Here is a 51,348-nt window from a genome sequence, read left to right on the forward strand (position 1 = left end):
GGTGGATCTGACGTTTTGGATTGGAAGGATTGCTGGAAGAGCTTGTGTTGGCATTATAGGTCTTACAAGACGTACAATTCCTAATCTTTTTACTTCCTTAAACATACATTGGTACTTAACACAGAAGAATGGCTAAGCAGCTTTTGACAGTAATTATATATAGCCCAATAAGTTATTCGAACCTCTAGTAGTTTCCTGGAGTGAAAAGTACTTGGGAAAACTAATGAAGGTAACAATGGTAAGATAATGCCACTTCATTCCACTGGAAGCATTTGGAAAGAGAGAAGCAAGGCATACATAGCCCCCAAAGGAAAAGATGGAAACATTTTATACTGAAAACAAAAGAAAGAAACAAGAGGAATATCTGATAATCTAACAAGTACATGGCCGATCCTAAAGCAAACCTCGACCCAAAATTATTGGGATGGCAGAAGAAACATAAATAAGCAAACTCCTGAGCATCGCCCTGAAACAATATCCCAAATTGGTCTACCAAAGAGGGTTGAGTACATCAGACCAAACTTAGTCACTTAGACTTGTCTGGGAGGATGTTATCAGGGAGAATCAGCTCAGGGGGGACCTCACGAACCACCCCAAGCATCGAGTCATATTCCTCGTCCCTGTGAGCAAACTTCTTGCGCAGCACCTTCTCAAATTCGATCTCATCGAAAGTTTTGGCATTCTCAGCAGCATGCACTTCAGCCAAATTGGAATAGTTGGTGGCAGACTGGGATATAAAAGCAATCTCTTCTTCGGTGAGCTTCCTCAGGAACTTCGCAGGATTACCTGCCCACACCTGATTTTATCACAAAAATTCACTAACCAATTAAAAACACATAATTGTAATAGGAATATACACTATCAACCTAGAATACATTCTCTTTTTCTTTTTCTTTTTTGGTCACAAATGGTGTGGTTAGAAAATTCCTAGGAATTCAGATGATGAGAAGAGTGGAAAACAGGAACATTTCTAACAAACCAAAAATGCCGGAAAATCATGCATGAAGACCATTGTGTAACTAACTCAAGAAACTACCACCACTAGAAAGGTATAAGAAGATAAGTTACAAAAAAAAAGAACCTTAAAGGGGCCTATAACCCATGTTAATCACAGAAAATTCATGGACACATTAAGGATTCATCGTCTCCTAAAACGCTAAGGTGACTAAGCTGTTAGGATACTAAGTCATATACTTATATACTTCAAAGAAGAGAAATAGTTTGAAGAAAGAAGCAGTTTACAACCTCTCCAGAAGGGATCCTTGTGTTCTGTCTTACGAGGGCTCCAGCAGCAACCATGCCATGTTTCTCCACAAAGACACCATCCAGCAGTGTTGCACCCATACCAACAAAAGCTTCATCCTCAACAGTGCATCCATGTAAGACGGCGCTGTGACCTATCAAATTTAAGCTCATAAATTTTAAGCAGAAATATGTGATCAGCAGGCTAGCTTTTCCTTGTGATAGCTTAGTCAAGAGATATGTAGAGCTTTTAGAGCTATGTTTCCCAGTTCATAGGTATTAGGTACTCATTGTAGAGCTAGAAAACTTATCTTCCGAAAAGATACGATCCAACAAATTTACTTTGACCATTATAAGTATCTTTTATAGCAATAATAAGTGGGAAATATAAGATCAAAAGCATGACAATTTCTAGGAAATCGGATTGATGGGTCAGTGCGGAAGTAATATGTAAACTTCAAAGCACACTTACCTACTGTAACATTGTCGCCTATTATTGTAGGTAAGACTTTGCCACTTAAATTGGACTTTGCTACATGCACAAGAGAATTATCTTGTATATTGGTCCCAGATCCAATGCTAATGCTGTTCACATCACCTAAAGAATAAATTATAGAAAAGAATATTTATCAAAAAAAAAAGCTATATAGAAGTAGGCAGAAGAAACGAGGAATAGATAAGAACAATATGATGCAATTTGTGAGAAAATAAAATCAATGTTTTGTTTCGTTTTGTTCATTTTAAGGGATCTTAAACTTAAAAATAGAATCTCCAGAAATGCAAAAAGAAATTCCAAAAAATGGATAAATAATTTCCATAAAATTGCATCATACATAATTCACATGTGTAGTAGTCCCCTAATTCGATAAGTTGAGCTACCTCAACAAGCAATTTCTCATCCAGTTGAGTCAAATGACATAACATAAACATTTCATGAAAAACTTATGTATGTTGATGCGCTATCCAATCTACATAACATATGTGTATGCTATCTCTTTACAAGAATGGGCCACATAGCTATTACATATGGAGTCTGCAGTCTTAGATGGTGCTTATCCAGTCTATGTGGATTAGCAAGCAGGAGGATATATGAGTAAATGTGGTCCCACATAGAGCTATGCAGGACACAATCAATCAGAAACTCATTTATATGCAAGATACATGGTTCTCTCGTAATAGCCTAAAACTTCAAGCTGCATAGTAATTTGGGTGGGCTGAAGATGAACAGACGTGTGACTATGTGAGTGATCTTTCTTGACTCATACATGAGTTGTGCTCTAACCACGTAAAGATGTAAGCTAAATACATGTATTAACATTCTCTGAGTGAGTATATAAATAGAAATCAACTAAAAAGTAATAAGTATACCATGGGACAGCCTAAATCAATAGCACCAATTTCCCAAATCAAACTAAGCAGAAAATTCAGCAAATCATGTGTCATGTACATATTGTATTTCCACCACATTGTTATACCATCAGAAGAATTTCCCGCTTTTTGAAACATGATGTGGAATGAAGAAGAAATTCCATTTGGACTAAAAGCCAGGATTATATAGACACTCTTTTATCTCTTGAATTCAGTAGCTAATTCTACGAAGAATTGTTCAAGATCATGAACAATAAGAATATCAGTTCTAGAATCGTCCTACAAACCAATCCAAAATGCAAACATCACTTTTCAGCTTTCTTATTTCAGATTTATCCCAACTATACTGCCATTAAGGTCTTCAGCTTGACCTTTATGTTTTACAGTATATCAGATTATCAAATATCAAAATTGAGGGGGCCTTCCACTCATGAGAATGGAAAAAAAAAAATTCCAAAATAAGTGGAGAAATTTCTCTAGGGAAAAATAAGTTCTCCTTACAAGAGCTTGCCAAGGAATATGAACAGACTTCCGTTTCCTATTTGGCTGCTTAAGATGCATATAAAGTAGCTTTCTAAAAAGGCAGTAGGGTTATTACTCAAACCAGAATCCACAATAAGAAGTAAAGGTGTATGAACATTTAGAGGATTGCACATGGAGCATAACATTTCTGAAGGAGGATAGAAAAAAGAACAGAAAAGAAAATAGCAATTATTCTCTTTACCTTGGGGAGGCATAATGCCTATCCACAAGAAAAAGGAAAGACTGCTGTTATTCCTAAAAATATTGAAAGCCTCTATAGAAAGCTAATTTGCCCATGATTAGAACTTAGAAGTGTTCTAAAAGATTTCCCAGGCAACTACAACACTACCATCTTTCTATGGATGCAACAGTGCCAAATAAAAATGTGAAATACATGTGAAGTTGCTAAATTATGTAGCATGAATACTTATTTTTCAATGAAAATATATAGCACATTAGGAAATTCAATACAAAGTTATCACTGCAATAGTTCAGTGTATATTAATAGAACAAACATCATATATCAACATATGGACCAGACTTGAATCATGTTCAGTAGCCAAGTAAGAAGTATACCCCTCAAAACGCATCCATACCAAATTGATGATCTCTGACCAATTTGGACATCTCCAATGACAGATGCACTAGGAGCCACAAATGTATCTTTGTGAACATTGGGAACTTTGTCAAAGACGTTCATGAGTGTGCGATGCCTTGACACTGATAAATCTCAAAAAGAAAAATGAGTTAGCCAAGTGAACTAACATTTTGAGTTCATTTGGAGCAGATGTGACCAGAAAAAGGTAGTTGCAAGCATAAAAATTATGAAACTGAAAGAACTGTATGTCCCGAGAGCGCCAAATGTGGTTAGTTACATATACCTACCATTACCAACTTAGAGCAGTATCTGGATTTTAAACTATAACTGACAAGGTGTCTATCTTGCATTTGACTTTGTGTCCTTACAAGGTGAAGGAACATTGGATTAAATAAAAGAAACACTCATCGATGGAGATAAAGAAAAGAGCAATAAAATTTCAAACTTAATATTGAATGAATAAAGCAGGTGTTGATGTGGTAATCACAGGAGATAACAATCTGTCATAAACATATAAATCTATCTAATAATATACATCTAAAATTGAAAATCTGGTCATTGACTTGTCTTAGAAGTTAGAACAAATTTTAACACAACAAACATTAAAATTTCATCAAATAATTAAGCACCCAAGAGAAGGGGCATATTCCACAAGTAGCTATTACACAAAACTGATGTAATAGGAAAATTTCAATATATAAAATTCAAACCTAAATCCTAAATCAGTACCTAAAGTGGATAAAGAAACAAAAAGGCAGACAAGGGCAGTGTATGAATACCCAATAGGAAAAATTAAAAAAAGGCTCTATTCAGCAACTTATAATTGTGTTAAATGCAACAGCTTGCTTCATTCGAGGACAGTTCAGCTGCTGCATCAAGAGGCAGACTGTCGCATCTAACAGTATTGTGTGATGTCAGGGACTGATCCAATCTTGGGATAGCCCAGCTTTGCATCTTGCAATGTGCAATACCAGACTCTGCTCCTCATCAGCAGATATTGCAACTCCAAAATGAGAGCACTATATATATAAATTTATGACATACTTGCTTATAAAATGTCACATGAAGAGAAAAAATCTATAAAGGCTGAGGGAACCTTATTCAATAAAAGACAGACTCCTGATAGCTGGTCTTAATGCGAGATAATATTTTCTGTTGTTCACAAAGCATCTAGTAAAATAGTTGCAAGGATGATATGGGTCGCACAAGTGTTAAGTCCATAAAAGTGATATGCAAAGTTAGTCTACAAAGAGTCTTATTCAAGTTCAACTTTGTATAGCTTAGACAGAAAGTATAGGGTTTATTCACCATTGTATAGCTTAGACGGAAAGTATAGGGTTTATTCACCATTGTATAGCTTAGACGGAAAGTATAGGGTTTATTCACCATAATCTTAATAACCTCGAATTGATGGAACATCTTTTCATCTAGAATAAGTATGAATCACTGAAATCCATAGATTCAATTGCATTAAAGAGACTTCCCTCCTATGCTCTCTATATATTATAGAACAAGCTTAATCCTTAGAAGGGAATCAAAGTCAATCTGATATTATGTCAGACTGGTCTGAAGTATTCTAACTACTACTTGATGCAATATAAGCACTATCATGCATGACACGTACTAGTGCTGTAGTGCACAAAGTTGAGCAAAAAGTAACTCTCAAGGAATAAAAAATATATGCTTCTGTGTCTCAACCATCTCCTCTTTATTCATCAATGAAAAGTAAAAGTTCACACAAATTGTTCAAAAGTTCATAACGAACTTCAAGATTCTAGATAAGATGTTAGCTACTGTGGCACACAAATAGGTAAAATAACTCGATATATAAACCCTAGATGTTGACATTACATCTTGAGATCCAAATTCAGGCTTCCTTCAAATCTAATTATTGTGCCTAAAGAACATGTAAAGTTAATATCACAAATTTTGGGTTCAAGTTATCCAAGATGTATCACACAAGAAGGAAAAGAAAATGGTGTCACTATTCGATTAGATGTATCCTTGTAGGACTCTCAGTGTCTCACTCAGAAGATTTCACATTAAATTATTCAAGAAATAACATATAAGAATCCAAGCCTACCTCCATCATTTTTCTATTTAAAAGAATAAGGCAAGAAGAATTGACACATATCTATGAAGGATGAAATGTGTATAATATGCTTTATAGCATTCAATGTGAAAATATTAAGCTTTAGTGAAGTATCCACATTTCATTTTTAACAAACAGAAGGATTTTATGGATGGAAAGAAAATCACATTAGTGAGACATCTTTCATTCTCTTAGTCCTATAGGTTGAAAACTTGAAATAGACCAAAAAGGAAGATCTAGGATACCATGTAACTCAAAACTACATAGCTAAATGTCAGTTAGTGCAGGTGCGAGATCCAGAATATCAAAATGTTTGGACTTGCAAGATATATGGGCAAGTGCTCGCTTCCTTACCTACCTAGTACTTAACAGATTGGCACAATTGGTAGTAATAACGACGATATGCTGCCAAAATCTCAATCATCAACTTGGAGTTTCACTGCTAGCGACTGTATAGACAAGACTATCAATTTTAGCAATAACGTGCTTATGAATCCTACTAGATGCCCCATGCTCCTGAGAAAGACACTCATTTCTAAATCATAACACTAATACCACAATAAAAAAGACACAAATTTTACGCCTTGCAAGTGCCAAGTTGTACCCCTACTCCATTTCCTAAGAATACGTCTTGACATGTCCCACTATCGCCATATCATTAATGGTCAAATCGAGCCGATGCAGCTAAAATTGGCAAGAAGGAATCTGAAGGCTAATCATATTCCCATTTAAGAACTAATATCAGGAAGCGATCAAAATTTTGGGGATCGGAGTGCTCACGCTGCTCTTGGAAGTAGTAGTTGCCCTGGAGTCGGCATCCGAGGCGATCCATGGCTTGGCCGGTCTCCCGGATCCAGAATCCGACGGTGTATATCGCTTTCCCCAGAGTCCCCATTCGATCGGCGGCGAAGAGAGAGAGAGCGAGATGGAGATACAGAGATATAGGGAAAGAGATCGAGGAGGAAGAAGATCTCGAAGAAGCTCAAGGGCTTGGAAGGGTTCGGGGTCCCGGGTTCGGGTAGAAATAACAAGAATGCCACTGGTCTGATCTAGAAATGAACGGTGATAAAACACACACAACTTTCATCGGCCACAAGCCCATATGCCTCTCTACTTTCGTAGTTCTCTGTTTCTAATTTTCTAAGCTCCAGTTCACTTCACGAATAACAAAATTACTTATTCCAGAATATCTTTTCTTATTTCAAAATATTAACTAAATATTATAATAATATTATTTTAAAATTATATTTTAAACTTACTTTTATATAAGAATTATTTTACCCTTCGATTGACTGCAGTTAAATTCCACATCTTCTCGTATGGTGCAGCTGATAGAGAATGAGATTCTCATCTCATCCATCATTTTCCCTCTCTTAATCTCTTCCAGCATCTTCCCTCGTTCACTTCTACTGTCTTCGTCCACCTTTTGACTATAATATACTCATTAAATTTTATATTCAAATTTAAAATGCCTGAATATATTTTTTATTTATAAGTTATTATCAAATTGAACTAAAATTATTCGAGCGTCGTGAACATTTATTTGGTATCAGTATGCCGGTCGAACTTTCTCTCTAAATACACATTTGTTTAACAAAAACAATATTATTTAAATCATTTTATTATTTCTATTAGCGATATTTGTATTTATAATTTAATTAAAAGTGCATAGAAGTATAGTGGCACAAAACAAATTTAAAGGGGTAAACTAATTTTAGTTCAAAATAAATTTAACTTTAAATGCAAAAGAAATTTATCAAACTCTATTATCCTAAATTTTAACTTATTATTATTCACACTCTATTATGTATATTCAAACTCTGTATTGTATTATTAATGTCCTAAAAACTTCTTGACATTAGTTTGCGTAACTAATGATTAAGGTATTTTAGATTTTATTTTATTATTTTTAAGATTAAATTAGAGGTATTTCTTGACATTAGTCTGCTGTGAATTTTATAGAGGGTTACCGGTTTCAATATGGATGATCCGAACTCCGAAATGGCCTCTTCGCATTTGCTTTTTATTCGTTTCGTTGATCCCACTCCCAACTCCAAGATCCTATACTGACCGTCGGATCTTCTCCTGACCACAACGGCTACTACTGGCTTACTGGGAAGTGGGAGCCGACCCAGATCCTCTCCTGACCGTCGGATCTCCCGTGATTTGTCCGTTGCGATCTTAAAATAATTCGACCGTTGAAGGGGCACCCCCTCGCTTACAAAGGAAGCCCCCCCACCCTTTCTCTTTCAAAGAGAACAGGAAGGAGAGAGAGAGAAAAGAGGACAAGAAGAAGAAGTTGAGAGAGAGAGAGAGAGAGAGAGAGAGACAGAGAGACAGACAGAGGAGAATACCTCACATTGCTTCATCTCTCGCTTGCGGCCGCATCGGAAACCGTGCACGGTGGCGAACCTAAGCACGTTCTTCTCGTCGGTGCTCTCGAGTCTCTTTGGGCCGAACCAAGAAGAGGGAGGTAAAGGAGACATGGCCTCGAGGCATCATGAGCCCGTAGTTCCTCAGCAACCAAAAGGTAGTAGGTAGAAGAAACCCACATGATAAGAACTTGCGTTTCGTTTCCCACTGCTGGATGGGTTTCTTGGGTATCACCTTTGATAAATCTTTTTTCTTGGATTCTTTTCCTTCTTTGGTTTGTTTCTCTCGATTAGTTCTTCGTAGTGTTTGAATGTTTTTTGCCAATCTTTCCAGAGCAATTACTTCCGACAGGAGTTAAATATTTTGTTAATCATTATTAACTAATGTGATTTTTAGTCATCTTGTTTGTTCTTTTTATCTTTCATAATAATATTATTAGACTTTCTACTGCTTCGTAAAAGAATATTGATGTTATCTTCTCCGATGGTTCCTATATCTTCCTCTCCTCTCTGTCAGAAGCAACAGAACTTATCTACTCTTTTATAGATCATATATGATGTGGGTTTCTGATCTTTGATCAACTATTTTTGTCTTGATTTGGTTCTTTTTTTCCCTTAAATTTCCTAATGTGGGTTTCATTTCGACATTCGATGATGCTCTATGTGTCATTTATGGGCCGCTGATACTTTCTGATACCAGTGAATCTTGTTATGAATCAATTAGGTGCTGCCGGACCAATAGGCAAGCAGAAACCAGCTGCTGGAGGAGATGCGAAGAACCGACGAGCCCTCGAAGACATTGGAAATCTCGTCAATGTACGAGCTGTTGAGGGGTAAGAGAGAATTCTTTTGTCACCTGAACTTTTTCACATAATTTTTCTCGAGTTTTCCTCTCAATAAGAAAGAAGTCTTTAGCTATAACTCTGTTGCTTGTTTCAGGAAAGCACAGCCTCAAGCTGGCCGCCCTGTCACTAGGTTGGTTCTTATCTCTTATCTTTCGTACTGTTCTTCCATTTCTTTCTATCTCTAGCTTAATATTCCTTACTTTCATAGAAACACTGGCTCTCAGTTCCTTTCAAAAGCTCAAGCTAATAATAATACTGCGGCTGTTAATAAGGTATCTTTTGTTGTGCCCTGTACATACATTGTTCATAGCTTAGGACTAGTGTGGTATTGTATTATTCAATCTCTGTTATCTTTATAGAAGCCAGTAGTAGTTGCAGCAGCTGATGTCGCAGCCGGTAAAGGCGGTAAAGCAGTTAAACAGAAGGCTCCGATCAAGCCCAAACCGGAAGTTATCGAGATAAGTCCCGACACTAACGAACTGAAGCAAGTGGGTCAGAAGGGTTTGCGGAATGCCTCTTTAAGGAAGAAGAAGATTCATACACTTACTTCAGTGCTTACTGCTCGAAGCAAGGTTTGTCCTTGTTTGCAAGCCAAATAGATTTAGTACTGCCATGTTGAGGTCGAGGTCCTTAGTTCTTGTCTGAATTCAGGCTGCCTGTGGAGTTACTGACAAGCTAAAAGATCCGGTGCATGATATCGATGCGTTGGATGCCGAGAACCAACTGGCCGTGGTGGATTATGTTGAGGATATTTACGAGTTTTACAAACTTGCTGAGGTTTATAACTTTTCCAACCTCAATTTCATGACAGCTATTTATTAGGTGCTTGCTTTCTTGCTACCTTTGCTGATATGAGTGTCTGAATTGCATATGCCAGAACTCATGCAGGCCTTGTGAATACATGGAGTCCCAGGTTGAGATCAACGCAAAGATGAGGGCTATTCTGGCTGACTGGCTAATTGAAGTGCATCACAAGCTTGAGTTGATGCCTGAGACCCTTTACCTCACAATCTACATAGTTGATCAGTACCTTTCCATGGACACAGTTTTAAGAAAGGAGTTGCAGCTCGTAGGCATGAGCGCAATGCTAATTGCCTGCAAATATGAGGAGATATGGGCTCCAGAAGTAACTTACAATGCCCTCCTCCATTAGTAAATATTATTCTTATCCTCTATTTCTTTTCAAGTAGTTGAGATCCTGGAACTTGGTTGTTGTGGTTGTGTTTAGGTGAATGACTTCATATGCATATCAGACAAAGCATATAGCAGGGAGCTTATACTGGCTAAGGAAAAGGCAATTCTGAACAAGCTTGAATGGAACTTAACTGTGCCGACCCCATACGTATTTCTCGTGCGTTTTTTGAAGGCATCCATGGCTGATAAGGAGGTGAATACAATTTGTTGTCTTTTCCTTCATTCCATCTGCTGTTACATAGCCAATTTCAATTACAAAATCTCACTAGTTATTGTATCCTCCTAACTGCAGCTGGAACAGATGGTCTTCTTCTTCGCAGAGTTGGGTTTGATGCACTACTCCATGATCAAGTATTTCCCATCCATGGTTGCTGCCTCTGCGGTCTACGCAGCTAGGCAGACCCTGAAGAAGGTTCCCCTTTGGAGCACGACACTGGAGCGACATACTGGATTTTCTGAGCCGCAGCTGCTGTACGTGTTGAAAAAGCCTATAAAGAACATATATTGATTGACATGCTATGATCACTGAACCAATTCTCTTGTTTGAAATCACAGGGACTGTGCACAGCATCTGATAAGCTTCCACTCCTCAGCAGCAGAAAGTAAGCTGAAGGTGGTGTACAACAAGTATAAAAGCCCTCAATTTGGAGCTGTTGCATTGCATCCTCCAGCAGCAAAACTACTTGTTGAGGAACTGAAGGCCTCTTCAACATGAGAGTGTTTATTACATGTTGGTCTATATACTGCAGTTGTTTTTGTGTGTTGAGGTAGTCTGATCATCCTGTCGATGATGTATCTTTTTCTTTCTTTCTTTCTTTTTTGGATCATCTCTAGTACCATAATGGAGTGGTAGACTTATACAAATTTGCAAATTTCTACCAAGTATATGCATTTTTTCTCTTGGCACAAAAATTAATTAGAATTAGCTCAGGAATGATTAGCAAATAGAATATACACCTCGGGAATGGATTGGCGTGGATAATTCAGGATCATCCCTTACACAGTAACACTTCGTTCGCCAACCTTCTGTGTTCCACATGCAATATCACGAATAAAAGAGTCAATACTTGCGTTCGAAGACCCTTTCTGATCATCGATAGCTCTGTGGCATATTTCCTTAAGCTCTTGTGCCCTTCTCCTCATCTTCAAGCTCTCATCTGCTTCCAAATCCATTAGGACTCGAACAAACTTGGCTATAACCTCGCGTGGAACACTCTCATCATCCTTCTTCTCATCCTTCAATCTGAAACCAACTCCCCATTCATCCACGACCAACTTGCTGTTTGGATATTGATCCCACATCAAAGGATATGTAAGCATTGGCACACCAGAATACAAGGCTTCCAATGTTGAGTTCCAGCCACAGTGAGTCAAGAATCCTCCAACAGAAGGATGGCATAACACTCTCAGCTGATCACACCAAGAAACCACCACCCCCATATCTCCATTAATGAGGTCTCTGATGCTCTCGGAGTTTCCACGAACTGTCCATAAGACGCGATGCCCGCTTATCTTAAGCCCCATGGTCATCTCCTCCATCTCTGCAGATGAGAGGGGAAGGAAGCTCCCCAGTGAGACATAAAGCACAGAGTTGTTAGGCTGGGAGTCCAACCACTTGAAGTAGTGGGTGTCTTCGGGTGTCTCCTCCTCAAGTGCATGGTGAGGGATGGAAGGGCCAATGGAGTATATAGGAACTGAGATCTTGGACTTGAGAGCGTTCAAGGTGTGGGTCTCTATCTCATGGATGGAGTTGAAGAGGAGGCATTGAGCCCTGGGGTACCAAGAATTCAGTTCAGTGTAGATGGTCAGCAAGCTTTTGCCAAAGGACTTGGATGTGAAGTCAGGGAGATAGGGAATAGAGGCCTTTGGTAGGTATCTCAGGATTTCGTGATCCTCCTTAGGAACTGCCCAAGAAAATAGCTAACACTTTAGTTAGCTTCTAATATAAATAAAAGTTGATGTTATATATTTAGTCTTTTAATAAAACCAAACACTATCGAAAGAATTTCAATTCAAGTTAATTTTAACAAAACTAGAAATAATAGAAACAATAGGAACAATCTCGGCGGAGGCTTTTTATAACTGCGGTGTCTAAATTCTAATCAATGAAATTTATTATTTTTTTCCTTTTTTTAATTTTAAAAAATATGTAATTTTCTAAAATCCGTGAAAAAAATTAATCAATCACCTTCGCTATCTTCCCCAAGTCTCTTTAGCTCGTGAAATGCCAAGAACACCGCCGCCGACTCCGTAAACAGCGCCGCCACCGGAATCCCTCTTCTCCTCCCTATCTCCTCAGCCCACGGAAGCAACAGATCCACCAAGATTAGAACAACCTTTGGCTCGATCCCCTCCACGATTTCCTCCACGTGCCGCTCCATCTTGGTCATCACCGCCTCGAGAAACACGCTGTACTCCGACGCGCGTGTCCTTTCTGACGGGAGCACGTTGGGGATTGACCGGAACCGGACGCCCGGCACCGGCGCCGACGCCGGAGAAGAGGACGAGAGGAGATCGAGCCACTCGTCTGTGACGACGACGGTGACGAGGAGGCCGCCGCACAAGGCGAGGCGGCGGCAGAGGGGGAGCATGGGGTTGATGTGGCCACGGCCGGGGTAGGGGATGACGACCACGTGGCGAGCGACGGTGGAGCGGGGTGAGTCCATTTTGGGTTGCACACCAGATGCTTGTTGTTATGCCGCAGTAAGGTTAGCCTCGCTTCTGGTGTTTTTTAAGTATATAGTATTTGGGCGGATCACTATCGAGGAGCATTTATTGATATGCGTTTGTCGCTTTTTGTCACTACTTTCAAATATCAAAGCCTCACAATTTTTTCCTTATGGTTGTCAAGGGCTCTAAGCCACTACTACTAAAAGATTCTTTTGGATTGCTTCGATTATTAGTTTATTATTAAGGTGCATACATTGGTTTACTATTGAGTTGCATTCATTGGTACAAATCATTTCTCTTATATTATTATATCAGCGTTTAATGAGCAATGATAATGATAGAAGGACAAAACTAGGACAAAGTTTTTAAAAAAAATATAAAACTGAAAATAAGTTTAATTTAAAGTAGCGAAAACCAAGTGGATTTTTTTTAAAAAAAAAACTCATTTTCCTTTTTAAGAATTCATTAGTCCCGCTGCTTCCTTCCTTCTCAAATTTTTTTTATTCCGCGTGAGATATTTTTCATCTTTTCTCTCTTCATAAAAAATAAATAAAATAAGAAGATATTATGAAGAACTTTTTGTCTTTTATTTTATTTTATTATTCTGTACATACTTGCCATAAAAATTTTAAATAATTATAATCCAACATCTTTTAGAATATCATGAAAATTTACACTAAAAAGATATTTTGTTCTTTTGGCAACTCGGATTTTTTTTATTTCTTCCATTCTAAGTTTGCCCTTCTCCTACTTGTTACCTAACATTTGTTTTGATGTAGATAATATAAAAGGAGATAAGATAGAAAGATCAAAGAACAAAGAAGAACAAAAAAAAAGCTCTCTCTCATTTTGTTTGGATGTAATGAAGTGAAGAGAAAAAAAAATAAGCTTACTTAATTTAAGGAGTGAAAAGAAATAAAAATAACATATCTACCATTACATTCTTCATCTAAAATTTAGTGATTGAAATAAATCACCACAAGTTATAAAATTTGTAAGATTATTTTTTAAAATATATACAGTTTTGATAAAGAAAAATATAATAACATATCCGGCACAAATTATAATATTTAATATTTAATCATTTTTTATTTGTTAATATAATCTAAAAAATTTTAAACCTCTCATATGTGAAAAATGTTATCATATACATTGTGTTTTATTACATCTTTTCTTAAAACTATCTATCTGATATATTTTATATAACTTTATAATTCACTCTCCTATTTTTTTTATTTAATTACTATCATCCTACTTTTTAAACATACAAGATTTTAAATCGTAACTATTTGAAGTAAATTTGCGTATTAATAATGAAGAAATAAGTATTTAAAAGTTTGATGAGTACGTTGGTATATCTCACACATTTTTTACTATAATTTACAGTTAACTTATATACTTCATAATTATATTTACGAATTTATAAGTATAATCCACGTCAATATCCATATATATAATTAAAAATATTACAGGAGAAGAGGGAGGAATAATAGCCCTACAGTGTGGAAAAGATCGCGACGGTGCGAGCAAGCAAACAAACAAACAAGGTAACAAACAAACAAATGTATTAGTAGGTCCCCCCCACATCATACGGATAGTAATTTATTATAGAAAGAGAGAGAGAAAAAGAGAAGAGCATCAGCAGTGATCACCAAAAGAACAAAAGAGAAAGATCCACCTCGAACTCCTCTCCTCTCCTCCCCCTTCTCCCTCTAATCTTCGCCATCTCAAAAATTCTTCTATTACTTCCTGATTTGTACTAGCAGGAGGAATAGGGGGAGGAGTGGAGGATAAAGTTATTCTAGAGAGAGAGAGTGAGAGACAAAAGCCGGAATAAGTGGGGGGGGGGAATAGAAATGAGAGAGGAGGCGGAGGAACCCAATTGGTTTTCTCACTGGGAGGAGCAGCTCCCTTCTCCAGAAGAGCTTACTCCACTTTCCCAGACCCTAATCACCCCTGACCTCGCCCTCGCCTTCGACATTCCCACCCAAAACCCAAGCGCCAACCCTAATAACCCTAACCCTAACGACACCTCCCCTCTCCCAACCACCACCACTTCCACCTCTCCGGCGACAACCCCGCCGGATCCGTCTCCGGCGGCGCCGCCGGATCCGTCTCCGGCGGCGCCGCCGGAGATGAGCCGGCGCGAACTTTGAAGCGGCCGCGGCTGGTATGGACGCCGCAGCTCCACAAGCGCTTCGTCGACGCCGTCGCCCACCTCGGGATTAAGAACGCCGTGCCGAAGACCATAATGCAGCTGATGAGCGTTGACGGCCTCACGCGCGAGAACGTCGCCAGCCACCTCCAAAAGTACCGCCTTTACCTCAAGCGCATGCAGGGCCTCGCCTCCTCCGGTGGCGCCGGCGCCGGACCCATCTCCGCCGCCGACGCCGCCACCGAACAGCTCTTCGCCTCCGGCCCGGTGCCTCACCACTTCCTCCCCGGGCGCCCGCGCCCGGCCGAGCCATATGTGCCGTTCGTGCCAGTCCATGCGCAGCAGTTTTACCAGCAGCAGAGGCAATTTGGGCAATTTGGGGGATCGCCGCCGGCCAGAAGTGGCGCGGGGTTTGATAATGGTTTTTTAAATCAGGCCGTTCTGCCGGTCGGAACGCATCGAATGGTTGGGTCCCCGGGGGTTGGAATGATGCAGTCTCAGTTGTTGCAGATGCAGCCATCCTATACGGATGATTTCGAGTCGGGAAGCAGGGGAGGAGGAGGCGGGAGTGCAAGGAGGGTGCTGACTCTTTTCCCGACCGGTGAGGATTGATTCCGGTATAAATCTTTTTCTTATATCCCCCTAGTTCTTCTGATTATTTAAATTTCCACGGGAAGATTGGGTTTCTAAGTAATCCAAAGTTAGGTCTTCTCTCTCTTAAAATGTCCTAATCCATCATCAATGTTCCCCTTGTTGCCTATGTTGTGGTATTGTTCCTAGTAGTAGTTAGGATTACATGTTGTGTTGCTGCAGAAGCTCTTAGGACTTGGATTCCATGTTAGGTAATTAGGCCTGAGATTAGCTCAAAGCCCTCATATTATCTTATTTCCTAATGTTTAATGTCTTGTGTTCATTTGAGCTAGATTAGTATTGATGTGAAATGGTGACAATTGGTGTTGGTTAGTGGGCGAGTAAAAGGAAGTGGTCATCCTATTTGGTATTATCCTGGGAAGAATGCAATAAAAGAAGAGGGAATTCTGGAGTGAATGGATCACAAGGAATAACTTGTTCAAATTGCATTTCTTCAAATTCTGTCTTTGTATTGGCACTAAGGAAGCCATGTATGAGAAATTGTTAACTTAATATTTAGTCTGTTATTTTCCCCCCTCCAAGGATGAGTCTGATAGATCTGAGTTTATCTTCAGTCTGCGTTGTGAAGATCAACTTGATTAAGGGTGAGCTCCTTCAGGTGGTGGTCGTTGTAAATTACAATGGGTTGAAACTTTGGTTGCTTGTAGATGAATGCAGTTGTCAGAACACTATGTTGGTTGTCGAAATGTTTATGTATATCAAAACTTTGTTGAACTCAAATCTGCCTGAAATTTCTGAAGTTCTATCAAATTACTATTTGCTCTTAAAGAATGATCAAATTGGCGCTCCTATATCAAATCTGACAACAAATCGATACATTTAGCTAGAGTTCATTTGCTTCTTTTTTTTCCTTTCCTGAATGCTTAATTTTCTTTTACCATAGGTACATAAGCGTAGAGGTACTGGGTAATGTCTGCCATAGTTTCTGCTGATTATAAATATAGATTCTGCCAGTTTCCATGTTCATGTTGCTGATTCAGAACTTAATAAGCTATTAACCAGGATGTATAAAATGTTTTCATAACCTAGTTTATATCTGGGATGTAATACTTCCATCATGCTTTTCCAGCTTGATTATCCAGTCAATTTGCAGTTAACCTATTAGCTTTGACCGCAAATCATGTCCAGAAAATGGTTAGGCATATCTTTAACCTGTCTTTGATCAGATTAATGGGTATAGAAATCTATACTCTTGATTCCAGATCCATGCATCCCTCTGGTCCCCCTGACTCAGATTTCCGTGACAAAAGATTGTACTTAACCATCAGACCTTGATTTTTAGTTATTCCACTTCCCACTTTTGAGTGCAACAGTGTTACCCTTAAACTGCTTCAAAAAATGTTTTACATCATGAGGAGCTCTATGCTGTGGTATATTCTGGCTTATTTTTCTCCTAAACCTGCTTGCAGTTGGTGCTACACTGTCCAAGTGTATTAATTGTGATAAGGAGCTGTTCTTCTACTTCAAAGTAGCACTGCCGGTATATTCTGCCTTAGATGGAACGTTATCAACGACTGTTGCATAGACTCTTTATTTCCTCAAGACCGGCATTGAGTTGGCCTCCTTTTATTTCTATTGATTCTGGTGACCAAAATCTTGGAAGTTTCATTCTCTGTTGACAAAGACGGAGTTATGGAAGTCATACCTTGCTAGGACCAACATCTATGTTTGTCGTTCCCTTGATTTTTCTATTTAAAGATTTGACCTAATGGACTCTCCTCTCTTATATTTTAGTATTTTATTAGCTAATTATAAAGCCTATTTCCTTCTATTATTGTCCATCACTATGTGATCTGTATCTTATTGTCAGACTTATAGAAGTCCAAAGAGTTGTGTCTTGTGAAGGGGCACCTTAAGAAAGTTAAATGACATTTGGTAAAGAAAACTCTGCCATTTGGTAAAGAAAACTCATTCTGCCGATTGTGTTCTATCTTTTCAAAATATGTTGGAAATTAGATAAAGTTTTATGCTATTTTTAGGGCTATTTGTAAAAAAAAAAAAAAAAGTGTTTTTGGTAGTAGTAAGATTGAGCTCTTAAAATTGAGTACGTTTATTTTCTACAGTAGACGTATATATATTCTTTTATAAGAAAGTCAGACACAATTCACATAGAAAATACAAACAAAGGTTTACTCTTACTTTTTTTGTTTCGAAAACTTATTGCATTTTTAGCTTAAATGCTCCCATTTTCCATAAAGTAGTATCTGTTGGCTTACAATACACGGCATTACTATGTAATGGGGATTCTTTGCTATATAATAATTAAGGGTTAATTAAAATGCTAAAAAAAAATTGTCACCTTCAAAATGCTAGTCTTTGGAAAATGGGATGGGGGCTGGCTTATCAAGTGGAAGTCTCCCAGTCACTGTTCCTGTGTTCCAACCCCAATGGAAGATGAGGCCTTTGCAGTCAGAGAGCCAGCCCTCCCGGCGGCCTAAGATGCAGATATGATGACCCTCCATGGAGTATCAGAGATCTTATACACCAGTGCGAAATGTTTTCTTCTTCTTTTACAAGTTATTATACTTTTGTTTATATCTCCGCAAACTATATATAATCTGGCTATCGATTGACTTATATCCTTCTTTTTGACACATAAAGAGGGTTTCGTTTCTAATACCCTTTTGATTGAGAAGGGAGAGAGAGAGAGAGAGAGAGAGAGAAAAGAATTGCTTTCATTTGAGTTCCGACGCATTTATTATATTTGAATTGACTTTCATCCTTAAAAGTTATGACCAAGGTACCAATAGCAATAGGTCTTTCCCTCGGCTTGGATTTACTTTCTTTGGAAATTACCGTACGTTAGAACTTTCCATAATATATTCGCAATCAAAGTATTATTCTGGATACTACAACCGAGATACATGTAATCAAGAGCAACGTCACACAAATATTAAAAGTTTAGAAGCAAATCATAGTATAATATTCGTCATGATCAATGGCGTCGGACGAAGTCGGCGATGGCTTGGATGAGCTCCTTGGTCCTCTCCCCGGTGACGGGATCCAACTCCACCGCCGGCTTGTTGAGGTAGAAGGTGTGGCTTACCCCGTCGCTCACCAACAGCTCCACCTCCTTTCCCGCCCTCCGCATCGCCTCGTAGTACTCCAGATTCGTGTCGCGGACCAGATCCCTCTCCGCCACGGCCACCAGAAAAGGCGGCAGCCTCACCTCGTCCAGGGGCGGAGCCGCCGCCCCCATCGGGCACGTGTACGGGTGGTCCTTCGTCGCGCCTACCGGTAGCGCCAGCGCCAAGAATTTGTCCAACATCTCCAGGGTGAAGAAGAGGGAGTCGGGCTTCAGCTCCAGCTCCGACCGGCTCCGGCTCGACCGGACGAACCCGGGGTGGATTGGGATCCCGCCGGCGACTCTGACAGGAGAGAGGACATCCTCCGGCTGGCTCAAGGCGCGCGCGGCGACGTGGTGGACGAGGTTGCCGCCGGAGCTGTCGCCGATGAGGAAGACGCGGGAGGGGTCGGCGGAGAGGAGGAGAGGGTGGGAGGCGAGCGAGCGGAGGCGGAGGAGCCCGGCGAGCCCGGCGTCGATGTGGGCGGGGAGGCGGTGCTCGGGGGCGAGGGGGAGCTCGACGGAGACTACTGCGGCGGGGACGGCGGCGGCGAGGCGGGAGTAAAACTCATGGTACATGCGCCACGAGGAGTGGCTGATGCAGAAGCCGCCGCCGTGGAAGTGGAAGAGGATGGGGATGCGCTCGCCGTTAGAATCTTCCTCCCGCTGGGGGAGGTAGAGGCGGAGATGAGGGTCGCCGGGGAGGTCGTGGAGGGTGATGCCGTCGCGGGGTTCGGAGTAGGGAGCGACGGGGGCCATCAAGAAGAGCGCTTCGGGTGGCCCCGTCCACGTGCGGTCGACCGTGCCGTCATCAAACACCCGGAGCCAGCCGCTGACCTCGTCGACGACCACCGCTGGATTCGACGGCTGCTGCTGCTCTTTTGGCGTAACTGCCAACATCTTTATTTCGTCTTGCTATAGTTTTTGGTGGAGTTGATGAGTTGATGAAAGAAAAGATATGGGAATTGGGATGGATTTATAGAAGCGGACTGGGATCTAGTTAGCTTCCGGGGCAACTGGACGGCAGTTTCTGGGGTGTATAATATGAACATGGGGTGCGCGTTCACGCGTGAAATAAATTTAGGATTAATTATGCGAACACCCTAAATTTTAAAGAAATTTTAATATCACCATTTTGTTAGTATGCCGTGAAAAAAATTGGACAATTTACATCTTAGTCATATTTCACCGAAATAACCTAAATGCACTTTTTATATATTTCAATTAAATTAATAGAGATTAATTTTATGTATTTTAATTAAATTAATAGAGATTTAAATATAATTTTATTTTGACATTTTAATTAAGTTAGGATAATCACGCGTAGTGGAGGAATCGAATCAGACAGAGGAGGAGGGTGGCAGAGGACGGCAGCCCGAGCGGTGAGCGCGAGGGTCATAAGGGTGAGAGTGAGGGTGATGACACTAAGGGCGAGTGCAATGAGGGAGAGGGCAGTGAGGGCGAGGGCCGAGGAGACGGGTTCGCAGTCTTGCGGCTTGTGAATGCCCTCAGTCGCTGCGCCATCAAGAGGACCATGTGTGCCAACGAAGCGAGATGGGGTTTAGGGAAGAGGAAGGTTTGGGAGAGGATATGGTGGTTTCTAATTTAATTATTTTATTTTATTTTGCTGGTTATGGCTAAATTGATGACCTCTTTAACTTATTAAGGGTATAGTTAGTTATTATGCGTTTTTTATCACCTCCATTACCCATTTCACTTTGCCCCAAAGTTTAGAGGTATCATTATAACTTGAAAAAGTTTAGGGGGTCTCCGTGAAGACCATGTACAGTTTAGAGGTTGTTAGCATAATTAACCCATACATTTATACGAGCATATTTGACTATACAAGTGTAAATGAGCTGAGCCTGAGCGAGAGATATATCTGACTAGGGGTGGAAGCGAGCCGGCTATAGTTTAGGCTCGGCTCAAAATTAATTTGAGCCCCCAAATTGAGTCAGACCAAGCTCGAGCTTGAATTGAGCATATTTATGAGTAGAATTTAAGTCAAGCCGGATCGAGCCAAGTCTGAAACTAGACTATTTTCAAGCCAGACTGAACTCTATTATTTAAGTCGACCCGGATCAATTCCAAGCTGTCAAGCCTTAAAATGAGCCAATAACCGTTCAAACTGAGCCTAAAAATAAAACTGAAGCTCAATTCAATTCAAACTGTGACAAGCCCAAGCTTCAGCCAAGAGTAATCTGAGTTGTTTGTTTATCATTATACTTGCATAAGAGAGGTTATACCGTAGTAAACTATTATGATATTTTTTTATAAATTAGTATGATATATAATAATTATATTTGGCATGACATAAATTTAAAACAATAATTTGATAAAATGGCTTTTACAATGAATGGATGAAGAGAGGAGAGAGAAAAGAAAGAGGAAAAAGAGAGATTGAAATGTTAGTTGATTGAAGTATTTTTCAAGAGTAAAATGGTTATTTGATAAACATAAAAATATTGGATTAAAGAGGAGATGAGAGAGAAGTAGATAGTAGTAAACTATTATTGAGATTAGTGATTGTTTACTTATTGTACTAGTATAAGGAGATTTGTAACAGATAAAAAACTTCATGTTATGCAAGTGAACGAGGCTATATTTTAATAATTTTGAGCTGTTTGTAATCCATATCCTCCTTTTTGACTAACTTTAACTCTAGAAATTTAATTCTACAAATAAAACTATAAAAAAAAATCCCTAAGAAACTTCCTAACCTAACTCTATAATAATTAAATTTGCTAAAAATACCTTTGATAAGATTAAGAATTTTTCAGAAGATAAATAAAAGAAAGAGAAGACAAGGATATTTTTTGATAATTTCCAAAGGTAAACTCAGTCTCAACATAATATTCCCATCTGGATGTAGGTTTTACTCTAACTCAAGGTGTAATATAAAAATTATAGGCAAAAAGAATAGAATCAAATTACAAGTAGCACAATGAGAGAGTGTTAATTATAAAATTACTAAAACATAAGGAATTGCTTGGAAATTTAAATGGTTGAGTCCACCTTGTTAAATTAATGGGAACTTGATGATTTGGTCAAAGTAGGAACGAAAGAGACTCTGGCTGCTAACAAACGAGAGAGAGAGAGAGAGAGTATGAAATGATTCAAGAGTTTTCTCGAATGCCATTATAATAATGGGAAAATTAGCTCTTTAGTCCATCTTTTAAAAAGTTTGAAGACTTTCTTAGCTCTTGCCTGACAATTGCTGTGTTCCTTCCCCACATTATCAATAGGGTTTGAAATGAATTTATATTCATAACATCGCATACGTCACCGCTGTGATCTTATACTAATCCACTGTTGACTAATTAATTGCTTTCTCTCTCTTTTTGTGTGCATGTAATCCTCTATAAAACTTGAAATCCTTGGTTAAGCAAATTGTAATCTAGAGGGATGTAAAAGCTGATTAAATGGGAGTGTAGTTAGTTTGACGTTAATCATGAAAAAAAAAGATGAGTTAACTCTTAAGAGGTAGAGCTACAAATACGAATCTCTTAAATGAATTAAATGCAAGAAAAACTCCAAATTAAGAAGTCAAAATGAGAGAGAGAGAGAGATCTGAAAATATTGGTGGCCATTGTATCCAGAACGATGGACTTGATAAGGGGCTAGGTTTATTCGGAGGATATTTTTTCGAAGAAGAACGTAAACAATTGACTATAAGGTAGGCAACCAATTACAATGTGACACAAGAGAAGAGAGGAGAAATAAGACAAGAGCTCCAAGGACAAGACCCACACGTGGCTATATTACAGACTAAACAACAATTAAAACACATGTCTAATTAAGTACTCGAGCATAATAATACAAAGGGGATATAGCAAATGCTCTAAAAGTGAGTCTTTTTGCTTTATGAGTCAAATCCTTAATCTTAACTTATGTCTCACGAGGACGAAGACTCCCGACATCTCAACTTGAGGAAGCTAATAAACATTTCTCACAAGAGATTCCTTTAGGAAGACAAGATCCAAGATTCAGGTTTGGCTCTAGCTTCTCAGAATAAGGTGGACGGAAAGTATCTTGCCTTTAGAATAAAATTCGGTTTGAAAGGCGAGGTGCAGACCAACCTATAATGCAGACTCAAGGGATTTTCAATGAGCCTGCTTCCAAGCAAAGCTTCATGACCACAGTTTTGTTCACAAGGAGCAATTGTCAAATGCCATCTCCTAAGATAGACATGCCTCTTATTACCCTCAAAGACCCTACTAAAAATCTCAGAACAAAATGTTTAGCTTACCCATTGGCCATTAGGTTCTTATGAAATATTGTTGCAGATTTAAGATTGGTTTTATAGGCAGGGATCTTAGCTTTACACTCTGCCAATTTGGATTGAACTTTGTGAAAGACTAATTCAAAGGCTTCAGTCTTTATTCTGGGGAGACAAAGCAGGTTACAAATATGTACTCCCTGCTTCCATCAGGTAAACCTTTTGAGACAAAGTAGGATCAGCATATCAATTAAAGTGGATGACTGAGAGATCAATAAGATTCTTTATGTTGCAGCAGTCACTTCAGTTGTGGCTTTACCAAGTAATAAGAGTAGAGATGGTGGGGAAGGGTTTGAACACTACTCGTAGCAGGTTTTACCTCAATAAAGAACCATATCCAATAGTAGAGCCCAAAATAAAGAGATAAAAGGCAAAAGGGGGATGAAACTCCTAGAAGGCTTCAAGTTTGTGATGAGGAATGATTTTGACTAATTAAATTGCAAACGCCAACTGTACCAAGAGTATAATCCACCATCTGTACCAGGGGAATGACCCCAATTTTTATTAAATAAGAGAGTGATATCCCACCCATACCGAAAGGACATTAAACCTTTACAAAGCACAAAGAAAGGTAAGCTTTACTCTCCCGTTCGTGTGGAGTAAGAATAAACTTATTATAAAATAAGCTTTCTTATTTTGATGTTATAACTAAAAATCTTACTTTATTTTAGTAGAGTAATTCACCGTTCTTTCTTATCTTATTCTATACAATTTTGACATATTTCAACCCTAAATTAGATAATATTTAATTATATATCATCTCAGCTATAGTTGTGTTTATCTCTTTTCACTCTCTTCTATTAAATATCGATCATCTTACCGTTTAGATTTTCACTATCATCTTTTTTTTTTAAATACTAATCATCTCACCTACAGTTGAGATTTTACTTTTTTTTCAAACTAGTAAATTATACAAAAATAAAATAAAAATATTAAACCCGTACACTTTTTTCATAATGCGAACTTATAACCTCGCAATACACTATAGTGCAAATTTATAAACTTTTCATTACACCGCAATGTAGGCTTATAATCTTATATTAACTCACATTTCTTATAGTGCATAATTATTTTACAATAAGTGCAGACTTATAACTTCGCATCACATCGCAGTGCAAACTTACAATTTTGCATTACACTGCATTACGGACTTATAACATTTATTATCCCGCAATGCCTATCTAGTACATAATTATTTTATATAAAAATACAAAATTATTTTTCTGCAGTACAAACTTATAATCCTACGTTACCCGAAATACATAATTATTAAATATATATAATATTTTAAGTCTGCAATTTTAATAAAAAATAATATTATTTAAAAAATATATTATTGACTACTACTACTTTTTAACATATAGTCAAAAATATTTTCATCATTTAATATAAAACATCATCAATTCCTAATACAAATTCATTAGTCTTCAATACTTTAATATCAACTTTATGTCATATTAAATATAATTATTAATCCTTGTACTAATATCAAACTAAATAATATCTATTAGTCCTCTTTTAAAATATTTAGAGGCTAAGGGCTTCAGAAAGGGGTCGGCGATGACATCGACCAGACCAAAAATTTCGACACGTGCTGATACCCATCACAATATGTCAATATATAGATAAAATTGATATATTACGTGAGTCGTGATGACATTAGGAAGACAAGCATAAATGCCACTGAGATTTCACCTAATTATAGCTAAAGATCGCATCACAGACGATGCTTTATGGCTCTATATGTTAAATAAGAAGCCAAACGTCAAAAGCATTTGCCAAAGCAGTCACTGGTAAAAAAAACCCCCCAACCCCACATCTATTGACTGCAAGAGTCCAGATGCTCCTCCTGCTGCATGTGGTTCAACATAAAAGTACCTTCCAGATTCTTGTGTACCTCAACCTTGTACTTCTCCTCCTTGGCTCCTCTCTTTAGTTTAAGAAGCATGTCAAACTTAGCAGCGTCTTCGATCACCTATCAATCAGAAGAAGATTTCATAAAAGACTACTCTTGAGCATTCAACCAATTTTGAAGGCAAGTAGAAATGGACATAACAACTCGAGTACAACTTCAATAATACTAGGGTGATATTAAGCAGAAAGGAAAACAAAGGCAAGAAGAAGCAATTGATAAGAAGAGCCAACCTCCGCCTTTGCATGAAGGATCTCGAGCAGCTCGTAGGGGAACAGGGAATTGGATTTCTGCTGGATGGTCTTCACAGCATGATCTGCTGCATCTTTTACCACAGGGTCATGTGCAGGCACAGCACGCCAACCAGGTTCGTGCCCATCTGGAAGATTACTAACTCGTTATAACCATCATCAGGGTAGTTGTTTGAAATTCACAACAATGTGAACCTAAGGAGATCTAAGAATGCTGCAATTCAGCCCACGACCAATTAAAGAAAGCACTATTGATAACAGGCTCATAGTAGTTTCTTTCCAAAAGGTCCAGAGGAGCTCCAATGTTTTCCCAATTTATTGCTATAATAATAATAATAATAATAATAGTAAAGCAGGCTACCAATTGGACATATGCGGATTCGTGGATAGTAAGTAGATTAATCAAGGGTGTCGGCAAGCAGCTCCGTATGCTTTATCTGTCTCACAAGTTATCTGCTTGATTAAGCTTGAAAAGATTTATCTTGTATGTACTGCATTGCTCTCCACTATACGAGGCCAGCTCTATAGGCATGACATTGTTGCTTAAAGATCATAGATATATTAGATCCCATAAGCACTGCTTGTGCATGGCCTGAATAGGTAAATATACATAGGTATTCATTAATTGATAGGATCCTTCATGTTGCAAACAATCAATTTGGATGGTTGACATAAGTGGGGCAAAGGTGCGTTAATAAACTTCTGGAACACAAAATTACAGCAAAACCCTAAAACATCTAACCCATAAAGAGCACATAATATTAAAAATTGAACGGGGATTCAGTGTAGGCCACAAACAACCTTGAGAAATGAATGGGTCAAAGATTGTTTAACGCCTAATGGTGGAAACACCCAGTGCAGATGACAACATTGCCAGTTAGGGAGGGAGCTTGAAACTGTTTTGCAATATGCAAACACAAAGTAACATGATAACTTGTGATATTTCCTGAGCAACTAGAGTATCAAAGAGGACGAAGATATGAATTCACAAGAATCTTCTATATTCAAGAATTCAATAGAAAGACAAACCTCAGATGATAAAGAATTTTGACAATGAAACCCACTAAGTTATGAACCTCTATGAAAGCCTAAGCAGACAGACTTAACTGTTGATATATAAACAGACCTATCTTACAAAAGGTTTGTTTTAGCTGATGATCAGCAATGCAAACAATAGGTAGCATTTTATCTTGATAATCCAAGAGGATAATAGAAAATTACAGATCCCCATATAATTTTGATCACTAGAGAAAATGTACCTATACCAACAAAATCAAATATTTAAATGACAATAACCTCGGTGGAGATGTGGTAATAGAAAATCAAGGTGTTGAACTTAAAGATAATAGTCCGGCTTCAATCTCCATTTAGTGAACAATGGGAAGAATACTATTGTCCATGGAATGCTGCACCAGCATGGGTCAATACGTATTGTGTTAATGAATTCAGCACCTATACGAGGGGCATATCTTGATACTACTTCATAGCTATTCATCGATGTGACACTATAATTAAGCATCTTACTTTAATAAAACCTAATATGGTCTCTTTCATCCCTTCTAGTACCACATTTTGGTGTGATCTTTATAAATTATATTTCAAATTTTGAAATCAAAGAAAAGGTTGACTTTCCCCAAATTATTTGCCCCTAAAAGGAGGGACCAAGAAAAATTAAGAAAACATGAGATCAGAATATAAATGCATATGTCACACTAATATATAAAATTGAAGGACTTTCATTTAGCCCTTAGAACCTATTTTAAGGGCCTAAAATTTTTTAGAGATTATTCTCTAAAATATAAAAACTATTCAGTGTCTATAGCAGACAGCTCGACATAACACATACTAGCAATTCGTGCCATGCCAAGTGCCAAGCTAAGTTCATGTCTCACTGGCACCGTCAATCCTTGTTATTATCAACCAAGTAACCTAAGAATAGTTTATATATGCTAAAATTCTCGAGTTTATGTATAATAATTATAAATAGAATTTTCTATGAGTATCTCTTGAATTAAATTATCTCTTACATAATTCAAAATTTCCATCGCATGTGAACATAAAACAAAGTACTTCAGGTGTCCAATCTAGATAAATCGATACATCCACCTTCTACATTCGATCAAACTACACATGCTATCATGGTGGAGCATGCACAAGTCTACAAGATTAACATTATCTTATAAGACTAATTGAGAAGATCAAAAAACAAAATGGTTCTCGTAGTAGCAATTGGGTTTCATCTTAAGTTTTCAGCATCTCAAGTTCCCCTTAAGAAAAGGAAAAGTTTCAACTTGAATGAGAAGAGAAAAATAGTAAAGTGACTCCTAGAGAACTTGCAAAATAATTTTATAGTTCCTACCGATGCATGTATAAATTTTTCTTTCCTCAAGGACCAATAATTATGGTTAGAAGAATCGGCTAATCCGAATCAAAATCAACCAAACCAGATCCCAATCTAGGCCCCATCCAAACTCTCTCTCTTTCTTCCACTCTTTTTTCTCACTCTCTCTCTCTCATTTTTTGTTTCTCTTTATCTCTCTTTACCATATATCATTCTTCTCTTCTTCTTCACTACACTAAAATTTTTCTTTCTTATGTTTAGTTTTCTTCCACTCACTTTTTCTCTAATCTCTTTTTTTTTTCAGTTTTCACTATACTAATTTTTCTTTCTATATTTTTTTCATCATTTGTTCTAAATTTTTAGAAAATTTTCTATATTTTTAAATTATATTTAGAATTTAAATAATTAAAAAATATCAAATATGATTCAGACCACTGATATTGTCAATCCGGCCGATATGTATCGTTTTTCAGAAGGTCAATCCCGATCCCGATTTTTCGTACCTTGCCAATAACAATGCCTAAAAAACCATTAAAACTGCAAATTGGGGCACCTTGGCAACACCATAAGTATTGCCCAAGTTATAAAGAAATATAGCATAAAAAATAAAAAAACCTGAGTAACAAATTTATAGGCCAGACCAACAGCATCATGCTATCTGAATATTTACAGAAATATGAAGGGGTTGACTAAGATATAATAAAAAGAGGAGTTAGAACAAAAATAAATCAATCATGCAGGGAACTAAACGAAACTTCTCCCAAAAAACATTCTAACTCAGTAGATCAGCTTCTTTCAGGAATTGAGACACAGTCATAAACGAGGACCACTAACAACCCCCCAAAAAATTCTAATTCAGTGGATCAACCGCTTTCAGGACTTGATATACACGGTCCTAACAGAGGACTAATTGACAAACATTTCTTAAGGGGAAAAGGAGAAACATGTAAGTAGTACCGCGAGTTTGCCACCACAATTTCTATATTTCTGTAGTTTCTAAAAACCCTTGGTCTCCTAAACGCTTTTGCATCATAGAAAAATAACTCCATTTTACTCCTAAAAGTTTCATAGCCCTCAGTTGTGAGATGAAGTATACTAAAGCGTGGCAATCGGATGCAACAAAGGCCCAAAATCGTAGATAGATAATTCAATTTCCTTAAAGTCTTCGACTACTCAAACTTTATGTACTTTTCTACGACCTAATTAAACTCCATCACCACCACCAACCATCACGAACGACAACAACAGTCAAATGCTCGCTCTACCCCCAACTAAAGTGTCCACGTCAAATAGAGAGCTATAATTTCTTTCATGCTCCCTCTACCTCCTCAGTTCCAAGAAAGATCCTTATAAAATTCCTTCCGAATAGCTGACCAAAGCAATGGGCATTCACACAAACAGTTGATGTGCATCCACTGTTGTTGAATCTCACCAGAAAGATAAAGGAAATCAATAGATTGCAACTTAGCGTTACCTCTCTTGGCGCCAAGATCCGAGGCAGTAAAAGAAGCGGAGTCCTCTCCCACATGCTTAAACTCCTGGAGCTCCTTAAAGTTGAGCCACGGTTTAACCCAAACCTTGGCCTCGTAGACCTTCTTCTTCCCCGCTTCCATCGCCTCCAAGGTCAGATGGTGGAGGGTTCCTGCGACCACCTGCTCCTTCGCCTTCACCACGCGCGCGAACTCGAGGAGAGCATTCTGATCGACCGACAGACAGACAAAATGAATCCCCAAAGTTAAAGATAAGAAATCGGATCGTTGGAGATCGGATCGGGGAGGGGAATCACCTCCTTCTTGTTGTGCTCCTCCACGGCGAAGCGGGCGAGGGCGTCGATCTCGAGGCTGTTCTCGCAACCCTCCGAATCTCGAGGCGCTCCCAAGGCGGCCATGGCTGTCGCAATTGACGAAGAATACAGGAGGAGGAGGATGAGAGAGAGAACGAGGAAGTACGAAGTGGTGATGATGGAATCCATCGATCGATCCCTTTTTATGGATGAAACTGAAACCACCTCTCTGTCTCTCACTCACTCACTCGGTTATTATTTTTGTGTCGCTCGAATGCACCTCCACGCCTGTGGTTGCCTAAAAGGAATACACGTGGAGGACACGTGGAAGATCTAACGGCTGCTGGGGTTGCTTAGTGTCTAAGCTGGGAGACGGTGAAGGCTCTGACTTCTGACTCGTTGCTTTGCTTCGCCACAGGAGATGCGACCCTTCAAGATGAAGAAAACAGTGGACACTTTTTTTTTATTATTAAAAATATAAAAGAGTTTCTTTTATTTATAACCCATAGGATTTTATTAAAAACTTTTTAATTATCGTAAAATAAAAAGGACATTTAATTTTTTTTTATATTAACATTAATGATTGTTAGGCAATTAGAGATAAATCTGTCTGTACTATAAGAAGAATAACTAGCACAAATAAAAATTGAGCGAGTTATTCGAATTTTTATCAAGCTATAGAGAAGTGAAATATATTTTAGCATAATATAAGTTTATTTCAAAATAAAAGTGATGTTATTATACCAACATTACGGTATATCTTTAGATCCAATTAAAGAATTCAATCGTAAAATTTTTAGAAAAGGAACCATCTAATTAGTGTATAGAATAATATACAAAGTAGCATAATTATAGACGAACTAACATGTGAAATATCTATGTATCCATGATCCTCTCAATGATCATTAATTTATTGTTAGATATTGAACAGAGGAATATTTTATGTTTTAGTTGTTAGCACGATCACAATATGAATTTAAATATAAAACACTACGCATCTACTATGTTAAATCACTATTTATTTTAAAATTTAAAGAAGAATAGAGGAATAACCATTTTCAAGAATAAGTATATTTTTTTATTCTGGTATAATAACTAAATAATATTTTAGCATCTTCTAGTATATTAATTCATTATTCTCTCTCATCTTATTCTGTATAATATTAAAAAATTAATTTAATAATAACTAAAAATTTATTATTTTGCTTATAGATTAGATAAGACTTAATTACTACTGCTTTATATCTAATCAAGAGTGTTTTTATCATTTGGTTTAAAATATTATTAGTTCTCAATGAAAATTCATATTATTTATTATTTTAATATTAACTTTATGTCACATCAAATTTAATTATTATTTTTTATATTTTACACTGACATTACCTCTCTTCTTGTGATATTAAATATTAGAATATTTTTAGAATTAATCTTATTTCACAAGTGAACGAGGCTACTAAAGGATGGTAATTTTTATTCATTCGTACCTATTAATTTAAGTGCAAAATTTGGATGCAAAATTGAGATGATACAAAAAAACCAAATATATCACAATTTATTTAATAATCAAATCCACCTACAATCATAACTTATTCTACCCAGGTAAGCATATCTAAACTGATAAAGAGAGATGGAGACATGAGGAGAAAAAAAGAGGAGGATAGAAATATCTTTATAATATAATTTATAGCAAAGAATGGAGAAGAGCTTGTAGAGAGCTTTCTAATTGAAATACTTTTGATAGCTTATTTTCTTTAACTTTCTAACCACTTTGTAGTGAAGAAATTATTTGATTGAATATAAGTGATCTAAAAATCCAATAATTTTGTGTTACCCAACATGCTATTTGAGTACATCCTCTCTCCAACGTGGAGGCAGATAAACTTAAAATTATAGAAAGTTTTTATTATTATTTAAGAGTCCGAAAGCTAAATATAAATTAGTTTAAAAGTTATTCCTTCTAAAATATAAAGTCACCGATGCCCTATTAAATTTTAGTTGATATTATAAATTGTCTAGTTTAGATTTTAAGTTGTGCGTCGTTAAATTATTGTATCAAATTAAATGACACTGAGATATTACTCTAAGCTCATCGCGATAACAAATCTACTCAAGTTGGCCATGCTTGAATTCAATATTAATATTAAAATAGGTTTCTTTAGTATAATAATATTAAATTAAAAACGTCCCAGAAGATAAATAGTATGTGTGACATTTCTGAGCACTCGATTAGACAAATATTTATCATAGTGAGCTGGAACACGAAACATCGGGAACTTACTAGATCCCCATTCAGTGAAATTGTCGACGTGGACCTGCCACCTCGGGTTATCCGAGATCAAATCCCCGTTCATGGCATAGAGACATCGGACTCGAACTCCTCCTCTTAACTCCAATTCGATACTCCCCCTCGCGCCCGTAGAGAAACATCGCGGCGTAGCTCATTTCTTTCACCCCAGCCTCCAAATCCACCCGTACGACTTCGATTCGCCCGATAAATTTCTCGGATTCCGATCGATTTCGGCTCCACTCAGGTTTGTCTTCGCGTCGCAGCTTCACTCCTCCTTTGATCTCGCGGTCTCTCGTTGCGTTCGGTTGTTTGTAGGGTCAATTTGAGATTTGTCTGTTGATTTCGTGATCTCCGCGTTGGTTTCATTCTGAATTCGGGCAGTTGATCTCGCTGTCTGATCTGCTGAGTTGTTTGCTTAGCTCTTTCGAGCTTCTAATCTTGGGAATTTCGATTTTTGGATAAAATTCGAGAACGGATTCCTAATATTTGTTTTGTTTAGGATTGAAGCAACATTAGATCAACAAGTAGGCGCTACCTCATTAGCCTTGTCTCGACTCCATAAGCACTTTGCCCTGTCTAAGTCGGAATCTTTCTTCATTAAGCAAGTTGAATGGGCGGAGGGGCTGTTAGATTTAATTTTATCACCGATGTATTGATTCCTTAAGCTTAAGGTCACCTTCAATTATTATTGTTTGTAAGGTCTATTTGCTTAATTAATCATGGGTGTCGTTTATTTTTGCTAAATTATGCAGTTACTGTCTTTTGATAGTAATCAACTTTTGTTGCAATAGTTTCTGTTATTACTTGCATTCTTGTTCTATAGTTGAGAAACTGAGGATCAAGTCTAGCAATCAAATCAGGTGAGCTCACAGGTAAAGCAAACAATTTTCTTGTATTCGAGTAGAATTTACAATTAATAGGAGGAAAATGAATGGTATTTACTTCCTTTTCTAACTGTAGTGGTGAATTTTTTCGTAGATTTCCCTCCATAAATGGCCTTAGCTTCATTCTCCTTCTTAGTGCTTTGTATCAATCTATATCAGCTAACTTGTTTGGGGTTGTCAGTTGTGCTAATTTTGTGTGTTATATCTGTAAAATTTTGTTCTAAACAAACTGAAATTATTAGTTTTAGGTTATGTATCCTTTTAGCTTTTCCTTTATGTTTGATACCTTATCCTGTTAATTGCCTTGTTAATTGAACTCCTGTCATGCCTGCACCTGGAGAGGGAATCTGCATCCTCTAACCGTGATCCATGACGTGAGCATAACCTCTGTCTAAACATTTTTCACATAAATCAGTTATTGCTCATTTGCTCCATAACAACTTCATAAATATATACAGATTTTAGTGAATAACTCTTTCATGCCTAAAAATGAAGTCCTTAACTCTTACATAACTCTAAAAACAATATCCAAAAAGAATTCTGTTATGATTCTATCTTTCTGGTCTCACTAACATATACAAATCTTTTGATATATGAAAATGTTGACACTAAAGTGCCTAATGAGCTCACAACTCGGTAGGAAAATTATATTTGTGGTGAAGTAGGGAATCAACACGAGTGAAATGACAATTTACATCAGTTACTGTAGGACTTTAACTAAATGATATCTTCCATAGGGCATACTGATTAAGAGATAATATTAGAACTTGATGCTACTTATACCCTATTGTTAGAGCTAGTAAAATAATAAACTTGTTTACTTGGCTCTATCGGCAAATATCACAGTGATATATCTATGGTAGTACCTCACATGCACTTGAGGTAATTCCTTTACTCATGCCAGTAGAAGTTCAAGGCTACAAGTCATTTATACAAGACAAGCATATATACTTATAGTGCAACTAATTATTACGTCCAAAATTTCTAAACATAAAGAAATTAATGTAACTCAGATTATTATTTATTATTTTCTACTTAACCATAAAGATGATACTAAATTTTTTGCATTACTGTACTACTCACTTGAGGTAACTCCTTTACTCAGGCCAATAGAAGTTCAAGGCTACAAGTCATTTATTACAGGGCAAGCATATATACTTATAGTGTAACTAATTAGTACGTCCAAAAATTCTAAACATAAAGAATAACTTAAATTATTATTTATTATTTTCTACTTAACCATAAAGATGATACTAAATTTTTTGCATAACTGTACTACTATTAAATTTCAAAAGCAACACTACATATACGTGATCACTACAAGTAGTACTTCCAAAATACGACTCATGCATCAATATAGACAAACTGGCCTTCCTAGATGATATAGACAAACTTGTCTTTGTAGGTGTTAAAATTATTAAAACCATGCTTAAGGTGTCATTTAACTACTTTTATAAATTCCTACATTTGCTTGTGAAACCACAAGCAACCTCCATACTTTTTCCTTCTTCCAGGGTGCTCAACTTGAGGGATCCTCGACAATAATCTTCCATTCGCTCCCTTTGCTTGTGAATCCTCAAGCAACCTCCATATTTTTTTCCTTCTCTCTCATGGTGCCCAACTTGAGTGATCCTCGACAATAATCTTTTTGTTCCCTAAAAGAAATGGGGAAGGATGCTATTAGTTTCCTTTTTTGTCCCCCTCCTTTTTTTCAAGAGAAGGGAGGGTTGCGTCTTAGTTCTAAAACAATTAGGAAAACAATCCAACAAATTACTTGGGATTCTGAATAGGCAAGGGTTTTGTCATGAACTACAGTGGGCATGGGTTATTTTAAAGATGTGGGATGTTACCCCTTGTAGCGTGTCATGTGCTGTGTATTTGGTACAATATCCGATATTTGCCTGGTTAATTGAACTTGTGTCCCATTAAGTTATTTCCGGATGACCTTATTCTGATATTTTCTGATTCCTTCATAAGTTTCTTATTTTACCTCAGTTCATAACAAATATGTGCAATTTCTATTAAGGGAGAAAGAAGTGAATTGGATGAACATGCACAATTGCACATTAATCTTCTGTAAGCTTTGTATTCTGCAGGCTGCTTTGTGCTTTCTTATTTTACTGGTCGATTTGCATTTCTTTTCTTTTTTTCTTTTTTCTGTTTTTTTCTGCATAAATATTTGTTTAACATGTGTGTGTTCTTAATTGATCTATATAGACTATGGATTTACATAAGTTGAATATACCATATCTACTAAGTAACTTGGATGGTTGTCATAGATTATAAGCATCTTTTCCCAAACTATTGCAGGTGTGTTCCTGTGATTGCCTACTGTAAAGATGTCTCCAGTAGTCAAATCCAAGTCTAAGGATCGTTCAGCTGCTAGGGAAGGTAAAGAACAACCTAGGGTTTCTTCAAAACCATCACCAGCATCAGCTAGCAGTGGAAATGGTGTACCTGCAAGTGCATATAATCCAATTTCTGGTACATTCCACACCCTTGAAGAAAGACCTGTCTCTTTGCTGGTGACCCAAAATAATGGCAGGTTTAGAACTATTGATGAATCAGAGGAGCATTCTGTGAGTTCACTTGGTACTACAGTGGAATTTGACTCTGCTTCCAACAATGGTAGCTGCTCTGGAGAGTCTGAAGATCAGAAGGAAAAGGCAAGTAGTGCACACAGAGTTGAGTCTATTCCTGGATGTGACACTGACAAGCGGGATAAGATTCGGCAAAAGAATGAGAGGAAGCACCAAAGGCAGAAGGAGAAGCGCACACAGGAGTTGCATGATCGTTGCAGTGGTTATCTCATGTCTAGGAAACTGGAGACACTTTCTCAGCAGCTTGTATCAATGGGTTTCTCCTCGGAGCAGGCAACTATGGCTCTTATGCAGAATGAGGGTCGGCTTGAGGAGTCCATTTCATGGCTGTTTGAAGTGGTTGAGGAAAGTAAACAGCTGGTTGAGGAAAATGTGCACTGTGGTACCAACTTAAAAATTGATATAACTGACGAGCTTGCAAAGATGGCTGACATGGAGGTAAAATATAAGTGCACAAAACAGGAGATTGAAAGGGCTGTAGTTGCTTGTGAGGGTGATTTGACGAAGGTGGAAGAGGTGTTGAAGGTACAAAAGCAAGAATCAGCGACTGCGCCAACAAAGTTGGAAGAATTAAGTGATCCAAGTTGTTTCAATCTGAGTAGTTTGAACAATAAGTCGGTCATGTCTGCTCCAAACCTATCTGCTGGAGCTCGATTGAAGGTTGCTTCCACGGAAACCCGTCAACTGCAAAGAGATGAACGAGAGTTCTACCATGCAACGACTCAGATAAATAGAGCTGTGCCTCAGGAACTGGCAAACATAAACTTGCATTCTTTAAGGAGGATGCCTCCTAAACCAGAAGGGGGAAGACAGCAAGTTGCTGCTCCATTAGAGAAGAGGTGGTTGAGCGCCAATTCTACATCATTGGTTTCATCCTCATCATCCCCATCCATTGCAGTGCCTCCAATGAAGTCAGATGCATGGTCTATGATGGAAAGAAATGGAGTTAAGACTAATGCATTGAGAGAACCCGTCATTGTAATGCAACGTCCGCAGTCGATAAATGCCAATCAGCGAGTCCCATCACCAAGCCTCAGTAGCTGTGTATCACCACCAGCTTCTGCCGGATGGTATTCGAATGGAATGTCTAGTCAGATAAAAGTGCCTAATGGGGTTTTGGGGCACAGCTTACCCAATCAAGGTTTATACAGTTCTACTAATCAGCAGTTTGCCCACCAAAACCATCTCCGAAATTTTATCTCAGACCCTATAGAGTTGGCTACATCCGGTTGGGGCGGCGCACTTCATGCAGGAACATCACCGTCTCCACTTGTTGTGCCGTCATCACTTGGACTCTTCACCAGGTTAGGATCAGCTTCATCACCTGTTGATTGGAGTACTGGTGGATTGACGCCATGCGACTACACTTCCATTGACTGGAGCCTAGACACGAAGCTGTTGATGCCATCAATAAAGAGTGATCTGTTATCAGACACATGGTCAACCATGTTTATGGGAAGGAAAGCCGTGAGGCATGCAATGAATGCAGGTGATATCAATATAGCAGGGTTGCGGAATAGCAACCTTGCTATAGATTCCTCATTCTCAGCTGGGTCTCATGAATGGACTTCTCCCTTCTCTGAGAAGGATCTCTTTAGGGCTTCTAGGAACTTTGTGACCCACCCTCCCCTGTAGGGGAGCTGGTCACGGTTGATTTCTTTGTTTTTCTTTCACATCCTGTTGAAAAGTTCATTATCTCTGGGTTTTATGGAAAATTGGCCTCCTTGCTGTTCATCAAGAGAATGATATAGTATGTGGAATGCATTGCTATATCCTTCTAACCTTTGCCGGACCTGCGGGGAGTAATTGAACATAGATTTAGGAAATCGTTATCATAAACTGATGGTAAATACTAGTCCTTTCGAATACATACTTGCAGGCGAGAGAGAGAAAGAGGTAGAGTCTTGAACAAACTAATCACACGATATTGGAAATGAAGGCGCTCCTAAGATCAAAATGAATCATCAACAAACGCAGCAAGAAGTTAGACATCTCATCACCCAAGTTAAAAGAGCTAAAACGCATTATACACCAAATGCAATTTCCAAAAGCTTATTCTCGACCATTAAACACAGATAAGCTTTCGCTGGTGAGTTAGTTTACAAATTACACACGCTACAAAACGAACACGGACAGTCTTAAGAAAATAAATAAATAAATAATTTCCTCAACCTGGCTGCCCAAGCCTATCTCTTCTTGGCTTTCAGGTCATATAGTACAACAAGACCTAACACCGAATTACATATATATATATATGCCACACTTCAACACCAAGGAGTCTCTCTCTCCCCCTCCTAAAACTTGCATGAAGTCCCCAACCTCTGCTTCAACCTCACACACTTCCTTGCCTCAAACGCTTCCGGCAAGAGCTGCTGAAACCTCTCCAAGAACTCCCTCCACTCTTCCTCACTCAACCCCTTAAACGACATCCTCCCGCTCCCTCCTCCTCCTCCCCCAACCTGGTAGCTCAACTCAGCTGCCGAAAAGCTCACGCTTTTACTCATCCCTCCAACCTTACCCTCCTCCTTCCCGCCACATCCCTCTTCGCCCAACCTACTCACTAAAACCTCGTCTTCTAAACCCTTTCTCCCCAGCAGCAATGGGATTATATCCAACGCATCATCGGCGTCGCGCTCCGACAACTCCTCCATCTCGAACTGGAATTCGTTACCATCCTCACCACCCTCGCTATCCCTGTCTGACGGCGGCGATGATCCTAGCAAGTGGTGCTCTGTTTTGGTAACGGCGTCCTCCGCCTTCTTGCAGAGCGTGTCCAGCACGCTCGGCCCTTCCTCGAGCGCCGAGAATTCTCGCGTCATCATGTCGGCGATGTCGGCCAAGCAAAGGCCCACCGTAGCAGCCGTCTTCAAGAATATGGTGCAGAGGATTAGTATCCTTACAGATGACTCTTTTAGCCATGGGAGCTCCGATCTTAGTAAGTCGGCGTCTTTGTATGGATCCAACGCCGATATATATGCTAACTCGGATTCGGAGAACGGCACGGAGGACTGCGGCCAGTGGAGCCACTCGAAGTACGGATCGTCGAGGAACTCCGGCAAGCAGAGCCCGTGATCGATCGGTACGAGCTCCGCCGCCGAATCGTGGCCGTACCCATCGACGGCGGGGTGCTTCTTGACGAGTATGTTGCCGGCGTGGCGGTCGATGTTGAGGAGCCGGACGTCGAGAATGCCGATCCGGTGCACCGACGACACCGAGAACCGCGACGGGCCGAGCTCGCCGGCGTCGAACTCGTGCGGCACGAAGCGCTGGATGGAGGCCATGCTCTTCATCTGCGGCGCGTCGGAGAACGCGCGAGGAGGTATCTTGATGAGGGCGGTCGGCGGGACGCCGGCGAAGCCGTCGTGGTCGAGGATGTACGCGGCGACTTCACGCAAGCCGGAGTGACGGGAGCCTTGTCGGGATAGCGTCCCGGACTCGTCATCGACGGGTTTGACCACGGCGAAGCTCTCGCCGTGGCGGTTGCGGAGGTAGAACGTGCTGCTGAGACTGGCAGCGGCCGGGACCGGCTGCGCTCCGGAGGCCAGGGCGATGGCTGCCTCGACGACGAGCGCGTGGATGCCGGTGGCCCGGCGGCCGCAGACGATCTCGACGCGGGCGATTTGGTCGGTCGGGCGGTCGTCGGGCTTGGAGGAGGAGGAGGAGAAGCATGGGGTAGAAAAGCTACGGTGGACAGGGGAGGAGGAAGAGGAGGAGGAGTCGAGGAAGGAGTGGTCGGGGTGAGTTAAAGAGCGGAGACGGCAATGGCGGGTCCAGAGAGGGGGTTTGAAGCTATGACTTTGATCGACGGCGACGGCCATCGGAGATGGGCTTAGGTGGCGGTGGTGGTGGTGGTGGGAGTTGGCAGGCATGCATGTGGTAGTATTACCTTGAAGTATTTTTTAACTTAGAGGGGTTTAAGTAGTTGCTATTTTTCATGGTCGTGGTCGTCATCATCATCTGCAAAGAAAGAAGGATATAAATATATAAAGGCTAGATTATAATTATAAAATTGATTTATAATTAGTTAAAACATAGAGATAATTTATACTAAGATTGCCCATCTTTTTCAACGTATAATTGACTTTTTAAACTATCAAAAATCTCATACCTTAATTTGTTAGTTTGGACTTAACGGTTGATCGTGAACTGTAGAAGCAAACGTCGGGAGGAACCGCTAGCGACGACGAGAAAGAAGGGAAGGCATGGGATTGGAATAAAAAGAAAACAAAAACAAATTGGATGGATCTAACAAAATGGAGCAGTGAGAACTGAGAAGAGATATGCTACGATGTTGCTCGTCTTCCTCCTCGAACCCCCCCCTCCCTCCCCTCTCTTTCCTTTGCCAAGATAGGGGCCCACCCCTCTTTTCCTTCCTCTCTTTCTCTCTTCCTCTATAACTCCTCCTTCCTTTTGGCCCTCTTCCCAATTTAACCACCCAAAAGAGAGGAGGAGGAGAGAGTGTGGGAGAATTCCTCAACTCCCCACCTATATATGGCAAGTCTGTATTATATATTTGGGCTGGGAGAATTCCTCAACTCGCCACCTATATATGGCAAGATAGGGTACTCGCCAACCCCTTGACTGATTTTACCTAGTAGTTGAACGAAGTTCCTACATTGGGGGGGCTGCAGAAGACCTGCTTTATGGCATGGGTGGTGATATACTTTCTCGAGTCAAATGGTTATCCGCAAAAATCATTTCAAATAATAAAAAATAATAAAAAAGGTTATCCGCAATTTGTCTCCGTCAACCGCACAGAACGGAGAGCCAGTTGCAGTCCGATATCTGCGCTGAAAAATGAACGCAGTTACTCTAAAAATTGAAACAAAAGTTTTGAGAGTATTTGACCGATCAATTATTCTTACCAAATTTATTTATTTACTATACTACAATAGTTTTTGTCTAATAACCAGCCACGTAATTTATTTGTCAAGTAAATCACTTTCATTATAAAGTTGCTCTCCATCAAATGAATTCTATTAATTTTAAACAATTTCATAAAATATAAAATACTTGGATCTGATAAAAACCCTACAGAAGTGTAAACATGTAAAATCCTTGGATCTGATAAAAGAGTAAACCAACATGCATCACTATTTCGCAGCAGCAATGGGTGGTATCATTAAAACACTCCACAGATATGATTACATCAAATCACCAAAAAGAAAAAAGTATACCATTCAAACAAACTATCACATTGAAGCATTACAAGATCCACCTAAGATGCATAACTTTTAAGTATCTCAAGTTCACCTTACCAAAACCAATTCTCTAGCCCTTCTATTGAAACATTAAAGTTTTCATGACCATCCAATGAAAACATGCCTCCAACCAGTGCAGCAGCTTTTCCGCGCAATCTGAACAAGTCCTTCACCTGGGACTGCATGACAGTAAAATAAAACAATGAGAATCTCTGATGCTAGACAGAGAATGTGACAAAGAAAAGATAGGAACCTGTAGGAACGAGAACGAGAAGGGCTCCGGCCATCTTCCTGCAGAGGGGGGCCACGGTGATCTCTGGAAGGACTTTGAGATCGACGGTTTGATCGATAATCCCTCTCATCCCGTGCTGGTGAGATAGATCTTGGAGGAGATAAGTACTCATCACGTGAGCTCCTGTCCCTGTCTCTGCATACAACAGAAGAAGAAACACAAAGTCATTCAAAATGTGAAGATTCTTTAAAGCAAGTATATACATATTTATTGCCAGATTCTGCAAATTGGGTAAACTTACAGCAATTAGCTCCTACACTGAATATATGTTGCACTTTCAAGGTAGCAAATAGTTAAAGAATCGTATCAACAAGTCAAATTTGTGCAAAGGCCTTGTTGTCTGGAGACTATCCAACTCAGAAAATAGATGATGAAAGTATACTTTTACCTGCACCATCCCATCTTTAACTCCAATAATTTTATGGTACTTCGATTGAAACATGCATGAATAATGCTCTAAATGGGGGTAGTTGATGATTCAACAGCATCTGCTCACTTCACAACTCTTTGCTCAAACTTTCTTAGGCAACATTATCTTTATCCGATTGTAGCATGAACTGGTCAAGAATATCCACTATCTTTAGCAATGGAGGCCTTTGAAAGGGCTCCAACTCTCTGGAGATCATGATACTTTCTCTTTTGTCTCTCTGGAGATCAAGATTCTCTTTTGACTTTTTAATCTCTAGATTCTTTCTTAACTGGATAGTATACAAAACCAAACCAATAAGATTCAGAACACTAGAATGAAACAGTTTTCCTACTTGTTAAGAAAAGAAAATCACTATGGAAAGCAATTAATTTAACAATCTATATAATCAGTTCTTGAAGTTGGACTAATAAAAGCTTCTTGAATAGTTTTAAGATAAGAAAAGCAACTGACCAATCATCTTTTCGGGTCAGTAAGAGAGCAACTAGCCATATCTTTTTGGGTCACTTTATATTTGGTCTTTACTATGATTCAATTTTCTTTAGGAACTCTTTTCACTTTAATGATCTGAATGAGCAACACCACCAAGTCATTCACGTCTCCTGGGCTCAGGATACTGTCCAGAATGATTAAGCAAATAACATATTACAAAAGAACTCCATTCATATTACCTTTCCATATTTCTACAAAAGATTTAAAGCATATTTAGATAATTTCCAGTATGCAGGAGCAACTAAAAACAAAAGCACTTTCGCATGTAATGTCAAAGAACAAAACCAGCAGATATATCAGTAACTCAGTTTCAAAAATATGGGTAAGTTGAGTTACAGTACCACAAACCAAAAGCAGCATTCTTAAAAAAATATGCAAATGGGAAAATATCTACAGGCCATTTGATTTTGTGTTTTTCAAGGTGTTACAACTATAGTGTTAAATGAGAAAACGACATAAGCAAAAAAAACCTCAGGTTTCCCTTTTTCCTTCTCATTATATAGGTTGAGAGACTGTATTTTGACATTCATTTAATTAAAGTGTTTGTCAAGATTTAAGTGTTTGTCAAGATGGTGCATTAGTGCATTAGAACCTAACTTGGCTCTTGGGAAGGATATGCTATGAGATCCATAAATTAAAAACTGATTTTTATATTGCACTATATATGTGTAAATGCAGTTTTTTCATATACATGATACCAAACAGCCCTTTAGTAAAAAAAACTTCCACTGATACCTTACTAATAAGGCTAATAATTTTAGTTTTACTAATAAAGCATATCTTAACTTGTAAGTTAGAGGTCGTAGTCAGCTTTAAATTTAATTCTAGAATGTTAACAATAAGAAAATTCATTTCATTCTGAAATGATCTGAAAATCTCACAAATACCAAGAGGCCCATTCTCTTTCTAAAATGATTGGCCCAACCATACCCAACAGATAGGGGTTCAGTCATCTGAACAGTCCTAAACTCTTCATTCCAGCTTATGCAGTTAATTATGATCCACAAACACCCAGCAGTACAAAATTAAATCTAGGGGTGTAAATGAGATGAACTTGAGCGAGCCGGCTTTAGCTGGCTCGAAATTAATTTCGAGCCAAGTTTGATGTTTAGGCTCAGCCTAGCTCAATTTGAGCTAAACTCGAGCCAAGCTAGACCAAGCCCGAGCTTGATTGGAGGAGGAGGAGGAGGAGGTGGTGGTAGGGACAGGAGCTCATGAAGGAGGAGACAGCGGCGGCTTGTCAATGGATGAAGAGGCCACCGGAGGAGGCGATGACGGCTTGCCAATGGAGGAGGCCAGATGAGGAAGCTGAGGAAGAGAATGAGGAGGCCGAATCAACGGAGGAGGCCACCAGAAGAGGCGGATGAGTCGGTCCTCCTAGTCGACGGAGGAGGTTGGGTTTGTTGGAAAAAACAATTTATTAGACCTAGGGTTAGGGTTAGATAGAAATAAGACCACTTAAGCTATTGAATCAAATATCTAATGATTATAAATAAATATATATAATATACTAATATATATAATATTAATAAATATTATATTTAAGCTGAGCCTGAACGGGTCGGCTTTGGCTCAACTCAACTCAAGCCAACTAAGTCGAGCCCGAGCTTTAGCTGAGTCGAGTCTGAGCCGCTCGTTCAGTTTGACACCCCCAATTAAATCCTCATAAGCATGCACACTTAGCACCGGTTGTACATCCATAAATAACAAATAAGGAAGTATCTTTTGATGATCCTTTATATGAAAGCAGTCAATGAAATTAAGAAAATAATGGTGAAGACAGCAACGTAAAGGATAACACAACAAGATGGTAGACAAGAGGATAATCAGCCTCGCCAAAGATAACACAAAAAAGTGACCCTATAGAGGCTCCTTAAACATATAAAATTTATCTGCAAGCCCAAAAGGTCATAAATCCTTCTACTTTCTTAAAAGAACATCAAAATCAATATACCTACTTCAGAACTTGCAACATACATAAGGATGTCAGTCCCAAACTCTGCTTGTCCAGCAAATATATGAAACACATTCATGTACACATAAAGGCACCACCCACATATCAATATAACATATAAAGACTGAAAATACACAAGCCCTAAAAGATTATCATGAAATTCACTGATTTACAGGAGAAATGAGGGCACTCAGTTGTCAAAGGCCCAAGGTGAAATCATCATGGTGATTTTCTAGCATAGAGATAGAAATCTTCTTAGCTGCTCAAAATGTAGTTCAATTCAGCTCACAAGGCCAAGATAATAACAAAGTCAGAAACTCTCTATCATAATCACTAGAAATGAAATGCTTTTGTAACTCAGCAACTAACTAGAGGAAATACAATTCCATCTTCAATTTCAAATAACACAATACTAGCTGAAAAAGGTACTAAACGATAATAGTAATAATAATAATAATAATAATAATAATAATAATAATAATAATAATAATAGTAAGGGAAAATTTTATTTTGCCCCCTCCTTTTTGTGTTATTTCTGTTTCGCCCCCTTCTTTTTTAACCTGACTAAACCGACCGTACCTTTTATTGTAGGTCTAGTAAGGGGTTGAAACAAAAATAACGTAAAAAGGAGGGAGCAGAGAGAAATAAAAAATTTCCCTAATAATAAAATTGGGACAACATATTTGGCTTGTAACTGTTAGCTGCAGGTAAATCTGATATTCAGAGGTAAGCAAATAACAAAAGGCAGAAAATAACATCAAACCTTAAGTCACGCCTCGGAGGAGAAGGTGAACGTGAATATGCTGCCAAAGGAGAAAGAATAGCAGAGAATAAGTTCAAAGAAACGAAATCTAATCCAAATTCTACCCCAGAAAACCAAACTAAGATGAATCAAAATACTAACAACGGTGACGTCGCCGAGGTGATCTTGGTGGGGATCGCCTTCTGTGGTCTCCTCCATTGTGTCTATCACTGCACAAGCAACAATAATTTAACCAACTAGCTACTTAAAAGGTCAGTTTCATCCACCAAATATATGGAGATTGGAACTGAAAATCAGCTAGAGAGTACCTTGTTCTTGCATTCAGACGCATTTCTTTGGGGGTTTTTCTATTTTCATCAGCAAATACAATTGAAATCTCACGCCCGCCTATAACTTGATGATTCATTTCCTGCTTGGCAACTGCTGCATCTTCAGCATTACGAAACTTCACAAAGCCAAAGCCTCGTGGCTCCCTATAAGAATAGCACCCAAGACCATGGATCATTAAGAAGTCTTTGTGATTCTGATAACTTATATAAACTCAAAGCATAATGGTGATGATCACTTTAAAATAGGTGCCTATAGCAATGTCCACCGTACATCCAGAACAATGCTAAAAAAACTCATACCAGCCTGCCAAACGATGGAGGCCAGATTACCGACCAATAACAAAACTACCAACTACCAAGAGAACAACTCTCAATAAAGTCTATAGGTCTTTTAACAGGTATAATTGTCTAACTTATCTTTACAGTTCAAATTTTAGAAGCAAACAGTAGTGTGTGTATGTGTGTTTACATATATAACAACCATGTCATTTCGTCTCAAGTGAGCATGTCTGCCATGTAGAGATGGCAAAACTTAACTTGATCTAATAATCCGACACGGCAACCCGGATTTTAGACAGGTTTAGGTTCAATCTAATCAAATTCGGCTCGTAAACAAGTCAACCTCTCTAAACTGATTATTAAACGGGTCATGTTCGTGTTTATTATCTCAATCTGTTTAACTCATTAATAACCCAACCCGTCAACATGTTTATGATACGATAACCCACTTATAACATAAAAAAAAAGTTTATTTATAACCCAAATAACTTATATAAATTTGAATAAATTGTCACCCAATAACTCAATTATGATCCGTGTAATCCATTTAATAAACAGGGTCATATCCATGTTTAGAAATTCTGACCCGTTTAATAAATGAGAGATGTTCGTATTTGCATTATAATGATCTAACCAAACCCGGGCAACCCGTCTCGATTGCCACCCCTACTGCCATGTAGATACATCGATTTACTATAGAGCAACCAAAAGCCCATCTAGAATGGTTGGTCAATTTTACATTGTATTCATCCGCAAACAAGATATGCTATAAGAACAAGGAAGCATTATATGATAGGAAAAGAGTGAGAGTAAAAAGAAAAGATGAAAACTATATAAAATCAAAAGAATTGACATGCAACAATGTTGATAACTGAAGGAACAAGTCTCACACAATTGACATCAAACAGAATAATTACCCCGTATAATAATTCTTCGGAAGATATACATCCTTCACAGGACCAAAGCGTTCAAATGGAATACGAAGATCGTCAGACCTGCATATGGAGAAAGCCACATCAAAATTAAAACGAAATCATAAGATAGCAAATAGAATGAGCAAAATGTTCTCCTAGCCTTAAATCAGGCATTCCAAAAGAGCATAACACAATGGACAAAATCAACAAGTAAAATGAAATAGCAACAGCGCATGAAGGGGGGGAGATAGTCTTACCAAGTAAATAGCAATAAAAGGTTTCTTTGAAAGAATAAAGTTTGCAACTATCATTTTGATTGCATGGGAGGAACAAAGACAAATGCTTGTACTCCATGTCAAAAATTCTTTTCTAGTGTTTTCGAAATGTGATCAGCTTTAACACAGTTAATAATAAAGGAGAACTTAAAGCGAAAGGTGTATTTTCCATGTTTCTGTTGCAAAAGTATAAAGGTTAGGAGATGCAATAACCAATGAGAATTCATCTGAATCCAGCAGTTATAGGTATATGCCAAAACTCATTTTGGATCAACATGTCAAATGATCTAATTCTTCTAGAAAACCAATAATTTATTGGTGAATTCATTTATTTTTCAAATTCATAAAGCCATTCTGTTTAACTCTTTCAAGTGGTACTAAGAAGAGAAGTAGTTAACTTGAAAAAAACAAAAAATAAAACTCGCATGAAGCAAAGGAAATTAGTGTTCTCTCTTTCAAAGTAAACAGTAGCAAGCATGAAAGGATAACAATACAAATGCTCTGAAAAGTGAAAAGAGTCAGAGGGCAGAAAATTAGAATATCAGGCAAAATATCTCCACTCTAGGGAGCAGAGCTGAGGTCATTATCTGGACAATAAGATAATAATTGTGGCAGATCTGTAGGTGATAATTCTCATCAAGCAAGTTTTGTGATAAATCTGAGGTGAAAATAAAAGGGTCATTGCATTAAAGTGCCAGTGATAAGCCAAAGTTGCCCCTTAAGCGTTCAATATGAAGAACAAGCCATGTTTGTCTTCAATTGGAAATACCATATCTGATGTATAATATAGAACTTACAAATTAACTTCTTTTGATTGTTCTTATGTATAAAATTTCATATAAATGCAAAGTATTATAACCGTTGCTTTATTATAATGTTTTTTTATGGGTGATTCGTAGAACAAAGGCTCTTATTCTGTAACAAACTCTGATCCTTTCTAATGATGAAGGGACTTCAAACTGAAGAAGTTTCTCTTCTTCTCAAACAAGTAAAATGAGTAGTTATTCACATACGAAACAGTAGACTGGTGAAAGGATGCCCCAAACTTCTTACTATAGTAGTCAACAGCATCAACAAAAGATAAGAAACAACAAATAAACCAAAAAAAAAAAAAAAAAACGAAACACTAGGAGAGGTAAGGAGATATAAAGTGAGAACGTATCAAAGACAGAAGATAAATCAAACCCTAGGAGGAGGAGGAGGAGGATGAGGAGGAGGAGGGGTCAAAGGATAATACCTCGCGTCGAGGGCGATGTTTCTGATGAGAAGGCCGGATGGCGGAGAAGAGCGGCGGTAACTACGGCCGCCCCCGCCGCGAGAACGCTCACGAGGGTCGTCGTAGCGCTTCCGACGAGGCGGGCTACGACTGACCCGGCGAGGGCTGTAACTCCGGCTCCGGTACCTCCCCATAAAACCCTAGGAGAGAGAGAGAAAGAGATGGAGAGAGAGAAACCCTAGACGGAGTAAGAGGGAAGACGAGAGATAAAGCGCTTTTACGAGTTAAGAAACTTAATAAAATAGAAGCGTGGGGTATTCGTGCCCGATTACAAACAAGGATGGTTATTGCCTATTGAGCGTGATACCGGGTCGGGTCGGGTCGGATTTCGGGTACAGACATGACCTGTTTGTTTTGAGTTCAGGGGTCAGGAGTCAGGAGTCAGGACCCATAAGTCATAACCTAGTTCAATAACTAGACACATTTTTAACTTTTTTTTTTCTTTTCTAATCAAATCCAGTCCCAATAAATAAATAAATAAATAATATATAAATTTAAATACTCTTTCAAATTAATTTTACTTTTATCATACATGATTAAAATTTATCAATTTAACTAACAAATTCTGATCCTTTCAAAAATGAAGGGACTTCAAACTGAAGTTTATTTTGTTTTTCAAACAAGTAAAATGATCCCATCCCTTTCTCCACTCTTTTTCAAAAAATAAATAATTTTTTCATTAAAAAGGGCTCCTCTTTTATGGTAACTACAAAAAATAATAATGGAAAAAAATATATATTCATACACACAAATGAAAAAAATAAAAAAAATTATCATTTAGTATGAGTTTAAAATGACTAACTTACAATTATATTTTATAGATTAAATTTTAGTATTATTTGCATAACACATACTCAATTTTTCTAAAATAATAAATAGTTTTTAGTTTTTATATCTCTGAAATTTATATCAATATCTATAGGACCACTGTGATATGGATTAATGGATACAAATCCAACACGAGGAACATATAAATATAGTCGATAAAACTTAAATATCAAACCGAATTTATATGAACCTTTTTATATAATTTCTGTCTCAAAAAATTCTCATAAATTCCCTCCTAATATTGTAGGAAGATGACATATGAATAACATTGAAATAATCATTTGATTACAACTTGATACATATATAAATTTTAAAAAATAGGGCAATGATTCTAAACACAATTCGGACACTTGTTAGAAATAAGTACTCTAATAAAAATATAGGTGAAATATCCTAATTAGCAGGATAATAGTTTAATATTAAAAAATAGTAGTTAGCAGTAGGAATTGAAGTGAAATTCATGCAAAAAGATGACAAATGTTAATCAAACAATATATATATATATATGATACATATGAATTAGACAAAATATCAATTCTCTTGTATAAAGTATAAAAAATTTATCAAAATTTAGCTAATATATTAAACCGATTTATATTAAACCCAAATCGGTGCACCACCGGACCGAACGGCTTCTTTTTAGTCAACTACACTATCGAGCTATTAAGCCAAGCTACTAAGCTTTCTCCATTAAGCAATATATAATTAGAGTTAATGCGGCAAGGCTCTATTAGAAAAATAGAGAATATTAATGGATAAATACAAATAATAATATTTATGAGCAAAATCCAATTTTCCATTCCATTATCCAAAAGCATAACACCACTATACATTACTAATTAGATAAATTAACAAATACATATAAATATATATATATATATATATAACAACATCTGATCAAAATCCAAGAACCAACCAACCCCAACACCCCCAAAATGTTCACTTCACTCCCCCGTTATGGCCTTATTCATATCCCACTCCCCCCACTACACAAAAAAGAATTACCACCATTAACAACAAATTAATAACCATTAAAAGAATATTACAATAACAAAGGCATATTATCGATTTTTCGTGTTTCTATCCGCCGTTTTACCATTTTGCCCCGCCTCCCGGGGTCAGGTTCATCCCCTCCACTCCGGGCACTGGTCGGCCGGCCGCGTCTTCTGCGTCCCGGCCTTGAGCGGGCACGGCGCCTCCACCGGCGGCACCATGCAGTTGTACTGCAAGCACAGCGACGAACCCATCGGCAGCGCCGCCGCCGGCCCAATCTCCACCCCGGTCAAGAAGTTGTGCTGCAAGTACAACACCTGCAGGCCGCTGGAGCCCATCAGCCCCTGGACCAACCTCGCCGGGACTTCGCCGGTGAACCTGTTGTTGTTAAGATAAAGCCGGCCCACCGCTGCCAGCAGCGGCGACACCGGGCCCCAGAGCCGGTTGTAGCTCAAATCCACTAACTCCACTCCCACCTCCCCTTCCGGCACCACGGGGCCGTAAAAGGCGTTCCTTTGGAGTTGCAAGGAGGTCAAGGGGAAGGAGAAGACGCAGTTGGGGATGGGGCCGTCGAGGCGATTCGAGCTGAGATCCAAGTAGGCGAGCCGGGAGAGCTTGGGGAGGACGGCATCGACGCGGCCGGTGAGGTTGTTGGAGGAGAGGGACAGGTATTGGAGGGTGAAGGGGAGGTTGGGGATTGAGCCGGAGAGGGAGTTGTGCTTGAGGTCCAGGCGGAGGAGGGGGGAGGAATCGGGGAAGGAGGGGATGGAGCTGGAGAGCTGGTTGTGGCAAAGGATTAGGTTGGAGAGGGAAGGGAGGGAAGGGAGAGATGGGGGAATGGCGCCGGAGAGCTGGTTGAAGCTAAGATCGAGCGTACGGAGATGGGGGAGAGAAGAGAGCGAGGTCGGAATCGAACCCCAGAGGAAGTTCTTGCTGAGAGCCAAGAAGCGGAGGTTGGAGCAGAGCCCGAGGGAGGCGGGGATGGGACCGACGACCCGGCCGGGGACGAGGGAGAGCTCGGCGAGGGCGGAAAGGCGTCCGACGGCCGGGTCGAGCCGACCGGTGAGTCCCGGCGATCCCGCACGTGGGTCGCCGAGGTTGAGCGCCATGACGCGGTCGCCGGAGCAGAAGACGCCGGGGAAACCGCATGGGTCGGCGGTGAAGTCCCAACTGGAGAAGAACGCCGAGCCAGGCATATCATCGAGCGACTTCCGGATGGCTTGCAATGCCAAGAAATCCACCGGGTCAAGAATCGACGACGCCAACGGCGAGCGAGACAAGAGCAGCAACAAAGCAACGAGAGGTACCCAAAGCTCCATTTCTCTTCTCCTTCTTCTGCACATCGTATCCAGAGCTCTGTGGGGTTTATAAAGAAGGGGGTATAGAGCTTTTTGGGCTTTCTCCGTGAAGACTAATTGCTCGCTTTCTCGTGAAGGCGAAGGGCGTGAACGCTTTAATGGCGGTGAGAGTGTAGAGAGAGAGAGAGAGAGAGGCTTGGAAGAGAAGCTTCGGCTTTCTCTTTACTTCTTCTTTCTCTGCAATCTTCGCTTCCTTTGTGTTTGGTTTAATCGCTCATGATTTTAGCTTGGGGAAGAAGGCGAAATGAATACCACCACTGGAGTGCAAACTACCGACTAGTAGGCATATCGCTTATTGGTAGTATTATTATTATTAACCAGTATTTTCCTAAAGCTTTATTTTATTTATTATTCTTTATATATTAATGGGAGGTAGGTTTGGAGTTGCAAACGGCTGTCCGAGCCTAAGGGCGAAAGGAGGCTCGGATTACAGCTCAGGCAGCGAGCCCCGCGTGAGCCAACCGACACGTCAGCGTGTTTTGCCACGCGACATGTATGCAATGCATTAGGTTTAGGAGGGTGGACTGGCACGTGGCCGTCAAAAGAGTTTTGTCGTGTCAATATCTAGGGAAACGGACTCTCTGGTTAAGCGGTAACCTTTTTCTTTTATTTATTTTAATGGTATTTGGTGACGGATTTCGTGGCAATATTATTATATTGGGCTTCGTTTTTGGCTTTTTCTTTAGGTTATTTTTATTTAACGAGGGTTAGTTGATTACGTGGCAATAATTTAGCTTCGTGACACGATATCTAATTGCGATTTGACCCAATGGAACGGAAGGGGTGGGGCCGGGGAAGTAACGGTCTCTTTTCCACTTTGTTCGGGTTTTCTTTTCTTTTCTTTTTTTTCTTTCTTC

The 51,348-nt window shown here is 38.8% G+C and overlaps 10 protein-coding genes across 14 annotated transcripts; 3 read left to right on the forward strand and 7 right to left on the reverse strand.

The window, feature by feature from the left end:
• Positions 1-236: 236 nt before the first annotated feature.
• On the reverse strand, positions 237-6,910 carry LOC140796025 (gamma carbonic anhydrase 1, mitochondrial). Its single transcript, XM_073148865.1, has 5 exons — positions 6,603-6,910; positions 3,709-3,852; positions 1,715-1,840; positions 1,246-1,397; positions 237-796 (listed from the first exon to the last, which is right to left on the reverse strand). Exons 1-5 carry the CDS (start codon positions 6,715-6,717, stop codon positions 527-529), a joined length of 807 nt encoding a protein of 268 aa, XP_073004966.1. The 5' UTR covers positions 6,718-6,910; the 3' UTR covers positions 237-526.
• A 1,169-nt stretch (positions 6,911-8,079) lies between these two features.
• Positions 8,080-11,115, forward strand: LOC140791044 (G2/mitotic-specific cyclin S13-7-like). 2 transcript variants are annotated; one of them, XM_073141411.1, is made up of 10 exons: positions 8,080-8,352; positions 8,919-9,027; positions 9,134-9,169; positions 9,248-9,311; positions 9,402-9,611; positions 9,691-9,816; positions 9,917-10,165; positions 10,268-10,426; positions 10,526-10,704; positions 10,789-11,115. In XM_073141411.1, exons 1-10 carry the CDS (start codon positions 8,307-8,309, stop codon positions 10,946-10,948), a joined length of 1,338 nt encoding a protein of 445 aa, XP_072997512.1. In that variant the 5' UTR covers positions 8,080-8,306; the 3' UTR covers positions 10,949-11,115. The 2 variants fall into 2 exon arrangements, with proteins under 2 accessions (XP_072997512.1, XP_072997523.1); XM_073141422.1 differs by having other exon boundaries at positions 8,087-8,352; positions 9,399-9,611.
• Positions 9,284-13,111, reverse strand: LOC140791040 (UDP-glycosyltransferase 87A2-like). Its single transcript, XM_073141399.1, has 2 exons — positions 12,422-13,111; positions 9,284-12,137 (listed from the first exon to the last, which is right to left on the reverse strand). The coding sequence occupies exons 1-2, from the start codon at positions 12,897-12,899 to the stop codon at positions 11,230-11,232; spliced, it is 1,386 nt and encodes a 461-aa protein (XP_072997500.1). The 5' UTR covers positions 12,900-13,111; the 3' UTR covers positions 9,284-11,229.
• A 1,428-nt stretch (positions 13,112-14,539) lies between these two features.
• Positions 14,540-16,459, forward strand: LOC140783709 (transcription factor MYBC1-like). The gene is given in 2 exon segments (XM_073130692.1): positions 14,540-14,936; positions 14,939-16,459. Coding segments are annotated over 2 exon segments (909 nt in total). The 5' UTR covers positions 14,540-14,759; the 3' UTR covers positions 15,671-16,459.
• Positions 16,460-18,507: 2,048 nt separating this feature from the next.
• On the reverse strand, positions 18,508-19,781 carry LOC140783701 (strigolactones hydrolase CXE15-like). The gene has a single exon (XM_073130679.1). The coding sequence runs from the start codon at positions 19,671-19,673 to the stop codon at positions 18,645-18,647; it is 1,029 nt and encodes a 342-aa protein (XP_072986780.1). The 5' UTR covers positions 19,674-19,781; the 3' UTR covers positions 18,508-18,644.
• Positions 19,782-24,650: 4,869 nt separating this feature from the next.
• LOC140785903 (cysteine proteinase inhibitor 12-like) lies at positions 24,651-29,745 on the reverse strand. Its single transcript, XM_073134004.1, has 4 exons — positions 29,343-29,745; positions 29,031-29,253; positions 25,198-25,343; positions 24,651-25,027 (listed from the first exon to the last, which is right to left on the reverse strand). The coding sequence occupies exons 1-4, from the start codon at positions 29,526-29,528 to the stop codon at positions 24,872-24,874; spliced, it is 711 nt and encodes a 236-aa protein (XP_072990105.1). The 5' UTR covers positions 29,529-29,745; the 3' UTR covers positions 24,651-24,871.
• A 1,944-nt stretch (positions 29,746-31,689) lies between these two features.
• Positions 31,690-36,848, forward strand: LOC140783718 (uncharacterized). Its single transcript, XM_073130704.1, has 2 exons — positions 31,690-31,870; positions 34,821-36,848. Exon 2 carries the CDS (start codon positions 34,850-34,852, stop codon positions 36,743-36,745), a length of 1,896 nt encoding a protein of 631 aa, XP_072986805.1. The 5' UTR covers positions 31,690-31,870; positions 34,821-34,849; the 3' UTR covers positions 36,746-36,848.
• Positions 36,849-37,134: 286 nt separating this feature from the next.
• On the reverse strand, positions 37,135-39,360 carry LOC140798622 (phosphatidylinositol 4-kinase gamma 8-like). The gene is made up of 2 exons (XM_073152555.1): positions 39,219-39,360; positions 37,135-39,067 (listed from the first exon to the last, which is right to left on the reverse strand). The coding sequence occupies exon 2, from the start codon at positions 38,977-38,979 to the stop codon at positions 37,405-37,407; it is 1,575 nt and encodes a 524-aa protein (XP_073008656.1). The 5' UTR covers positions 38,980-39,067; positions 39,219-39,360; the 3' UTR covers positions 37,135-37,404.
• An 846-nt stretch (positions 39,361-40,206) lies between these two features.
• LOC140792398 (serine/arginine-rich SC35-like splicing factor SCL28) lies at positions 40,207-47,566 on the reverse strand. 4 transcript variants are annotated; one of them, XR_012109751.1, is made up of 9 exons: positions 47,274-47,566; positions 45,765-45,842; positions 44,548-44,712; positions 44,381-44,448; positions 44,240-44,279; positions 41,484-41,646; positions 40,845-41,301; positions 40,565-40,738; positions 40,207-40,490 (listed from the first exon to the last, which is right to left on the reverse strand). XR_012109751.1 is itself a non-coding variant. In XM_073143384.1 (7 exons), exons 1-7 carry the CDS (start codon positions 47,444-47,446, stop codon positions 40,481-40,483), a joined length of 708 nt encoding a protein of 235 aa, XP_072999485.1. In that variant the 5' UTR covers positions 47,447-47,565; the 3' UTR covers positions 40,207-40,480. The 4 variants fall into 4 exon arrangements, 2 of the variants coding, with proteins under 2 accessions (XP_072999485.1, XP_072999498.1); XR_012109753.1 differs by lacking the exon at positions 41,484-41,646; XM_073143384.1 differs by lacking the exons at positions 40,845-41,301; positions 41,484-41,646 and having other exon boundaries at positions 47,274-47,565.
• Positions 47,567-48,914: 1,348 nt separating this feature from the next.
• LOC140781358 (uncharacterized) lies at positions 48,915-50,799 on the reverse strand. The gene has a single exon (XM_073127302.1). The coding sequence runs from the start codon at positions 50,474-50,476 to the stop codon at positions 49,265-49,267; it is 1,212 nt and encodes a 403-aa protein (XP_072983403.1). The 5' UTR covers positions 50,477-50,799; the 3' UTR covers positions 48,915-49,264.
• Positions 50,800-51,348: the final 549 nt, after the last annotated feature.

This window comes from Typha latifolia, chromosome 1 (genome assembly GCF_019914945.1).
Source record: "Typha latifolia isolate L0001 chromosome 1, TyphaL0001v2, whole genome shotgun sequence".
Taxonomy (NCBI): Eukaryota; Viridiplantae; Streptophyta; class Magnoliopsida; order Poales; family Typhaceae; genus Typha; species Typha latifolia.

Bases quoted from the DNA above. Each gene is read 5' to 3' on its own strand.
- LOC140791044 (XM_073141422.1), top strand. From the start codon at position 8,307: ATGGCCTCGAGGCATCATGAGCCCGTAGTTCCTCAGCAACCAAAAG. The intron at 8,353-8,918 runs GTAGTAGGTAGA...TGAATCAATTAG, and splicing joins AGTTCCTCAGCAACCAAAAG to GTGCTGCCGGACCAATAGGC. The intron at 9,817-9,916 runs GTTTATAACTTT...TGCATATGCCAG, and splicing joins AGTTTTACAAACTTGCTGAG to AACTCATGCAGGCCTTGTGA.
- LOC140792398 (XM_073143384.1), bottom strand. From the start codon at position 47,446: ATGGGGAGGTACCGGAGCCGGAGTTACAGCCCTCGCCGGGTCAGTCGT. The intron at 44,713-45,764 runs GTAATTATTCTG...CTATTCTTATAG, and splicing joins CCGAAGAATTATTATACGGG to GGAGCCACGAGGCTTTGGCT. The intron at 40,739-44,239 runs GTTTGATGTTAT...TGTTGTATGCAG, and splicing joins CCTCCGAGGCGTGACTTAAG to AGACAGGGACAGGAGCTCAC.
- LOC140791040 (XM_073141399.1), bottom strand. From the start codon at position 12,899: ATGGACTCACCCCGCTCCACCGTCGCTCGCCACGTGGTCGTCATCCCC. The intron at 12,138-12,421 runs GTGATTGATTAA...TTTCTTGGGCAG, and splicing joins ACTTGGGGAAGATAGCGAAG to TTCCTAAGGAGGATCACGAA.
- LOC140796025 (XM_073148865.1), bottom strand. From the start codon at position 6,717: ATGGGGACTCTGGGGAAAGCGATATACACCGTCGGATTCTGGATCCGG. The intron at 3,853-6,602 runs GTGAGCACTCCG...GAGATTTATCAG, and splicing joins CTACTACTTCCAAGAGCAGC to TGTCAAGGCATCGCACACTC. The intron at 1,841-3,708 runs GTATACTTCTTA...TTTATTCTTTAG, and splicing joins GTATGGATGCGTTTTGAGGG to GTGATGTGAACAGCATTAGC.
- LOC140798622 (XM_073152555.1), bottom strand. From the start codon at position 38,979: ATGCCTGCCAACTCCCACCACCACCACCACCGCCACCTAAGCCCATCT.
- LOC140783718 (XM_073130704.1), top strand. From the start codon at position 34,850: ATGTCTCCAGTAGTCAAATCCAAGTCTAAGGATCGTTCAGCTGCTAGG.
- LOC140785903 (XM_073134004.1), bottom strand. From the start codon at position 29,528: ATGGATTCCATCATCACCACTTCGTACTTCCTCGTTCTCTCTCTCATC. The intron at 29,254-29,342 runs GTGATTCCCCTC...TCGGTCGATCAG, and splicing joins AGGAGCACAACAAGAAGGAG to AATGCTCTCCTCGAGTTCGC. The intron at 25,028-25,197 runs GTTGGCTCTTCT...TCTGATTGATAG, and splicing joins TCCTTCATGCAAAGGCGGAG to GTGATCGAAGACGCTGCTAA.
- LOC140783701 (XM_073130679.1), bottom strand. From the start codon at position 19,673: ATGTTGGCAGTTACGCCAAAAGAGCAGCAGCAGCCGTCGAATCCAGCG.
- LOC140781358 (XM_073127302.1), bottom strand. From the start codon at position 50,476: ATGTGCAGAAGAAGGAGAAGAGAAATGGAGCTTTGGGTACCTCTCGTT.